General features: G+C 47.3%; 2 protein-coding genes and 1 long non-coding RNA gene across 3 annotated transcripts; 2 read left to right on the forward strand and 1 right to left on the reverse strand.

Annotated features, from left to right (window-relative positions):
- The first annotated feature begins 289 nt into the window (after positions 1–289).
- Positions 290–2,514, forward strand: LOC134935948 (platelet glycoprotein Ib alpha chain-like). Its single transcript, XM_063930809.1, has one exon. It carries the CDS (start codon positions 398–400, stop codon positions 1,676–1,678), a length of 1,281 nt encoding a protein of 426 aa, XP_063786879.1. The 5' UTR covers positions 290–397; the 3' UTR covers positions 1,679–2,514.
- A 14-nt stretch (positions 2,515–2,528) lies between these two features.
- Positions 2,529–26,007, reverse strand: SLC25A11 (solute carrier family 25 member 11). Its single transcript, XM_063930810.1, has 8 exons — positions 25,867–26,007; positions 16,464–16,616; positions 14,702–14,908; positions 14,031–14,121; positions 12,837–12,927; positions 12,218–12,317; positions 4,601–4,652; positions 2,529–3,721 (listed from the first exon to the last, which is right to left on the reverse strand). Exons 1-8 carry the CDS (start codon positions 25,932–25,934, stop codon positions 3,566–3,568), a joined length of 918 nt encoding a protein of 305 aa, XP_063786880.1. The 5' UTR covers positions 25,935–26,007; the 3' UTR covers positions 2,529–3,565.
- On the forward strand, positions 23,706–27,374 carry LOC134935951 (uncharacterized). The gene is made up of 2 exons (XR_010180426.1): positions 23,706–24,030; positions 26,985–27,374. It is a non-coding gene; the product is annotated as an uncharacterized LOC134935951 (long non-coding RNA).
- The last annotated feature ends 43,105 nt before the right edge of the window (positions 27,375–70,479 follow it).

Consider the following 70,479-nt stretch of genomic DNA (forward strand, 5'->3'; position numbering starts at 1 on the left):
TATTTTGATTGAACCATCTGTGCTCAAATTTGGACATCCTTAAAACCTAGACTGTAAGTGTGCCTTGAGTACTGAGGTTAGGAGACACTGCTCTAGAGGTTAGAGTTATTCTGATCATGGTTTATATAAAATAGGGATCGGTGAGAGGTCCTCCATGATAATGTAAAGCAAAGTTGCATTCATTCTTCATATCAAATTACTTTATTTAAACATGAACTTGGTTGACGAAATCATAGATATTTTTTTTTTCTTCTTTAATAATTCTCCTCATTTTCTAATTTCTAAGGTTTTTAAAGACTTGCCATTGTTGGCCCATCTGGACTTGTCATATAATAAGCTGTGGTCCGTCCCCGATCAACTCATTTCCACACTTGGGCAACTAGAAAAATTTTACTTGATGGGAAACAAACTCACGGAAATTCCAGATGGCTTCTTTGATGGCTTAGATAATCTGGCTTATGTGTACCTGGAGAAGAATCCATGGAACTGCAACTGTGCCCTCGAGTACTTCAAGAAATGGATAGAGGAGAACGACTTTTCAGTCTACCAACTCTCTGACGGTCACCCAGTTAATGACGCAGAAAGTGTGATCTGCTTCGATGGGACCCCGCTTTTGCATTACAGCATGGATCAATGCCACTTCAAAGGGAAAGGTGACATGGATTTCAAATTTTTGCCCAAGCCACCAACGAAGGCGTTGCCAACTGTAAAAGCCACAAAAGCTGAGCCAGTGGTCAGAACCTCCACACAACCATGGCCAACAATTTTGATAGCAACCTCCGAAGTTGGGAAGATGGCAGAAACTACAACGGTACTAACCACAAAAGTATGGCAAACATCGACAGATATGAAGTTTGGGGAAATAACTACACCAACCACAAAGCCAGCCACCACAAAGGTGTATGCATCAACATGGACATCGGGGGCTTCAAGAACTAGTGAAAGAACCACAGAAATTCCAAACACGACCACCTATCAAACACTTTTGATGACAACCTCCGACGTTGGGACAACTGGAATAACTACAGAGGTGCCAATTCCAAGTTTGCACTCAACGACGAAGAGAGAACTGAGCACGGTGATGACTACAGCTACCAGCGATGTTCCTACCAGCGTGGCCAGGTCATCAAAGGTGCCAACTCCAACTTTGCACTCCACAACGAAGAGAGAACCGAGCACGGTGATGACTGCAGCTACCAGCGATGCTACTACCAGTGTGGCCAAGACACCTGTTACGATGACCTCAGGAGACCTCAGGGGAACCCAAGAACAACTTCTGTACTCCATGCCCCCTGCAAGAGATTCCAGGGTGGCAGCAACTGGCATGTCTTGGCTGGCGCAAGTTATCCTAGAACACTGCTGCATCCTCCATCTGCTCATCTATGCCTTGTGCCTACTCATTGTCCTGGCGCAAATGGTGACATCGGTGCTGATACTGGTGTGGACATACCATTTTTTCTACTCACATTACAAGGCGCTTACAGAAGACCTGCCCGAGATCCGACTGGTCCGCTACAGCCTGCGAGCACCGGCGGACGAAGGAGAGATATTGCTGATGCACAACGGCACGCTCGAATCTCACTTTAGAGACCAGTCATCCAACGGGGTGACAAGAATGTTAGTGATTGAAGCGGATGCTAGGGCCCATGATATAAGGTGCACGTCCGCCATTCTGTAGTACTACAGGTTTGTGTTATATAGTGATGCCGCTAAGCTAGACAAGTGATGTTCAGCCTCACCATCGGTGGTAATTAATTGCTTGCCAGCCATTGACGATTTTGCAGCAGCTAGTTTGCAATTTCGTAACGTTTTGTGAATAACAAGCAATTAATCTTGTCCACGATGACTAAAACGGAATGAGCCCTTACTATAGGCAATTACAGTGTTTGGGTACAATACGCCACTATTGCATACGTTACAGCGTAGGGGATATTTATATACACAGTAATGCTAATGAAAGTATCACTTTCCTTTATGACTGATCAGCATTGTAATTAAGAACGTGTATGCAATTGACCCGTACTTCCAACTCTATAATCACAGGAGTGGAAGTACAGGTAAGTTGCATACACTTCATTCAGAGGTGTACTCGCTGATATCAGACGCAGTGGATTGATTTTTTGCAACTGCACATGTGTCCAAGTCGCATTGCGCATGGGTCCCCATTGCGTCTGTACGGAGTGTCAGTTGCAATTTTGGGCGCACGCAGGGGGAAGTGTATTGAAAATGTAGAGGGCATTCAAAATCCACTTTTAGCCCCACATCTGTACCATAAGTAAGTGAGATACCGTTTTACTGTAGATGCGGGACAGAGGGGGTGAGGCTGTTAGTCATCACATGGTCAGAAACACCCTCTACTTTGTAATAAAATATAAATATATACACGACTTCATACGTGTTACTTGACACGTGTAATGTAGGTCGCCTGGTAACGAGCTTGCTTAATAGCGTGCACCTGGATAAAAAATGTGATCCATCGATTGAATAAACTCAGACAACTATTATTGATGTTAATTGAGTCGGCGTCACTTGTTTCATAAAGCTCTTTATTAAATTGCACTGGTTACCCTCACACCATGAAAGTGGCCACTGACTGGGTGGGATCCATATGTAAGCTCTCAATCCACTGACGACACGGTTCCTAGGGAACCGGCGGGCTGAGTAATGAGAGTTATTGCTTCGCCCGCACGAACGTCGACTCTTTTCTGTGAGTGACGGCTGCAAGTCCTTGCACACGTGATATAAACAGGTGGGAGAAGTCAGGAATCCGGTGCAAGTGAGATAATACGTCCCGCGTAGGGACACTTAAGACCAGGCTCTTGTTCGTAATGTAAATCAGGTTGTATTCTATCCTCCTCGCCAAAGCTCACCGTAATGCTGCGTAGGGAACGTTTTGCCAGGGCATGTCCGTCGCCGGAGCTGCGGTAGGAGAGGCTATTTCAGCGCCAAAGCCTTATCTCTAAAATGAAGTCTATGTCAGCTGGGATCTGTAGTGTAAAAGCCCTCCCCCCCTGACAAGCCACCAGGAACACCTAGTTATGAGGGTGGGATGTCAGCGGTTATGAACAAAAGCCCTCTCCATATAATGGATCCCGGCTACCGCCACTATTTGTACAAGATCTCCCAGCGCCATCCCGTCTCTCCGTGAATATAATTTATAAACAATAATATAAAGTACTGACTAAAAGATTTAATCCTGGTTGGAAAGATAATAAAGAACATTAACTTTGGCTGGAGAAGTCTTTCCAAAATAACTATTTAAATGTTGCAGCTATTTCCTACAGACCGAAACTCCAGCGAGACTGTGGGGGGAGGGGCAGGCACATATACAAATGCTTTAATGAGACACTTGTATATGTACATGCCCATAGTTAGGACCCCCTCCCCGATATTACACACAATGCAAACCAGAGAAGCCAACACGGTACGGTGAGGTCAGATCCGAGGGTGGGACACAAGCCATCCTAAGCTGGATAATATGGGGAGGGGGTGGCGGGCAGGGGACGGGCAGGGGCTCCAGGGTTTGGGTCTGTAGGACAGATTAATAGATACGGGAACAGTCTCGTCATCCGCTCAGGAAGAACTGCTTGTAGTATTTGTTCATCTGCTCCAGGAAGATGAAGGTCAGAACGGTGTGGGGTCCCAGGCGGGCGTAGTAAGGAGTGAAGCCCTTCCAGAGGCTGAAGAATCCTTCGTATCGCACGACCTTCGCCAGGACGTCCTGCGCAGAGGGCGGGAAATGAGACGGAGTTAGAGGGCTAGTCACGAAACACACACAAGAAACAGCTACTGAATACACACGCCACATGAGTGCGTCTCTACTGGCAGATATAATTTCTGCTGCCTGATTGCAGTGCCATTATAGGTCCTTCCTGGAGCTGGCCACACACCCCAGTGATATCATACCCCACCACTAATGACATCATACACACATCCCCGGTAAGCAGTCAACACCCCACAAGCTACTGTGTGATAAAACCATCATCCAACTTCAGTAAGACTGACAGGAGGGTTCTGACTGGAGAAAAACGAATAAAGGGGAAGATAAGTAAAAAAAATGGCAACTGCACAAAATGGGGGAACACATCCAAAACGGTCACAGAGACTAGATAATGCCGTATAATAGGAATAATGGTAAACATTCACGCTCTGATATTTGCAAAATACAAAGACATATTCAAAGGGGAAATTAAACTATATAGTATATAAACTATATAGTTCCTTTTTATAGAATTAGGGTTGAAGATTTTGTAAATCTGATATAATGGTTTCGTTATATGGACATTATATATTATTGTAGATGACATTAATATGAAGGCGTCTTCACGCTGTCATGTTCTCTCTATACCTGGTGGTGGCGCTGTTGTGCCGAGCTTGTTTAAAGCAAAGAATATGGCTGCTTTCAGTACATTGCACAGCCTGTATGTGGACTGGAAAAGTTCTACAGGGCCTGCATATGAACCGCACTAAGTAACGGCTCCGCGCTGTACTATTATAAGTACTAACTATCCTACACATTGAGAGTTGCAGACGCTGTAAAGGCTGACATAAGCTACGCGTTTCACCGAGACAGAGGTAGACGTATAAACCCATCACTCACCAGCCCACTCTTATACTCTGGCTTCCCATCAATCATTCGCATGTTCTGTATCCTGCGGAGAGGACGAGAGGTTACTTGTAAGGGGCGTCAGCCGTGTGCACCCCACATGCAATAAACCCTTTCCTGGCCAATAACAAGAAGCTTAAAGGGAGCGTAAAAACAAATGAAAAACTTTTTAAAATGACAGATTAAAAGGTAATAAAAACCATTAAAGTACTAAATATAATATATATATATATATATATATATATATATATATATATATATATACATATATATACATATACACACACACACACATATACATACATACAATTGAAAGAAAAAATAAGATTTTACTTACCGATAAATCTATTTCTCGTAGTCCGTAGTGGATGCTGGGACTTCCGTAAGGACCATGGGGGGATAGCGGCACCGCAGGAGACTGGGCACAAAAAGTAAAAGCTTTAGACTAGCTGGTGTGCACTGGCTCCTCCCCCTATGACCCTCCTCCAAGCCTCAGTTAGGATACTGTGCCCGGACGAGCGTACACAATAAGGAAGGATTTTGAATCCCGGGTAAGACTCATACCAGTCACACCAATCACACTGTACAACCTGTGATCTGAACCCAGTTAACAGCATGATAAACGTAGGAGCCTCTGAAAGGATGGCTCACAACAATAAACAACCCGATTTTTTGTAACAATAACTATATACAAGTATTGCAGACAATCCGCACTTGGGATGGGCGCCCAGCATCCACTACGGACTACGAGAAATAGAATTATCGGTAAGTAAATTCTTATTTTCTCTGACGTCCTAGTGGATGCTGGGACTTCCGTAAGGACCATGGGGATTATACCAAAGCTCCCAAACGGGCGGGAGAGTGCGGATGACTCTGCAGCACCGAATGAGAGAACTCCAGGTCCTCCTCAGCCAGGGTATCGAATTTGTAAAATTTTGCAAACGTGTTTGCCCCTGACCAAGTAGCTGCTCGGCAAAGTTGTAAAGCCGAGACCCCTCGGGCAGCCGCCCAAGATGAGCCCACTTTTCTTGTGGAATGGGCTTTAACAGATTTTGGCTGTGGCAGTCCTGCCACAGAATGTGCAAGCTGAATTGTACTACAAATCCAACGAGCAATCGTCTGCTTAGAAGCAGGAGCACCCAGCTTGTTGGGTGCATACAGGATAAACAGCGAGTCAGATTTTCTGACTCCAGCCGTCCTGGAAACATATATTTTCAGGGCCCTGACTACGTCCAACAACTTGGAGTCCTCCAAGTCCCTAGTAGCCGCAGGCACCACAATAGGTTGGTTCATGTGAAACGCTGAAACCACCTTAGGGAGAAATTGAGGACGAGTCCTCAATTCTGCCCTGTCTGAATGAAAAATTAGGTAAGGGCTTTTATATGACAAAGCCGCCATTTCTGAGACACGCCTGGCTGACGCCAGAGCTAACAGCATGACCACCTTCCATGTGAGATATTTTAATTCCACAGTGGTGAGTGGTTCAAACCAATGTGATTTTAGGAACCCTAAAACTACATTGAGATCCCAAGGTGCCACTGGTGGCACAAAAGGAGGTTGTATATGCAGTACCCCCTTGACAAACGTCTGAACTTCAGGCAATGAAGCCAGTTCTTTCTGGAAGAAGATCGACAGGGCCGAAATTTGAACCTTAATGGATCCTAATTTTAGGCCCATAGACAGTCCTGCTTGCAGGAAATGCAGGAAACGACCCAGTTGAAATTCCTCTGTGGGGGCCTTCTTAGCCTCACACCAGGAAACATATTTTCGCCAAATGCGGTGATAATGTTTCGCAGTTACATCCTTCCTGGCTTTGATCAGGGTAGGGATGACTTCATCTGGAATGCCTTTTTCCATCAGGATCAGGCGTTCAACCGCCATGCCGTCAAACGCAGCCGCGGTAAGTCTTGGAACAGACAAGGTCCCTGCTGGAGCAGGTCCTTTCTTAGAGGTAGAGGCCACGGGTCCTCCGTGAGCATCTCTTGCAGTTCCGGGTACCAAGTTCTTCTTGGCCAATCCGGAGCCACGAGTATAGTCTTCACTCCTCTCCTTCTTATGATTCTCAGTACTTTTGGAATGAGAGGCAGAGGAGGGAACACATACACCGACTGGTACACCCACGGTGTTACCAGAGCGGTCTGCTGAGGAAGTCTGCTTCCCAGTTGTCCACTCCCGGAATGAACACTGCTGACAGTGCCACCACATGATTTTCCGCCCAGCGAAGAATCCTTGCAGCTTCTGCCATTGCCCTCCTGCTTCTTGTGCCGCCCTGTCTGTTGACGTGGGCGACTGCCGTGATGTTGTCCGATTGGATCAATACCGACTGACCCTGAAGCAGAGGCCTTGCTTGACTTAGGGCATTGTAAATGGCCCTTAGTTCCAGGATATTTATGTGAAGAGACGTTTCCATGCTTGACCACAAGCCCTGGAAATTTCTTCCCTGTGTGACTGCTCCCCAGCCTCTCAGGCTGGCATCGGTGGTCACCAGCATCCAATCCTGAATGCCGAATCTGCGGCCCTCTAGAAGATGAGCACTCTGTAACCACCACAGGAGAGACACCCTTGTCCTTGGAGATAGGGCTATCCGCTGATGCATCTGAAGATGCGATCCGGACCATTTGTCCAGCAGATCCCACTGAAAAGTTCTTGCATGGAATCTTCCGAATGGAATCGCTTCGTAAGAAGCCACCATTTTTCCCAGTACTCTCGTGCATTGATGCACTGACACTTGGCCTGGTTTTAGGAGTTTCCTGACTAGCTCGGATAACTCCCTGGCCTTCTCCTCCGGGAGAAAAACCTTTTTCTGGACTGTGTCCAGAATCATCCCCAGGAACAGTAGACGTGTTGTTGGAATCAGCTGTGATTTTGGGATATTTAGGATCCACCCGTGCTGACGTAGCACTACCTGAGATAGTGCTACTCCGACCTCTAACTGTTCCCTGGACCTTGCCCTTATCAGGAGATCGTCCAAGTAAGGGATAATTAAGACGCCTTTTCTTCGAAGAAGAATCATCATTTCGGCCATTACCTTGGTAAAGACCCGTGGTACCGTGGACAATCCAAACGGCAGCGTCTGAAACTGATAATGACAGTTTTGTACCACAAACCTGAGGTACCCTTGGTGAGAAGGGTAGATTGGGACATGGAGATAAGCATCTTTGATGTCCAGAGACACCATATAGTCCCCTTCTTCCAGGTTCGCTATCACTGCTCTGAGTGACTCCATCTTGAATTTGAACCTTTTTATGTAAGTGTTCAAGGATTTTAGATTTAAAATTGGTCTCACCGAGCCGTCCGGCTTCGGTACCACAAACAGCGTGGAATAATACCCCTTTCCCTGTTGTAGGAGGGGTACCTTGATTATCACCTGCTGGGAATACAGCTTGTGAATAGCTTCCACTACCGCCTCCCTGTCGGAGGGAGACGTTGGTAGAGCAGACTTCAGGAACCGGCGAGGGGGAGACGTCTCGAATTCCAATTTGTACCCCTGTGATACTACCTGCAGGATCCAGGGGTCCACTTGCGAGTGAGCCCACTGCGCGCTGAAATTCTTGAGACGGCCCCCCATCGTGCCTGAGTCCGCTTGTAAGGCCCCAGCGTCATGCTGAAGTCTTGGCAGAAGCGGGGGAGGGCTTCTGCTCCTGGGAAGAGGCTGCCTGGTGCAGTCTTTTTCCCCTTCCACTGCCCCGGGGCAGAAATGAGTGGCCTTTTGCCCGCTTGCCCTTATGGGAACGAAAGGACTGAGTTTGAAAAGACGGTGTCTTTTTCTGCTGAGAGGTGACCTGGGGTAAAAAGGTGGATTTTCCAGCCGTTGCTGTGGCCACCAGGTCCGATAGACCGACCCCAAATAACTCCTCCCCTTTATACGGCAATACTTCCATATGTCGTTTGGAATCCGCATCACCTGACCACTGTCGCGTCCATAACGCTCTTCTGGCAGAAATGGACATCGCACTCACCCTAGATGCCAGGGTGCAAATATCCCTCTGTGCATCTCGCATATATAGTAATGCATCCTTTAAATGCTCTATAGTAATAATATACTGTCCCTATCCAGGGTATCAATATTTTCAGTCAGGGAATCCGACCAAGCCACTCCAGCGCTGCACATCCAGGCTGAGGCGATTGCTGGTCGCAGTATAACACCAGTATGTGTGTATATACCTTTTAGGATATTTTCCAGCCTTCTATCAGCTGGTTCCTTAAGGGCGGCCGTATCGGGAGACGGTAACGCCACTTGTTTTGATAAGCGTGTGAGCGTCTTATCTACCCTAGGGGGTGTTTCCCAACGCGCCCTAACCTCTGGCGGGAAAGGGTATAGTGCCAATAATTTATTAGAAATCAGCAGTTTTTTATCGGGGGAAAACCACGCTTTATCACACACCTCATTTAATTTATCTGATTCAGGAAAAACTACTGGTAGTTTTTTCACACCCCACATAATACCCTTTTTTGTGGTACTTGTAGTGTCAGAAATATTCAATGCCTCCTTCATTGCCGTGATCATGTAACGTGTGGCCCTACTGGACATTACGTTTGTCTCCTCACCGTCGACACTGGATTCAGTATCCGTGTCTGGGTCTGTGTCGACCATCTGAGGTAACGGGCGTTTTAGCGCCCCCGACGGTGTCTGAGACGCCTGAACAGGCACTAATTGATTTGCCGGCTGTCTCATGTCGTCAACAGTTTTTTGCAAAGTGCTGACACTGTCACGTAATTCTTTAAATACGACCATCCAGTCAGGTGTCGACTCCCTAGGGGGTGACATCACTAACACAGGCAATTGCTCTGCTTCCACATCATTTTCCTCCTCATACATGTCGACACAATCGTACCGACACCCAGCACACACACAGGGAATGCTCTGAAAGAGGACAGGACCCCACGAGCCCTTTGGGGAGACAGAGGGAGAGTTTGCCAGCACACACCAGAGCGCTATATATATACAGGGATAACCTTTTGTAAGTGTTACTCCCTTTATAGCTGCTGTTTTATATTAGCTGCCAATAGTGCCCCCCCCTCTCTTGTTTTACCCTGATTCTGTAGCAGGACTGCAGGGGAGAGTCTGGGAGCCTTCCTTCCAGCGGAACTGTGAGGGAAAATGGCGCTTGTGTGCTGAGGAGATAGGCTCCGCCCCCTTCACGGCGGCCTTTTCTCCCGCTTTTTTTAGGAAAACTGGCAGGGGTGAAATGCATCCATATAGCCCAGGAGCTATATGTGATGTATTTCTTTAGCCATATAAGGTTTAAACATGTTTTATTGCGTCTCAGGGCGCTCCCCCCCAGCGCCCTGCACCCTCAGTGACCGGAGTGTGAAGTGTGCTGAGAGCAATGGCGCACAGCTGCAGTGCTGTGCGCTACCTTATCTGAAGACAGGACCGTCTTCTGCCGCCGATTTCTCCGGACCTCTTCGCTCTTCTGGCTCTGTAAGGGGGCCGGCGGCGCGGCTCCGGGACCCATCCAGGCTGAACCTGTGATCGTCCCTCTGGAGCTAATGTCCAGTAGCCAAGAAGCCCAATCCACTCTGCACGCAGGTGAGTTCGCTTCTTCTCCCCTTAGTCCCACGATGCAGTGAGCCTGTTGCCAGCAGGACTCACTGAAAATAAAAAACCTATTTAAACTTTTACTTCTAAGCAGCTCAGGAGAGCCACCTAGCATGCACCCTTCTCGTTCGGGCACAAAAATCTAACTGAGGCTTGTAGGAGGGTCATAGGGGGAGGAGCCAGTGCACACCAGCTAGTCTAAAGCTTTTACTTTTTGTGCCCAGTCTCCTGCGGAGCCGCTATCCCCCATGGTCCTTACGGAAGTCCCAGCATCCACTAGGACGTCAGAGAAATATATATATATAGTGCAGTGTGACCCGGCACTCCTTGCGCTCCCCAGCGTTGAAGAAATCTTGCCCCCGTGCCTTCACCTCCTGGAAAGTTCCCTTCTATATCAATAGCAATGAGAGCGGCACTGGGAGTCGTGATGAACAAAGTGAAAAATAAAGTGCTTTTATTGGATCTACGTTTCGGGGACGCAGCCCCTTCGTCAGGATATATTGTATAGCAATGTACAGTGTTTAAATACCTGTGCAAATAGAGGTTACTCACCGCCTCCAGCCGTCACGCCGCCCAGGTCCCGGAACTGACGTCACTCCCCTCTCAGGAAGTGACGCGTCACCGGTCCGTCTAGCCGGCGTTCTCGGGCTATAGGAAACAGGTAACCATGACAACGTAAACAAAAATCGTGGTAACTCAGTAAAATTCAAACATAAAGTGCAGTGCAAATTACTCAAACCGCGTTGTCATTGTTACATATATGTGCAATCGATTTAAGCCAAACACTAATTATGGTGCTCACTGATTATAAAGCCCCTTGCAGTATTTAGAAAACAATAAACTACTGAATTCATTTATATAATAATCTTCATATAAGTAAAACAAAATATAAGTGACATCTAAAAAAACATACAAAGGCTGGAGGACATCGACTAACTTCCATATGCCTAACTTATATATCTCTCAGGTAGCTACTACATGTATCTATGCATACAAATATAAGGTAAAACCGATTGTGCATTCAAAACAAGAATGGCGCAACATCGGTATGCCATACGGGAGGCTTACCAGGCGGGTACTAGCGACCAACCTGTGGCTCGCCACTTTGTGACAGCTAAACATGGTATGGCCACCCTGCATTATAAGATCATTGACCAGGTTCCACCATCGATCTAAGAAATTGCTACAGATCGAGGCAAAGTGGATTTCCACTCTTAATACAGTACATCCCAAGGGATTAAATGAGATACTTAGCTTGAAATGTTTTTTGTAAGCAGTTCCAGGGTTATACTTATATTTGTATGCATAGATACATGTAGTAGCTACCTGAGAGATATATAATTTAGGCATATGGAAGTTAGTCGATGTCCTCCAGCCTTTGTATGTTTTTTTAGATGTCACTTATATTTTGTTTTACTTATATGAAGATTATTATATAAATGAATTCAGTAGTTTATTGTTTTCTAAATACTGCAAGGGGCTTTATAATCAGTGAGCACCATAATTAGTGTTTGGCTTAAATCGATTGCACATATATGTAACAATGACAACGCGGTTTGAGTAATTTGCACTGCACTTTATGTTTGAATTTTACTGAGTTACCACGATTTTTGTTTACGTTGTCATGGTTACCTGTTTCCTAAAGCCCGAGAACGCCAGCTAGACGGACCGGTGACGCGTCACTTCCTGAGAGGGGAGTGACGTCAGTTCCGGGACCTGGGCGGCGTGACGGCTGGAGGCGGTGAGTAACCTCTATTTGCACAGGTATTTAAACACTGTACATTGCTATACAATATATCCTGACGAAGGGGCTGCGTCCCCGAAACGTAGATCCAATAAAAGCACTTTATTTTTCCCTTTGTTCATCACGACTCCCAGTGCCGCTCTCATTGCTATTGATATATATATATATATATATATATATATGTACAATTTAAAGAAAAATAGGGAATGCCGATTGTCTGGAAGCGGCCAATGGGAGCATTGGAAGAGGTCTAGACAACGTATGGCAGGACTGGACGTCACCTTGTGTCCGGGTCACTGAGGGCAGCCAGCCAATGAGAGCTTACCTGGTCTTTGCTATATCCACAGGCATTGAGGCGGCGGTGGTGACCAGACCACTGATCATACTGGCGCAGAAGTGACAGAAGATATTATCCCGGAAGTAACCTAAAGGCAACGAGCAATGGTTATTGTAAGACATCTATGGGGGGGACACTGCCTCTGCTGTCTGCCTGATTACCCAGCATGCATTCTGCTAATGCCGTAGGTGTAATGAGAGGGGTCGGGGATTACAGATCCGCACATCAGGGGCGCGGCTACTTCCCGAAACAAGAGGAGGCGATGATGTCACACAAGGGTCACCAATTCTGTATCATGGGGATGACCTCTGATAATGTACAAATAGTGTACCCTCTCCATCTGGAAGTTATAACTTAAGTATTAGTTTATAAATATGACACGAGCGATGATGTCACAACTGTTTTATAATGATATACACTTTAATATACCTATCCCTGCCGGTCACTAAACTAGCCTTATAGCATTATAGTGAACAATAGGTTATTTGTATACACACACATGGCTATAGTAATGATACACACTCAGTAACTGACAGCAGAGGCGACAGACTACAACATTATAACATACAGAAGATTATCACTATGTTACAGAGTTATTACATCTCACCGGAATCCAAAAGAAACTGCTTGGACTGAGAATAAGACGCCAGCTGGGCAGCGTTCACAACGACGGCCCGAGCCATGGTGGGTATACAGCCCTGAGGGAGAGAGACAGTCACATGTCACATAGTGCCCCCTCGCCACACGTACACACAGCACGGGCCATGGTGGGTATACAGCCCTGAGGGAGAGAGACAGTCACATGTCACATAGTGCCCCCTCGCCACACGTACACACAGCACGGGCCATGGTGGGTATACAGCCCTGAGGGAGAGAGACAGTCACATGTCACATACCGCCCCCTCACCACACGTACAAACAGCACGGGCCATGGTGGGTATACAGCCCTGAGGGAGAGAGACAGTCACATGTCACATACTGCCCCCTCACCACACGTACACACAGCACGGGCCATGGTGGGTATACAGCCCTGAGGGAGAGAGACAGTCACATGTCAGATACTGCCCCTCACCACACGTACACACAGCACGGGCCATGGTGGGTATACAGCCCTGAGGGAGAGAGACAGTCACATGTCACATACCGCCCCCTCACCACACGTACACACAGCACGGGCCATGGTAGGTATACAGCCCTGTGGGACAGTCACGTCACATACCGCCCCCTCCCTACACGTACACACAGCACGGGCCATGGTGGGTATACAGCCCTGAGGGACAGTCACGTCACATACCGCTCCCTCACCACACGTACACACAGCACGGGCCATGGTGGGTATACAGCCCTGAGGGAGAGACAGTCACGTCACATACCGCCCCCCTCACCACACGTACACACAGCACGGGCCATGGTGGGTATACAGCCCTGTGGGACAGTCACATACCGCCCCCCTCACCACACGTACACACAGCACGGGCCATGGTGGGTATACAGCCCTGAGGGACAGTCACGTCACATACCGCCCCCTCACCACACGTACACACAGCACGGGCCATGGTGGGTATACAACCCTGAGGGAGAGACAGTCACGTCACATACCGCCCCCTCACCACACGTACACACAGCACGGGCCATGGTGGGTATACAGCCCTGAGGGACAGTCACGTCACATACCGCCCCCCTCACCACACGTACACACAGCACGGGCCATGGTGGGTATACAGCCATGAGGGACAGTCACATGTCACATACTGCCCCCTCACCACACGTTGCATTGCGCTGCCACCTATTATGGACTCACCCGCCACAACGTGGTGATTCCTTCTTCTCTAGACATTCTCACTAGTGCATTGAAGACGTTGCTGTATCCCCTCCTCTGGTCGGCAGGTAACCTGCAGGAGGGAAGAGTTCGGGTGACGTTACCCAGTGTGGTAATGAAGGATGACTGGCCAGCAAGCTGCTTGTACGTCTAGCCATTGCTTGTTGCCATCACTGAAGCACAATGGGGCAGGAGGGAAGCTCACAGCACGGGGAGAGAAGTGGAATACAGACGAGGGCTGAGCTTATGGGGCAAGCCATGGGCCTAGGGTGGCCGGGGCGAGCAGGACACTTGCTGGACAAGACTGCGGTCAGTGGTTAGAATTGCTGTGCTAAGTGTCCAGCATGAAGTAACAATGCTGTGATGTGGATCTAGTGGGCTGACCTGGATGTGACAATATCACACCCCCGAATTCTCCCACTGGGATTTCCCTGCAGAGAATACAGTGTACAGTCCTGGATGATACATAGAGCATACTCAGGTGGCCAGATCAATATGTATAATTAATGCCTCATGTCGTTATCTTTACTGATCAATTATCTGGGATGTTCGTTTGTGCAGAGATCAGAGGCTAGGGAGCAGGATACAATAGGGATGTTTTATCTATGCTGAAATGCCAGGTCTGACCACTAGGGGGAGCAATCACACCTTACCTTCCGTCTGCTGTCATTCTGATGAGGGCGACCTCAGCCGGAGTCCCCACAAAGGCTCCGGTGGCCCCAGCCGTCATCCCTATAGCTGCTTTCATTAAGAAGTTGGGGGGGGTCCCATCCGCCTTGGTCAGCTTCTCAAACAGTATGGTGTAAATACCAAGACGCGTAGTCGTGTAGGTCGCTTGGCGCAGAAGACCGGCAGATAACCTGTGTGACATATAATATAATAATATACTGTGCGATACAGAAATATTTTCACCCTTTCAGAGTGACACAGACAGAAGGGAGCTATGAGCCTGCTCCTCCCCCTTCAGGGTGACACAGACAGAAGGGAGCTATGAGCCTGCTCCTCCCCCTGCAGGGTGACACAGACAGAAGGGAGCTATGAGCCTGTCCCTCCCCCTGCAGGGTGACACAGTGACACAGACAGAAGGGAGCTATGAGCCTGTCCCTCCCCCTGCAGGGTGACACAGACGGAAGGGAGCTATGAGTCTGTCCCACCCCCTGCAGGGTGACACAGATAGAAGGGAGCTACGAGCCTGTCCCTCCCCCTACAGGGTGACACAGTCAGAAGGGAGCTATGAGCCTGTCCCTCCCCCTGCAGGGTGACACAGACAGGAGGGAGCTATGAGCCTGCTCCTCCCCCTGCAGGGTGACACAGACAGAAGGGAGCTATGAGCCTGTCCCTCCCCCTGCAGGGTGACACAGTGACACAGACAGAAGGGAGCTATGAGCCTGTCCCTCCCCCTGCAGGGTGACACAGACAGAAGGGAGCTATGAGCCTGTCCCACCCCCTGCAGGGTGACACAGATAGAAGGGAGCTACGAGCCTGTCCCTCCCCCTACAGGGTGACACAGTCAGAAGGGAGCTATGAGCCGGTCCCTCCCCCTGCAGGGTGACACAGTGACACAGACAGAGGGAAGCTGTGAGCCTGTCCTCCCCCTGCAGGGTGACACGGACAGAAGGGAGCTATGAGCCTGTCCCTCCCCCTGCAGGGTGACACAGTGACACAGACAGAAGGGAGCTACGAGCCTGTCCCTCCCCCTACAGAGTGACACAGTCAGAAGGGAGCTATGAGCCTGTCCCTCCCCCTGCAGGGTGACACAGTGACACAGACAGAAGGGAGCTATGAGCCTGTCCCTCCCCCTGTAGGGTGACACAGACAGAAGGGAGCTATGAGCCTGTCCCTCCCCCTGCAGGGTGACAGGGTGACACAGACAGAAGGGAGCTATGAGTCTGCCCCTCCCCCTGCAGGGTGACACAGGCAGAAGGGAGCTATGAGCCTGCTTCTCCCCCTGCAGGGTGACACAGTGACACAGACAGAAGGGAGCTATGAGCCTGTCCCTCCCCCTGTAGGGTGACACAGTCAGAAGGGAGCTATGAGCTTGTCCCTCCCCCTGCAGGGTGACACAGACAGAAGGGAGCTATGAGCCTGCCCCTCCCCCTGCAGGGTGACACAGACAGAAGGGAGCTATGAGCCCGCCCCTCCCCCTGCAGGGTGACACAGACAGAATGGAGCTATGAGCCCGCCCGTCCCCCTGCAGTGTGACACAGACAGAAGGGAGCTATGAGCCTGTCCCTCCCCCTGCAGGGTGACACAGACAGAAGGGAGTTATGAGCCCGCCCCTCCCCCTGCAGGGTGACACAGACAGAAGGGAGCTATGAGTCGGCCCCTCCCCCTGCAGGGTGACACAGACAGAAGGGAGCTGTAAGTCAGCAGAGTGACATATAGAGACGAGGGTTATGGGGGTTGCCCTCTCACCCTGTATAGATTCCTCGGAGACCCTCGTTCCTCAGGATACTGCCCACCGCATGGAAGCTGGTTTTATACTCCTTGGTCTTAGCCCCCTCCCCGCTCAGCTGCATACGATTCTTCACCAGATCCAGCGGCTGGACAAAAACCGTGGCTCCCATCCTAGAGGAGGGACAACAATAAGTCAATGTTATATACACACACACAGAGATACATATTTATCTACAATTACTTTATATCGCACACGTTCCGCGGCGCAGTACAGAAGTCATCCACATTAGGGAAGATTACAATTTATATTCCATACCACTTTTTGGGGAATTGGAGCACCCGGAGGAAACCCATCCAAACATGGGAGAACATACAAACTCTGCACAGACCCGACCTTGTTGTGAATTAAACCCAAGACCTCAGTGCTGTGAGGCATTAGTGCTAACCATTACACCAGCCGCAGTGCCCAAACTCTTACACATACATACACAACAGCATATCAAACAAAAAGATGACACAAACTACAAGTGGCCCGGGTGCCCACCAAAACGTAATATATACAGCAAGGATGGCACTCGTGGGACATTGAGGTAAGTGCACACTCTATAAGACCTGCTGCTGCTGAGATCAGATTCACAGCACCCAATATACAGACTGGTGGCAGGGGAGCTGGTATCAGTACCTACGCAATCCTTTATTACTTTTCTCTATCGTCCTAAGTGGATGCTGGGGTTCCTGAAAGGACCATGGGGAATAGCGGCTCCGCAGGAGACAGGGCACAAAAAAGTAAAGCTTTACTAGGTCAGGTGGTGTGCACTGGCTCCTCCCCCTATGACCCTCCTCCAGACTCCAGTTAGATTTTGTGCCCGAACGAGAAGGGTGCAATCTAGGTGGCTCTCCTAAAGAGCTGCTTAGAGAAAGTTTAGTTTAGGTTTTTTTCTTTACAGTGAGTCCTGCTGGCAACAGGATCACTGCAACGTGGGACTTAGGGGGAAAGTAGTAAACTCACCTGCATGCAGAGTGGATTTGCTGCTTGGCTACTGGACACCATTAGCTCCAGAGGGATCGAACACAGGCCCAGCCGTGGAGTCCGGTCCCGGAGCCGCGCCGCCGACCCCCTTGCAGATGCTGAAGCGTGAAGAGGTCCGGAAACCGGCGGCTGAAGACTCCTCAGTCTTCATAAGGTAGCGCACAGCACTGCAGCTGTGCGCCATTTTCCTCTCAGCACACTTCACTGGGCAGTCACTGAGGGTGCAGAGCGCTGGGGGGGGGCGCTCTGAGAGGCAAATATAAACCTTATACAAGGCTAAAAATACCTCACATATAGCCCATAGGGGCTATATGGAGATATTTAACCCCTGCCTGACTGGAAAAATAGCGGGAGAAGAACCCGCCGAAAAAGGGGCGGGGCCTATCTCCTCAGCACACGGCGCCATTTTCTGTCACAGCTCCGCTGGTCAGAACGGCTCCCAGGTCTCTCCCCTGCACTGCACTACAGAAACAGGGTAAAACAGAGAGGGGGGGCACATTAATGGCTATATATATATATATATATATTAAAGCAGCTATAAGGGAGCACTTAATATAAGGATATCCCTTGTATATATGGCGCTTTGTGGTGTGTGCTGGCAGACTCTCCCTCTGTCTCCCCAAAAGGGCTAGTGGGTCCTGTCTTCATTAGAGCATTCCCTGTGAGTTTGCGGTGTGTGTCGGTACGTGGTGTCGACATGTATGAGGACGATATTGGTGTGGAGGCGGAGCAATTGCCAAATATGCAGATGTCACCCCCCAGGGGGTCGACACCAGAATGGATGCCTTTATTTGTGGAATTACGTGATGGTTTATCTTCCCTTAAACAGTCAGTTGAGGACATGAGGCGGCCGGACAATCAATTAATGCCTGTCCAGGCGCCTCAAACACCGTCAGGGGCTGTAAAACGCCCTTTGCCTCAGTCGGTCGACACAGACCCAGACACGGGCACTGATTCCAGTGACGACGGTAGAAATTCAAACGTATTTTCCAGTAGGGCCACACGTTATATGATTTTGGCAATGAAGGAGACGTTACATTTAGCTGATACTACAGATACCGTAAAACAGGGTATTATGTATGGTGTGAAAAAACTACAAACAGTTTTTCCTGAATCAGAAGAATTAAATGACGTGTGTGATGAAGCGTGGGTTGCTCCTGATAAAAAGTTGATAATTTCAAAAAAGTTATTGGCATTATACCCTTTCCCGCCAGAGGTTAGGGCGCGCTGGGAAACACCCCCTAAGGTGGACAAGGCGCTCACACGCTTATCCAAACAAGTGGCGTTACCCTCTCCTGAGACGGCCGCACTTAAGGATCCATCAGATAGAAAGATGGAAGTTATTCAAAAGAATATATACACACATGCAGGTGTTATACTACGACCAGCTATAGCAACTGCCTGGATGTGCAGTGCTGGAGTAGTTTGGTCAGAATCCCTGATTGAAAATATTGATACCCTAGATAGGGACAATGTTTTACTGTCGTTAGAACAAATAAAGGATGCATTTATCTATATGCGTGATGCACAGAGGGATATTTGCACACTGGCATCTCGGGTGAGTGCTATGTCCATTTCAGCCAGAAGAGCCTTATGGACACGACAGTGGACAGGCGATGCGGATTCAAAACGTCACATGGAGGTTTTGCCGTATAAAGGGGAGGAGTTATTTGGAGTTGGTCTATCAGACTTGGTGGCCACGGCTACTGCCGGGAAATCCACTTTTTTACCTCAAGTCACTCCCCAACAGAGAAAGGCACCGACCTTTCAACCGCAGCCTTTTCGCTCCTACAAAAATAAGAGAGCAAAGGGCTTGTCGTACCTGCCACGAGGCAGAGGAAGAGGGAAGAGACACCAACAGGCAGCTCCTTCCCAGGAACAGAAGCCCTCCCCGGCTCCTGCAAAAACCTCAGCATGACGCTGGGGCCTCTCAAGCGGACTCGGGGACAGTGGGGGGCCGTCTCAAAAATTACAGCGCGCAGTGGGCTCACTCGCAGGTAGACCCCTGGATCCTGCAGATAATATCTCAGGGGTACAGGTTGGAATTAGAGACGGATCCTCCTCATCGTTTCCTGAAGTCTGCCTTACCAACCGTCTCTTCCGAAAGGGAGAGGGTGTTGGAAGCCATTCACAAGCTGTACGCTCAGCAGGTGATAGTCAAAGTACCCCTATTACAACAAGGAAAGGGGTATTATTCCACTCTATTTGTGGTACCGAAGCCGGATGGCTCGGTAAGGCCTATTCTAAATCTGAAGTCCTTGAACCTCTACATAAAAAAGTTCAAGTTCAAGATGGAGTCACTCAGAGCAGTGATAGCGAACCTGGAAGAAGGGGACTTTATGGTATCCTTGGACATCAAGGATGCGTATCTACACGTTCCGATTTACCCCGCACACCAGGGGTACCTCAGGTTCATTGTTCAAAACTGTCACTATCAGTTTCAGACGCTGCCGTTCGGATTGTCCACGGCGCCTCGGGTCTTTACCAAGGTAATGGCCGAGATGATGATTCTTCTTCGAAGAAAAGGCGTATTAGTTATCCCATACTTGGACGATCTCCTAATAAGGGCAAGGTCCAGAGAACAGCTGGAGACAGCTTTAGCACTATCTCAAGAGGTGCTAAGACAACACGGGTGGATTCTGAATATTCCAAAATCCCATTTAATCCCGACAACTCGTCTGCTGTTCCTAGGAATGATTCTGGACACGGTTCAGAAAAAGGTTTTCCTTCCAGAGGAAAAAGCCAAGGAGTTATCCGATCTGGTCAGGAACCTCCTAAAACCAGGAAAAGTGTCAGTACATCAATGCACAAGAGTCCTGGGAAAAATGGTGGCTTCTTACGAAGCAATTCCATTCGGCAGATTCCATGCAAGAATATTCCAAAGGGATCTGTTGGACAAATGGTCAGGGTCGCATCTGCAGATGCACCTGCGAATAACCCTGTCACCAAAGACAAGGGTGTCACTTCTGTGGTGGTTGCAGAAGGCTCACCTATTAGAAGGCCGCAGATTCGGCATTCAGGATTGGATCCTGGTGACCACGGACGCCAGCCTGAGAGGCTGGGGAGCAGTCACACAAGGAAGAAACTTCCAGGGAGTATGGACGAGTCTGGAAAAGTCTCTTCACATAAACATTCTGGAACTAAGAGCAATCTACAATGCTCTAAGCCAGGCGGAACTTCTCCTGCAAGGAAAGCCGGTGTTGATTCAGTCGGACAACATCACGGCGGTCGCCCATGTAAACAGGCAGGGCGGCACAAGAAGCAGGAGTGCAATGGCAGAAGCTGCCAAGATTCTTCGCTGGGCGGAGAATCACGTGATAGCACTGTCAGCAGTGTTCATCCCGGGCGTGGACAACTGGGAAGCAGACTTCCTCAGCAGACACGATCTTCATCCGGGAGAGTGGGGTCTACATCCAGAAGTCTTCAACATGTTAATAGACCGTTGGGAAAGACCAATTGTAGACATGATGGCGTCTCGCCTCAACAAGAAACTGGACAAATATTGCGCCAGGTCAAGAGATCCACAGGCAATAGCTGTGGACGCACTGGTAACTCCTTGGGTGTACCAGTCAGTGTATGTGTTTCCTCCTCTGCCGCTCATACCAAAGGTATTGAAGATCATACGGCAAAGAAGAGTAAGAACAATACTAGTGGTTCCGGATTGGCCGAGAAGGACTTGGTATCCGGAACTTCAAGAGATGCTCACGGACGAACCGTGGCCTCTACCTCTGAGAAGGGACCTGCTACAGCAGGGTCCCTGTCTTTTTCAAGACTTACCGCGGCTGCGTTTGACGGCATGGCGGTTGAACGCCAGATCCTAAAAGGGAAAGGCATTCCAGAAGAAGTCATTCCTACCTTGATTAAGGCACGGAAGGAAGTCACCGTGAAACATTATCACCGCATTTGGCGAAAATATGTAGCGTGGTGCGAGGATCGGAGGGTTCCGACGGAGGAATTCCAACTGGGTCGTTTCCTACATTTCCTGCAATCAGGATTATCTATGGGTCTCAAATTGGGATCCATTAAGGTTCAAATTTCGGCCCTGTCAATATTCTTCCAAAAAGAATTGGCCTCTGTCCCTGAGGTCCAGACTTTTGTCAAGGGAGTACTGCATATACAGCCTCCTGTGGTGCCTCCGGTGGCACCGTGGGATCTAAATGTAGTTTTAGATTTCCTCAAATCCCATTGGTTTGAACCATTGAAAAAGGTGGATTTGAAATATCTCACATTGAAAGTGACTATGTTACTAGCCCTGGCCTCTGCCAGGAGAGTATCTGAATTGGCGGCTTTATCTTATAAAAGTCCTTATCTAATCTTCCATTCGGATAGGGCAGAACTGCGGACTCGTCCGCATTTTCTCCCTAAAGTGGTATCAGCATTTCATCTGAACCAACCTATTGTGGTGCCTGCGGCCACTAGCGACTTGGAGGACTCCAAGTTGTTGGACGTTGTCAGAGCCTTAAAAATATACATTGCAAGGACGGCTGGAGTCAGAAAATCTGACTCGCTGTTTATATTGTATGCACCCAACAAGTTGGGCGCACCTGCTTCTAAGCAGTCGATTGCTCGTTGGATTTGTAACACAATTCAACTTGCACATTCTGTGGCAGGCCTGCCACAGCCTAAAACTGTAAAAGCCCACTCCACAAGGAAGGTGGGCTCATCTTGGGCGGCTGCCCGAGGGGTCTCGGCATTACAACTCTGCCGAGCAGCTACGTGGTCGGGGGAGAACACGTTTGTAAAATTTTACAAATTTGATACCCTGGCAAAGGAGGACCTGGAGTTCTCTCATTCGGTGCTGCAGAGTCATCCGCACTCTCCCGCCCGTTTGGGAGCTTTGGTATAATCCCCATGGTCCTTTCAGGAACCCCAGCATCCACTTAGGACGATAGAGAAAATAAGAATTTACTTACCGATAATTCTATTTCTCGGAGTCCGTAGTGGATGCTGGGCGCCCATCCCAAGTGCGGATTATCTGCAATACTTGTACATAGTTATTGTTAACTAATTCGGGTTATTGTTAAGGAGCCATCTTTAAGAGGCCCTTTCTGTTGTCATACTGTTAACTGGGTTTAGATCACAAGTTGTACGGTGTGATTGGTGTGGCTGGTATGAGTCTTACCCGGGATTCAAAATGCCTCCCTTATTGTGTATGCTCGTCCGGGCACAGTACCTAACTGGAGTCTGGAGGAGGGTCATAGGGGGAGGAGCCAGTGCACACCACCTGACCTAGTAAAGCTTTACTTTTTTGTGCCCTGTCTCCTGCGGAGCCGCTATTCCCCATGGTCCTTTCAGGAACCCCAGCATCCACTACGGACTCCGAGAAATAGAATTATCGGTAAGTAAATTCTTATTATTACCCTCCCAGTTGGCAGTGCCAGCATGCTATTATCAGACAGTATCCCTACCCCGTCCCAGTTGGCAGTGCCAGCATGCTATTATCAGACAGTATCCCTACCCCGTCCCAGTTGTCAGTGCCAGCATGCTATTATCAGACAGTAGCCCCTCCCCCTTCCAGTTGGCAGCGCCAGCATGCCATTATCAGACAGTAGCCCCTCCCCCTTCCAGTTGGCAGTGCCAGCATGCCATTATCAGACAGTAGCCCCTCCCCCTTCCAGTTGGCAGTGCCAGCATGCCATTATCAGACAGTATCCCCTCCCAGTTGGCAGTGCCAGCATGCCATTATCAGACAGTATCCCCTGCCAGTTAGCAGTGCCAGCATACCATTATCAGACAGTAGCCCCTCCCCCTTCCAGTTGGCAGTGCCAGCATGCCATTATCAGACAGTATCCCCTCCCAGTTGGCAGTGCCAGCATGCCATTATCAGACAGTATCCCCTGCCAGTTAGCAGTGCCAGCATACCATTATCAGACAGTAGCCCCTCCACCTTCCAGTTGGTAGTGCCAGCATGCCATTATCAGACAGTATCCCCTCCCAGTTGGCAGTGCCAGCATGCCATTATCAGACAGTATCCCCTGCCAGTTAGCAGTGCCAGCATACCATTATCAGACAGTAGCCCCTCCACCTTCCAGTTGGCAGTGCCAGCATGCCATTATCAGACAGTATCCCCTCCCAGTTGGCAGTGCCAGCATGCCATTATCAGACAGTATCCCCTCCCAGTTGGCAGTGCCAGCATGCCATTATCAGACAGTATCCCCTCCCAGTTAGCAGTGCCAGCATACCATTATCAGACAGTAGCCCCTCCACCTTCCAGTTAGCAGTGCCAGCATGCCATTATCAGACAGTAGCCCCTCCACCTTCCAGTTAGCAGTGCCAGCATGCCATTATCAGACAGTAGCCCCTCCACCTTCCAGTTGGCAGTGTCAGCATGTCATTATCAGACAGTATCCCCTCCCAGTTGGCAGTGCCAGCATGCCATTATCAGACAGTAGCCCCTCCACCTTCCAGTTAGCAGTGCCAGCATACCATTATCAGACAGTAGCCCCTCCCCCTTCCAGTTGGCAGTGCCAGCATGCCATTATCAGACATTGCCCAGGAGGGCTGACGCATCACATCCCTGCTCATTATAAGCTGTTGCACCAGTTCCTGGCACATGTGAGTTATTGCTGTGTGTAGATGTGTGTCAGGATACAATGTGCAGCCGCAGAGATCATGCTCGTGTGACCACATGCTGCTGACAATAAAACCATGATGATAAGTACACAGACGGGTCACCCAGGCGTCAGTGCGTGTGCCGGGAGAGGACATTGTACCATGCACCCAGGGGTAGGAGGCAACTGGTGACACTACAGGGAGGCCTGTGATACATAACGTGTCCTGTATCACATACATGTATTACACACCGTATCCCTATACTGGTCCTGTATCACATACATGTATTACACACCGTATCCTTATACTGGTCCTGTATCACATACATGTATTACACACCGTATCCCTATACTGGTCCTGTATCACATACATGTATTACACACCGTATCCCTATACTGGTCCTGTATCACATACATGTATTACATAACGTGTGCCTCTACTGGTCCTGTAGCACATACATGTATTACACACCGTATACCTATACTGGTCCTGTATCACATACATGTATTACACACCGTATCCCTATACTGGTCCTGTATCACATACATGTATTACACACCGTATCCCTATACTGGTCCTGTATCACATACATGTATTACATAACGTGTGCCTTTACCAGATGCTGTATCATATATGTTTATTACATGTGATACATATCATGTACATCTACTGGTCCTGTATTACATAATGTCTGTTTCTACTAGGTGCTGTAATATACATATGTGTTACTTGTGATACATAACGTGTGCCTCTACTGGTCCTGTATCACATGTGTATAATATTACACGCACGGAGAACAACCGGGGACAGAAACCACACACAGGGAGAACAACCGGGGGCCCACGTCACACACAGGGAGAACAACCGGGGGGAGGATGGCCACGCCACACACAGGGAGAACAACCGGGGGGCCACGCCACACACAGGGAGAACAACCGGGGGGCCACGCCACACACAGGGAGAACAACCGGGGGGCCACGCCACACACAGGGAGAACAACCGGGGGGCCACGCCACACACAGGGAGAACAACCGGGGGGCCACGCCACACACAGGGAGAACAACCGGGGGGGGCCACGCCACACACAGGGAGAACAACCGGGGGGGGCCACGCCACACACAGGGAGAACAACCGGGGGGGGCCACGCCACACACAGGGAGAACAACCGGGGGGGCCACGCCACACACAGGGAGAACAACCGGGGGGGCCACGCCACACACAGGGAGAACAACCGGGGGGGCCACAACCGGGGGGGGCCACGCCACACACAGGGAGAACAACCGGGGGGCCACGCCACACACAGGGAGAACAACCGGGGGGCCACGCCACACACAGGGAGAACAACCGGGGGGGGCCACGCCACACACAGGGAGAACAACCGGGGGGGGGCCACGCCACACACAGGGAGAACAACCGGGGGGGGCCACGCCACACACAGGGAGAACAACCGGGGGGGGGCCACGCCACACACAGGGAGAACAACCGGGGGGCCACGCCACACACAGGGAGAACAACCGGGGGGCCACGCCACACACAGGGAGAACAACCGGGGGGCCACGCCACACACAGGGAGACCAATCAGGGGTCCCGAGAAAGGGAGCACAATGGAGAGGGGCCACATAATATACATTGCAAAGTGCAGGATACGTGTCAGTAAATAAATGAAAGAAAATGGTAATAAATCACCACTGCATAGCACATAGCTCCTCCGACATAACACTGCACAGATATACATACACACACAGTGAACAGAGCACACCGAGTACGGTGTCAGGATGAGCAACACCTCCCCCCCCAGATTGTGGCACTACAACACCCAGCATGGCATTGGGACATTACCCGGCCAGCCCCCCGAAGAGGAACTTGATGGCCTTGGGGGAGGTCCTCTGCTTGCCGCTCTCCGCCATCTTGTTACCGTCTGACAGCAGCCGGGACCCCCAAGGTGACACGGGAGGTGTGCGAGTACCGGGGGGCGGGGCGTGCGGCCGGCGGCGTCATAAGGACGGCGCACGGCGGCCATACTGCAAGAGGGCAACGCCGCGGCCGCCATGCTGGATGAGGGACAGCCGACTACTTCATAACGCAGCTCACGCCTGCAGCTAATGCCCGAGTCCGCGAATGGCGGTAACAGAGAGGGAGGCCTCGGAACCCTGTGGAAAAGTGAACAATACGGGAGTAGAGGCCCGCCATCTTGAGTGTGGGCAAGCCGCCGGCGAAATAGCGTTTTCGCTCTGCGGGCGGCCATGTTGGATTCTGGAAAGAGGTCATAGTGGCAAAGGGTTCTGCAGGTGTATTCCCATGGTAACTGCAAATACATGTGGAGGCATGGCTTCATTGCAGCGCGTCACTCCACTACCTATGACTCATATATTGCAGTTACTTTATAATATTATTATTTTGTTGTTATTATTATTGTTATTAATAATGCATACTCCAGTGTAACCCCGGGTACACATTAGACAATACACTATATCGATTGGACTGCATACCCAATGGGGCGACCCAGGGAACGGCGGCATTGCGCATTATTGTACGTGCAGCCCGATATATCGCTCCACCAGTGGTGCCGTCACCTTGGATACACATCGTTCTGAAGCGTACCTGGCCTTATTCCCACCATTGTCCCACTCGCTCATACAGGGCCCTCATCCTTCCTCACCTACATAATAATAAAATATCATTATATATTATTATTAATATACTTTTGACGCATTCAAAGGGATGCTCTACTTCCCACCTTACCGACTGACAACATCTAGTAGAGCACAGTGGAGAGTATGGGTAAGAGGATGCTATACGCTAGATTGCCGCCTATAGAAAATAATAGCGTAAAAGAAGTTTGAGGCACGAGGTGAATTGCTTTTGATGGTGTGGGAGCTTCCTTTTTAATGGCAAATATATATTGATTCAAGCTTTTTCACATTAACTAAGATATTTACTGCTCCTCACTTCTTTAGGTTCGTGTTTCCTTAGAAGCTTCACAGATATGTTATAAGCAACATTGTATTTCAAAGCATGAATTACTCATTGTTATAACGCCAGATGTGTACCAAGGCCAGTCAAGCATATCGCCAAAAGTTCGGAACATTGGGGAGGATTTTGACCTGTCCTGACCTCCAGAAAGGATGTTCCGGGAAAGCTGATAATCGCAAAGCAACAAATATATTTTAATTGCAATTTATAATATATTTTGACAAATGACGTGTTTCAATTTTCAAGACATGCATGGTGTATTTTGATTGGCTAAATGTATTGGCACACATGAATCCTTTGTTCTTTTGCTATAAAATAAACCTTATATGGCCCCTAAGACAGATCAACTATGAACTGCTTAGGTTACACAATGATCCTGTGTCATCTATTCATTCACTGATCTCCAACCGGTTGCTAAGGGAAACAACATTCTGACTGATGACTGAAGAGAGTTCATAATCAGACCTGAATAGGTTAACATACCCTATCACCCTGAGCCACTCATCTCCTCCCGACATCCCCAGCCTCGCTCCCTGGCAATGGCGGCCTCCTCCAATCCTCCTGGAATGCCCTCCCATCCCCGCAACAGTCAGCAGTGACGGGCATTTATGTGCAGCTAGTTTTAGAATGTAAGCTCTCACGAGCAGGGTCCTCTTCCCTCATGTGCTTATCCTTTGTCTTACTTTAATAATCTTCAACTGCACCACATCCAGCAGTCTTCTGCCACCTGATAGTTATTCCAGTGTCATCACGAGGCTGAAGTTAGCTTCTTATTCGGCCAGCTTCTTATTCACTTCTTATTCAAGCTCTAGCTTCTTATTCACTTCTTATTCGAACTCCAGCTTCTTATTCAGTTCATTCAGTTTTGCAAGGGTTAATGAGTCTTGGGTCACAAATTTGACACCTGAAATCAACAGAGTAGGTTCACTTACATATGACCCACTTGTATTTTGCCTGGCCCAACACTGTTTTGGGCATGAAATACACTGGCAAAGTGGGCACACACACCATATTTTACCATTTTGAATAAGTAGCTGTAGTTTTGCAAGGGTTAACTAGTCTTGGGCCACAAATTTGACCCCCAAAAACAATAGAGGGTGGTCAGTTGCATGTGACCCACTTGTATTTTGCCTGGCCCAACGCTGTTTTGGGCATGAAATACACTGGCAAAGCGGGCACACACACCATATTTTGCCATTTTGAATAAGTAGCTGTAGTTTTGCAAGGGTTAACCAGTCTTGGGCCACAAATTTGACACCTGAAATCAACAGAGGGTGGTCAGTTACATATCACCCACTTGTATTTTGTTTGGCCTAACGCTGTTTTGGGCATGAAACACAATGGCAAAGTGGGCACACACACCATATTTTGCCATTTTGAATAAGTAGCTGTAGTTTTGCAAGTGTTAACTAGTCTTGGGCCACAAATTTGACACCTGAAATCAACAGAGGGTGGTCACTTACATATCACCCACTTGTATTCTGCCTGGCCAAACATTGATTTGTGAATGAAATACGCTGGGAAAGTGGGCACAACCACCATATTATAATTTACCATTTGAATATGTAGCTGTAGTTTTGCAAGGGTTAACTAGTCCTGGGCGACATATTTGATACCAGAAATCCAGGGACGTGCAGTCAGGGGAGGCAGGGGAGGCAGTGCCTCCCCTGTCATTAATGATTAAGATAATACAAAGAAGATGCATATGACACATATTCTGTGTCATATGTATCTTCTTAATATTATTCTTTGCATTGCTCCCCTCTGTATGTGTTTGGGAGGCACCGATCGTGGTGCCTCCCGTTGTCACTGAGGAAAGTATGGGGAGCGGGGGGCGGGCACGGACGGGGACTAGCCATGGGCTGTAAAAGCCCATTGAAAATATATGGGAAAGCGGCACCATTAGTGGTGCCGCTTTCCTACAGGGACGTGCTTTCAACCTATGAAAGCACGTTCCTGTCAGTGAGGCCACAGTGATTGGCCAGCGGATCCGTCACTGGATCCGCTGTCAATCACTGTGTCGGCGCCGCTGGCGGAGGAGGTGCGGGCGGCTGGATGCGGCGATGGTGCGGGTGGCGGGATGCGGCGGTGGTGCGGGCGGCGGTGCAGGTGGCGGGTTGCGACGGCGGCGGAAATTTACCTTTATCCTGCAGAGTTTGGCAGCGGAGCGGTTCCAGTTTCAAAAATGGCGCCTCAGCGTCATTTTTGAAATTCAAGATGGCTGCCGCGAGCCAATCACGGCTCGCCGCGTCATCGCTCTGCCCCCTCCGGCTGACTTATATAAGTCAGCGCGAGGCGGAGGAGAGTCAGTCCGACGGCGGAGGAGGAGCAGTGAAGAGCTCCGGAAGAAAGAAGACGCCGGAAGTCCTGGCTGGGCGGCGGCTATGCAAAAGAGCTTAACAGCCGCCGCCCACCAGGTGAAGACGCTGGAAGCCCTGGGGGGGTGGCGCCCCCCAGGTGAAGACGCCGGAAGCCCTGGGAAGGCTGCGGCCACGCAAAAGAGCTTAAAGGCCGCCGCCCCCAGGTGAAGACCCAGTTTAATAAAGCTTATTTTTAAGACGTGTGGTGTTTTATTTTAATATTTTCTTTACAGGTGGACTACAGGTGCCAGCGGGCCCTTTATGTCCGGGCATGCTGGCACTTGTGGTTCTCCAAGTGCCAGCATGCTGGGGCAGGCTTGCTGGGACCTGTAGGCCACCTGTAAAGAACAATATTAACACACAATGAACCCCGCACCCACCGCCACCAGGGGTGCGGGGCATAGCACTGGGCTATCAGCCCAGTGCTGGTTATTGCTCTGGAGGGGGGACCCCATTTTTATTTTTTGGGGTTCCCACTTTCTGAGGAATTCCAACCCTGGGCTGACTGGCTGGGGGGTCAGATTAATGTTATGGCAGGGGGACACCACACTGAGTGTCTCCCCTGCTATGGCATTACTCCCCCTGGCTGGTTCTGCCTAGTGCTGGTTTTACTGATGTGTTGGGGGACCACACTTTTTTTTTTTTTTCGGGGGGGGGGGGCTTGTTAGCTGCCAGTGCCTCCCCAACCAGTGACCTCACCGCACGTCACTGAAGAAATCAAGGGTTAGATTAGCTCCTTATTGCACAGGGGAGTCATAGAGAGCCTATGTTGAGTTAAAGTTGTCTGAAGTCAGCTCCTATCCTTGCTTGAAGGAAGCTATACTCAGCAGGATTGGGGTGACGGGTCCCAGCAAAGCCCAAGAATATTATGAGTTGCAGCTGAACCCATCTGATCCTCCAGTGGTCAAACTGGCATAATTGGCCAAACTGAGTAAAGCCTGGTTACAGACAGATAAAAACTCTTCTCAGTGGGTAGTGGAAGTGATGGCTCTAGACGGGTCTGGGACTCTAGGTCGACCAGAAAAAGGTCGACACACCTTAGGTCGACGCCAATTGGTCAACACACCTTAGGTCGACATGGACAAAAGGTCGACACGGACAAGGTCGACATGGAAAAATGTCGACATGAGTTTTTTATGTTTTTTGGTGTCGTTTTCTTCGTAGAGTGACCAGGAACCCCAACTAGTGCACCGCATCACCTCGCATGGCTCGCTTCGCTCGCCATGCTTCGGTCATGGTGCCTTCACTCTGCTCCGCTTGGCACAGATTACCGTTCCAATCGTAGTCCACGTGGATGAAAAGGTTCCAAAAAAGAAAAAAATTGTGAAAAATGCATGTCGACCTTTTTCCATGTCGACCTTTTTCCATGTCGACCTAAGGTGTGTCGACCAATTGGCAGCGACCTAAGGTGTGTCGACCTTTTAGTTGTCGACTTGGAGTCCAGATACCCTCTAGACCAGGCTATACGGGTATTAGACTGTGGTGTAAAACACTGGGCCTTTGCAGGCTGACCCCCAGACAATTGAGGAGCTAGCAGTGGTCATTGAGAGGTACCTGACCCTGGGAAATTTTAATAAAGCCAAGCAAGGGTTACAGCCAGTACCTAAGCCCAATACCCAGATCCCCATTGTTAAACCAAACAGCCCGTCTCCAGTCATATGTTTTGAGTGCAGAGAGCCCAGTCATGCACAGCGGTACTTCTTAAAGCAGGATGAGCTAGTGGATTGCAGCTCAGGGAAAACAGCACAACCTGTATTCAGTATGGCGCCTGGAATTATTTCCCCAGCTGAAACTACTGTTTCATCTGATGGTACAGATTAAAGGCTGGGATATCTGGGCCTTGGTTGATACTGGCAATGAATTGTCTATCATCTCTGCTAACCTGGTTCTTCCCGGGTCTGGCCAGGTTGTGCTTCTGGTAAAGATGCTATGTATACTTGGTGACATAGAAGAATGCCCATGAGTGCACCTGCCGGTGGTGATTAAAGTAAGAGCAGTAAAAATGGTAGTCACAGTAACTTCCAAACCTCCTTATCCACTAATCCTGGGCCAGGACTTCCCACTGTTGCAGGAGTTTGTTACCTGGCATGACATTGGCAGACAGACAAAGGTTAAGCTGTCGCAGGGGCCAAGATCTACTGGAAGCCAAGGTTGTATGACTGTAAAGCCCTCTCTTGCCAGTGAGATTGAGACACATTAGTCCCCCATTTGCGAAAGAGTGTCTTTGCAGGACTTTAGGCGAGATCAACATATCGATGGCAACTTGTCCAATACTTTTTAAAATGTGGTAGTGGTAAATGGTAAGGTAAACTCTGCTTTACCACCTGAAGGTGTACCTTACTTTATGTGAAAAAAAAATTGTTTTACCTTGTAACTTATTTGCAAGGTATAAGGGTAGACCAGTTGCTGATTCCCCGAAAACATGAGCAGCTGGTATTGAGGGCGGCTCACATGCATTTATGGGGTGGCCATTTAGGGGAGAGGAAAACTCTCCAGCGTATCCAGCTATGGTTCTCCTGGCCAGGCATTCATGCTGCAGTAAAAAAAATATTGTCAGGGATGCCCAGTGTACCAAAAGAATGCACCCCAGACAGAATTTAGGGCGACCTTGGTTTTCCTGACTATAATTTCCATGCCTATTGAGCCAATTTTTATAGATCTGATAGGGCCAGTAGAAAAATCGGATCATGGGCATCAGTATATATTGGTGACGGTGGACTACTCCGGGTACCCGGAGGCCATACCACTATGTAACATGAAATCTAGCACTATTGTCTGGGAGTTCTTGATGCTGTATACCCGTCTAGGAATACCAATAGAGGTCCTGACCGTCTAAGGTACCCCTTTTGTGTCTAAATTAATGAAATACCTGTGTCGCCTGTTAAAGGTGGATAGAATTACCATTTCGGTTTACCACCCACAGACAGACGGCTTGGTTGAATGCTTTAACAGAACCCTTATGCAGATGATGAAAAGGGCAGTGTCACAGGAGAAGCGAGATTAGGACCTACTCTTACCTTAGCTATTGTTGGCAGTTTGAGAGGTACCCCAAACCTCTTTTATTATTATTATTATTATTATTATCCTTTATTTATACAGAGACTTTATATATAGACTGTATGGGGTTTAGACCCTTCAAACTCCTCTATGGTAGACAACGCAGAGGGATACTAGATCTATTAAAAGATGGGTGGGAGCAGCAATTGTCCCAAGGGGTTGTGGTCAAGATCCCGCCGGACAGAATCCCGGCGGTCGAAATACCGACGCCGGAACCCCGACCGGCACAATCCCGACATATTCTGCCTCCGTGGGTGTCCACGACACCCATAGAGGGAGAATATAACAGTGTGCCGAGCATAGCAAGGCACCGTGCCTGCAGCGTGGCGAGCAAAGCGAGCTCGCAAGGCGCTGCGTTCTGCTCGCCACCCCTGTCGGGATTGTGCGGTCGAAATTCCGGCGTCGGTATTTCGACCGCCGGGATCCCGTCCAGCGGGATTTAGTACTGATCCCGTCCCAAGAGCCTAACATCATTCAGTTTGTGTCCCAATTGTATGGCTGTCTAAGGCAAATTGCGCCACTTCTGACCAAGCATATGGTAAGAGCTCAACAGGATCAAAAACGCAGTCATGGCGTTACTGCTGTCAACTCTCAATAGGGGCAACAAGGTACTGATACTTGTGTCTAGGTACGGCAGGAAGGTAGAAGGAAACAGGTAAAAGTCTACCATCTGAATTTGTTGAAGCCTTGGAAAGTGCCAGTCATCCCTCTTTAGTGGCCATGAAAACCCCAGAATGTCAGGTGCCTACTGAAGTAACTTTGAGTCCTAGCCAGAAACAAGAAGTGGTAAACTTAATAGCACAGTACCAGGTTGTGTTCTCTGCCCTCCTGGGGAAAACTCAAATCATACAGCATGACAATGTTACTCCACCCGGGGCGGTGATAAAGCAAAGGCCATATTGTATATCTGAGGCCCAACAGGCAGCAGGAAAACGGGAACTGGAAGTGATGCGGCGCTTGGGGGTCATAGAGTAGTCAAACAGTGAATGGAATAATCCCATTTTTTTTAGAGCCCAAGCCTTTTGGAGCTTTGAGATTCTGTAATGACTTCAGAAAGTTAAATAAAGTTCCTCGGTTTGATTCCTATCCTATGCCCTGGGTTGATGAACTGGTAGAAACTTAGCAATAAGCCAGTATCTAACTACGCTAGAGTTACTGAAGGGGTACTGGCAAATTCCTCTGATGGAAGCCGCCAAAGCAACAACAGCCTTCTCTACCACAGTGGGTTTGTTGCAGTCGAACCTTCCAAAGGTGGATGCAGTGTTAGAGTCTCTACAGGCACAAGGGAGGGTTCACAGCTAACCTGGAGAAGTGTGCCATCATAACTGTGGAGGCAAAGTATCTGGGGTATATTGTATGCCAAGGGTAAGTTAAACCTCAACCCAGCAAGGTGGAAGCAATCTTCACATGGCCTAAGCTAAAATGTATGTCGCAACTCAGGATATTCTTTGGACTGGTGGACTATTATCGTAGGTTCAGGGGTGGAACTTGCAGCGGTGCAACCGGTGCAGTGCACCAGGGCCCCTCCACGATGAAGGGGCCCACAGCCGGAGGCACTACAATGAGTCAGACTGACTCATTACATGCCATCTGCCGGCGCGCTGCAAGCCGCCGCTTCCCCTTAACAGAATGAGGCTGAGCTGGTGTGCAGAGCTGCAGTCTGGCCAGAGGGGGAGGAGGATGCAGTGGAGAAGTCTGGAGAAGGGGCCATTTTCCCCTCTCATTCACAGGCAGCCCAGCTGTTTCTTTTTGCTACCGGAGCCGGGGCATCACGTGACCATGCGGCTAAACTGTAGAGTATCTGAGGTAGTGCAGCAGCATTCCTTGTAAGGCGGTCAGGCAGCTGTGTGTTTATTTTTATTTTATTATACATTTTTCTTTTGTACATTTCATCCTGCAAACTCAGAATCGCGGACCTCGAAGAGGCGGAGCCTACATTGAGGGGGCGGAGATTGGGAGGTGGTGGGCGGGGTTGTTACAGTAAGCTGGTCTCTCTGCAAATAGTAATGGTGACTGTGCAGTGACTTATAACATACAGCACAGCATAGTGTGACCCCACTAAGGCAGCCAGACACAGGGTTATGTGTTGTCACCCAGGGTGCATGTGCTGCTGCTGGCTGCATGATGCATAGTGTGGACATCTGTCTCCATGGGCCTTGTGTATCCTTGTACAAAGGAATTGTCCCATCTTTATACAGTGAGAAGTCTCCTGAGTTTTTGTGGGAGTTGGATACAATTGGCCAACAGTTATCATATTGATATTCATTATGTCGACATGAAGAACTGTCAACAAACAGTCCCTTGTGATCTAGCAGTTTCGTACTTTATACCGGTGACAGCAGTGCCTTTTTTTGGATCACATTGCATTGGCGATGTATCAGCAGTGTTCTGGTGAGTATTTTCCCCATTATCCCTAATCCAGTGGTTTCCAAACTTTTTTGAGTCACGGCTCCCTAGAATATCAGAATTCTTTTCACGGCACCCCTAGGCCAAAAATTTCTTATTGAGAAATTTAGAAAGAAATATTACATTAAGTAGATCGCGTTTATAGGTCATCCTTAGGGTCAGTTGTGTGGTGAGGGACAAGATTTGCTTCTGTTTGGCCACATATTTTATCACTGGTATTTCCTATTATATTGGCCATGAATAATTTGAATTGGTCCTGGACCACCAACCTAGGGCACCCCTGCAAGTGTCCCGAGGCACCCCAGGGAGCCACGGCACACAGTTTGGGAACCTCTGCCCTAATCCCTAAACCTTCTCTAGTAGCTAATCTTAACCTTTTCCCCTCCCCACAGCCTAACCCTAGCCACCACCCCAGTGCCTCACCCCACCCCCAGCAGCCTAACCCTAAAACTTTACCGTAGTGCCTACTATATTGGCGTTACGTGTAAAAATAGGAATTTACTTACCGATAATTCTATTTCTCGTAGTCCGTAGTGGATGCTGGGGACTCCGTCAGGACCATGGGGATTAGCGGCTCCGCAGGAGACAGGGCACAAAAGTAAAAGCTTTTAGGATCAGGTGGTGTGCACTGGCTCCTCCCCCTATGACCCTCCTCCAAGCCTCAGTTAGGATACTGTGCCCGGACGAGCGTACACAATAAGGAAGGATTTTGAATCCCGGGTAAGACTCATACCAGCCACACCAATCACACTGTACAACCTGTGATCTGAACCCAGTTAACAGCATGATAACAGCGGAGCCTCTGAAAAGATGGCTCACAACAATAATAACCCAATTTTTGTAACAATAACTATGTACAAGTATTGCAGACAATCCGCACTTGGGATGGGCGCCCAGCATCCACTACGGACTACGAGAAATAGAATTATCGGTAAGTAAATCCTTATTTTCTCTGACGTCCTAAGTGGATGCTGGGGACTCCGTCAGGACCATGGGGATTATACCAAAGCTCCCAAACGGGCGGGAGAGTGCGGATGACTCTGCAGCACCGAACGAGAGAACTCCAGGTCCTCCTCAGCCAGGGTATCAAATTTGTAGAATTTTGCAAACGTGTTTGCCCCTGACCAAGTAGCAGCTCGGCAAAGTTGTAAAGCCGAGACCCCTCGGGCAGCCGCCCAAGATGAGCCCCCTTCCTTGTGGATTGGGCATTTACAGATTTTGGCTGTGGCAGGTCTGCCACAGAATGTGCGAGCTGAATTGTACTACAAATTCAACGAGCAATCGTCTGCTTAGAAGCAGGAGCACCCAGCTTGTTGGGTGCATAAAGTATAAACAGCGAGTCAGACTTTCTGACTCCAGCCGTCCTGGAACATATATTTTCAGGGCCCTGACAACGTCTAGCAACTTGGAGTCCTCCAAGTCCCTAGTATCCGCAGGTACCACAATAGGTTGGTTCAGGTGAAACGCTGACACCACCTTAGGAAGAAACTGGGGACGAGTCCGCAGTTCTGCCCTGTCCGAATGGAAAATCAGATATGGGCTTTTGTAAGACAAAGCCACCAATTCTGACACTCGCCTGGCCGAGGCCAGGGCCAACCGCATGGTCACTTTCCATGTGAGATATTTAAAATCCACAGATTTGAGCGGTTCAAACCAATGTGATTTGAGGAATCCCAACACTACGTTGAGATCCCACGGTGCCACTGGAGGCACAAAAGGGGCTGTATATGCAATACTCCCTTAACAAACGTCTGGACTTCAGGAACTGAAGCCAATTCTTTCTGGAAGAAAATCGACAGGGCCGAAATCTGAACCTTAATGGACCCCAATTTGAGGCCCATAGACACTCCTGTCTTCAGGAAATGCAGGAATCGACCGAGTTAAAATTCCTCCGTGGGGGCCCTCCTGGCCTCACACCACGCAACAATTTTTCGCCAAATACGGTGATAATGTTGTGCGGTCCCCTCCTTCCTGGCTTTGATCAGGATAGGAATGACTTCCTCCGGAATGCCTTTTTCCTTCAGGATCCGGCGTTCAACCGCCATGCCGTCAAACGCAGCCGCGGTAAGTCTTGGAACAGACAGGGTCCCTGCTGAAGCAGGTCCCTTCTTAGCGGCAGAGGCCATGAGTCCTCTGTGAGCATCTCTTGAAGTTCCGGGTACCAAGTCCTTCTTGGCCAATCCAGAGCCACGAGTATAGTTCTTACTCCTCTCCGTCTTATAATTCTCAGTACCTTGTGTATGAGAGGCAGAGGAGGGAACACATACACTGACTGGTACACCCACGGTGTTACCAGAGCGTCCACAGCTATTGCCTGAGGGTCTCTTGACCTGGCGCAATACCTGTCCAGTTTTTTGTTCAGGCGGGACGCCATCATGTCCACCTTTGGTCTTTCCCAATGGTTCACAATCATGTGGAAGACTTCCCGATGAAGTCCCCACTCTCCCGGGCGTCGGAATGAACACTGCTGACAGTGCTATCACCTGATTTTCCGCCCAGCGAAGAATCCTTGCAGTTTCTGCTATTGCCCTTCTGCTTCTTGTGCCGCCCTGTCTGTTTACGTGGGCGACTGCCGTGATGTTGTCCCACTGGATCAATACCGGCTGACCTTGAAGCAGAGGTCTTGCTAAGCTTAGAGCATTGTAACTTGCCCTTAGCTCCAGTATATTTATGTGGAGATAATTCTCCAGACTTGATCACACTCCCTGGAAATTTTTTCCCTGTGTGACTGCTCCCCAGCCTCTCAGGCTGGCATCCCTGGTCACCAGGACCCTTCCTGAATGCCGAATCTGCGGCCCATTAGTAGATGAGTACTTTGCAGCCACCGCAGAAGAAACACCCTTGTCCTTGGAGACAGGGTTATCCGCTGATGCATCTGAAGATGCGATCCGGACCATTTTTCCAGCAGATCCCACTGAAAAGTTCTTGCGTGAAAACTGCCGAATGGAATCGCTTCGTAAGAAGCCACCATTTTTCCCAGGACCCTTGTGCAATGATGCACTGACACTTTTCCTGGTTTTAGGAGGTTCCTGACTAGCTCGGATAACTCCCTGGCTTTCTTCTCCGGGAGAAACACTCTTTTCTGGACTGTGTCCAGAATCATCCCTAGGAACAGCCGATGTGTCGTCAGAAACAACTGCGGTTTTGGAATATTTAGAATCCACCCGTGCTGTCGTAGAACTACTTGAGATAGTGCTACTCCGACCTCCAACTGTTCTCTGGACCTTGCTCTTATCAGGAGGTCGTCCATTTTCTTTGAAGAAGAATCATCATTTCGGCCATTACCTTGGTAAAGACCCGGGGTGCCGTGGACAATCCAAACGGCAGCGTCTGAAACTGATAGTGACAGTTCTGTACCACGAACCTGAGGTACCCTTGGTGAGAAGGGCAAATTGGGACATGGAGGTAAGTATCCCTGATGTCCCGGGACACCCTATAGTCCCCTTCTTCCTGGTTCGCTATCACTGCTCTGAGTGACTCCATCTTGATTTGAACCTTTGTAAGTGTTCAAATATTTCAGATTTAGAATAGGTCTCACCGAGCCTTCTGGCTTCAGTACCACAACATAGTGTGGAATAATACCCCTTTCCTTGTTGTAGGAGGGGTACTTTGATTATCACCTGCTGGGAATACAGCTTGTGAATTGTTTCCAATACTGCCTCCCTGTCGGAGGGAGACGTTGGTAAAGCAGACTTCAGGAACCTGCGAGGGGGAAACGTCTCGACTTTCCAATCTGTACCCCTGGGATACTACTTGTAGGATCCAGGGGTCCTGTACGGCCCCAGCGTCATGCTGAGAAACTTGGCAGAAGCGGTGGAGGGCTTCTGTTCCTGGGAATGGGCTGCCTGCTGCAGTCTTCTTCCCTTTCCTCTATCCCTGGGCAGATATGACTCTTATGGGGACGAAAGGACTGAGGCTGAAAAGACGGTGTCTTTTTCTGCAGAGATGTGACTTAGGGTAAAAACGGTGGATTTTCCAGCAGTTGCCGTGGCCACCAGGTCCGATGGACCGACCCCAAATAACTCCTCCCCTTTATACGGCAATACTTCTTTGTGCCGTTTGGAATCTGCATCACCTGACCACTGTCGTGTCCATAAACATCTTCTGGCAGATATGGACATCGCACTTACTCTTGATGCCAGAGTGCAAATATCCCTCTGTGCATCTCGCATATATAGAAATGCATCCTTTAAATGCTCTTATAGTCAATAAAATACTGTCCCTGTCAAGGGTATCAATATTTTTAGTCAGGGAATCCGACCAAGCCACCCCAGCTCTGCACATCCAGGCTGAGGCGATCGCTGGTCGCAGTATAACACCAGTATGTGTGTATATACTTCTTAGGATATTTTCCTTGAGGACGGCCCTATCTGGAGACGGTACCGCCACTTGTTTTGATAAGCGTGTGAGCGCCTTATCCACCCTAAGGGGTGTTTCCCAACGCGCCCTAACTTCTGGCGGGAAAGGGTATACCGCCAATAATTTTCTATCGGGGGAAACCCACGCATCATCACACACTTCATTTAATTTATCTGATTCAGGAAAAACTACAGGTAGTTTTTTCACACCCCACATAATACCCTTTTTTGTGGTACTTGTAGTATCAGAAATATGTAACACCTCCTTCATTGCCCTTAACAAGTAACGTGTGGCCCTAAAGGAAAATACGTTTGTTTCTTCACCGTCGACACTGAAATCAGTGTCCGTGTCTGTGTCTGTGTCGACCGACTGAGGTAAATGGGCGTTTTAAAGCCCCTGACGGTGTTTGAGACGCCTGGACAGGTACTATTTTGTTTGCCGGCCGTCTCTGTTGACATTATCACGTAATTCCTTGAATAAGCCATCCATTCCGGTGTCGACTCCCTAGAGAGTGACATCACCATTACAGGCAATTGCTCCGCCTCCTCACCAACATCGTCCTCATACATGTCGACACACACGTACCGACACACAGCACACACACAGGGAATGCTCTGATAGAGGACAGGACCCCACTAGCCCTTTGGGGAGACAGAGGGAGAGTTTGCCAGCACACACCAAAAACGCTATAATTATACAGGGACAACCTTTATATAAGTGTTTTTCCCTTATAGCATTTTAATATATATAGTCATATCGCCAAATAAGTGCCCCCCCTCTCTGTTTTAACCCTGTTTCTGTAGTGCAGTGCAGGGGAGAGCCTGGGAGCCTTCCCACCAGCATTTCTGTGAGGGAAAATGGCGCTGTGTGCTGAGGAGAATAGGCCCCGCCCCCTTTTCGGCGGGCTTCTTCTCCCGTTTTTCTGAGACCTGGCAGGGGTTAAATACATCCATATAGCCCCCAGGGGCTATATGTGATGTATTTTTAGCCAGAATAAGGTACTATCATTGCTGCCCAGGGCGCCCCCCCCAGCGCCCTGCACCCTCAGTGACCGCTGCTATGAAGTGTGCTGACAACAATGGCGCACAGCTGCAGTGCTGTGCGCTACCTTATGAAGACTGAAAAGTCTTCTGCCGCCGGTTTCTGGACCTCTTCATTTTTCGGCATCTGCAAGGGGGTCGGCGGCGCGGCTCCGGGACGAACCCCAGGGTGAGACCTGTGTTCCGACTCCCTCTGGAGCTAATGGTGTCCAGTAGCCTAAGAAGCCAATCCATCCTGCACGCAGGTGAGTTCACTTCTCTCCCCTAAGTCCCTCGATGCAGTGAGCCTGTTGCCAGCAGGACTCACTGAAAATAAAAAACCTAACAAAACTTTTACTCTAAGCAGCTCTTTAGGAGAGCCACCTAGATTGCACCCTTCTCGGCCGGGCACAAAAATCTAACTGAGGCTTGGAGGAGGGTCATGGGGGGAGGAGCCAGTGCACACCACCTGATCCTAAAGCTTTTACTTTTGTGCCCTGTCTCCTGCGGAGCCGCTAATCCCCATGGTCCTGACGGAGTCCCCAGCATCCACTTAGGACGTCAGAGAAAGGAGCTCTACTGTGTGGCGTAATGTGTATAAGGAGCTCTACTGTGTGGCGTAACCTGTATAAGGGGTATTACTGTGTGTGTGTAACATCTATAAGAAGCACCACTGTGTGGCGTAATGTGTATAAGAAGCACTATTGTGTGGCGTAACGTGTATAAGAAGCACTATTGTGTGGCGTAAAGTGTATAAGGACAATTACTGTGTGTTGTAACGTGTATAAGGAGCTCTACTGTGTTGCGTAACATGTATAAGGAGCAGTACTGGGTGGAGTAACGTGTATCAGGAGCACTACTGTGTGGTATAACGTTTATTAAGAATACTACTGTGTGGCGTGACATGTATAAGAGGCACTACTGTGTGTTGTAATGCGTATAAGAAGCAGTACTGTGTGGTATAACGTTTATTAAGAATACTACTGTGTGGCGTGACATGTATAAGAGGCACTACTGTGTGTTATAATGCGTATAAGAAGCAGTGCTGTGTGGTATAACGTTTATTAAGAATACTATTGTGTGGCGTGACATGTATAAGAGGCACTACTGTGTGTTGTAATGCGTATAAGAAGCAGTACTGTGTGGTATAACGTTTATTAAGAATACTACTGTGTGGCGTAACATGTATAAGAGGCACTACTGTGTGTTGTAATGCGTATAAGAAGCAGTACTGTGTGGCATAACGTGTTTCAGGAGCACTACTGTGTAGCGTAACGTATATATGGAGTACTACTGTTCAGTGTAATGTAATGTAAATCGGTGTAATGTAATGAGGTTGCACTACTGTGTGGCATAATACGAATTGGTTGTACTGTTGTGTGTCCACACCCCTTTTCAATGAGACCATGCCCTATTTTTGACACACATGTTTTGGATCTTGGGGGGGCTGGGGATACGCATTTTGTTGCACCTGGGCCCACCATGGTCTTGTTCCGCCACTGCGTAGGTTCATGCGCGAATTTGCCACAGGGCAGCATCATTCACTGAATGTCTGAGGAAACAGTCCCCAGACAAGATCTGATCATAGATGTGCTAAATGTAGCACATCTACGATCACTTACTCTGACATGCGGGTGGATGCCCAGCACAGGGCTAGTTCGCCCCGCATGACTGACCCTAGCCCCCCCCCCCCCCCCCCTCGCACAGGTACAAAACCATTGCACGGTGGCGATGATTTTGTACCTGATGAGTAGCTCCCTGCAAACGAAGCTCCTGCACGCTGGCAGTCCGCTACTCGCCACATCCCGGGTCGCAGAGGCTGTGTGTAACACCACGCCTGGTGTGTGTGCCCACTGTGCCAGTGTATTTCATGCCCAAAACAGCGTTGGGCCAAACAAAATACAAGTGGGTGATATGTAAGTGACCACCCTCTGTTGATTTCAGGTGTCAAATTTGTGGCCCAAGACTAGTTAACTAGTTAACCCTTGCAAAACTACATGAATACATCTGCACGAGGTGTGTGCGAACGGTTGCCCTGGAAGCCCAGGTAACTGATCTAGAGCAAACCGTTACGCGACTGAGGGAGATTCACAATCTCGAGCGTAGTTTAGACAGAACGGTGGAGGAGTTGCGGGAGGGGTCACTGGTAGAAGAGGATGATGATCAGGTAGCCAGTTGGGTCACAGTTAGAAGGAAGAAAAAGAGGGGGAGGCACGACATCTCCGAACTATCAAACCCGAACAAATTTGCCCGATTGGACGAGGAATCGGAGGATGATAGTGAAGAAATGACGGTGCCGGAGGAGACTGCTCCCTCTAGCATCCAGAGGTGCGGTCCCTCTGGCGCGGTTGGGATAAAAGATAGAGAGGTACCTAGTCAGATGGTGGTGGTAGGGGATTCTATCATCAGGAAGGCAGATAGGGCAATCTGCTACCGGGACCGTGATCGCCGTACAGTCTGTTGTCTCCCGGGTGCTCGGGTACGGCACATCGCGGACCGGGTAGATAGATTGTTGGGAGGGGCTGGCAAAGACCCGGCGGTCTTGGTGCACGTTGGCACCAATGACAAAGTTAGCAGAAGGTGGGATGTCCTTAAGAAAGACTATAGGGACTTAGGAAAGAAACTGAAGGCAAGGACATCTAAGGTAATATTCTCGGAATTATTACCCGTGCCACGCGCTAGTCCAGGGAGGCAGAGGGAGATTAGGGAGGTAAATGTGTGGCTTAGGGATTGGTGCAGGAAAGAGGGGTTTGTGTTCCTGGAACACTGGGCGGACTTCTCAGTCAGGCGCCATCTCTTTTGTCGTGACGGATTGCACCTGACTGAGGAGGGGGCAGCGGTGCTGGGGGGAAGGATGGTTAGAAGGTTGGAGGAGATTTTAAACTAGGAGCCTGGGGGGAGGGTTTAGCTAGAAACTACGGGTCATGCAGTGAGAATAGTGGGGATGGCGGTAGTAAACGAAATGGGGGAGAAGTTGGGGGGAGGGTAAGAGCAGGCAGTAAGGTTACTAACATGGGTACTAAAAGGGATTTTACCAAAGCACTAACCAATGACGATTACAGGTCATCCTTGCCACATAAGGTGAAAGATGTCCCTAACGCAAGGGAAAATACTTATCTTAGTTGTATGTATGTAAACGCCAGAAGCATTACTGGTAAAAAGGGTGAACTAGAAATGCTTGCAGCAAGCAAACAGTATGATATTATAGGCATTACTGAAACTTGGTGGGGTGAATCTCATGATTGGACAGTCAATCTAGAGGGCTATAAACTGTTTAGGAGAGACAGACTAAATAAAAAGGGTGGAGGGGTGTGTCTGTACGTAAAGCCGTTTTTAAAACCTAATATATGGGAAGATATTCAGGAGGGGACTGTAGACACTGTTGAGACATTATGGGTAGAAATTGCATGCGGGGAAAAAGGAACAAAAAAGTTAGTATTGGGTGTATGCTATAGGCCGCCTGGTATCAACGCATCTGATGATGAATTGTTACTAAAGCAAATTGAAAAAGCAGCAGGAGTAGGAGACATAGTAGTGATGGGAGATTTTAACTATCCAGAGATAAACTGGAAAAACGATTCATGTGATACTGCTAGGGGCAGTATGTTTTTAAACACACTAAATGATAACTACCTAGTCCAGCTAATTGAGGAACCAACTAGGTACAATGCAATCTTAGTAAAAATGAATTACAGCGCTAATACAACTGATGCTACTGATATATGAATTTATTCATTAAAACAGACTGATAATCTAATATATATAAAATTTTGTAAAAATTGCTCATGGACCAATTTATGGACATAGAATAGACTCCTCAGCAATGACCTTATCTAGGCAAAAGTCCATATGATGATATTTGGACAACAGGTCTAATTTCTCACAAGGACCAATTTGATTAGTTACCCATCAGGTGTTCCAATGCATGGATCCTGATCAAGGTCTTTATCTGTAAAGTGGATTCTGGTTCACAGTTCGTTTTTAATTGACACTTTAATGTCCAGCACACTGTGTTCCGTTTAAAAGTGAATCCTGGAAAATATTCCTTACTTTGACCATGTTGGATTCGGGATCCTGGTTCACAAATAGCATGAAGATGGGTGGTCCTGGGTGAAGAGCCTGATGGAGCTGTCTTGAGTCACGTCCAATGGTCAGGAGCAGGGTTCCCTGCTCCTGACCATTGGACGTGACTCAAGACCTGATGGGTAACTAATCAAATTGGTCCTTGTGAGAAATTAGACCTGTTGTCCAAATATCATCATATGGACTTTTGCCTAGATAAGGTCATTGCTGAGGAGTCTATTCTATGTCCATAAATTGGTCCATGAGCAATTTTTACAAAATTTTATATATATTAGATTATCAGTCTGTTTTAATGAATAAATTCATATATCAGTAGCATCAGTTGTATTAGCGCTGTAATTCATTTTTATTTGTTTCTTATGTTCTGGAGATTGACTTTCTCCATTTATAGCGGCTAGGGAAAACCACTCATTTTGGCGCCTCACATTATATACTTGATATATAATCTCTTGCATTTACACAATGCAATCTTAGACCTGGTATTAACAAACAATCAGGATTTGGTATCGGGTATTATAGTAGGGGAACCCATAGGAAACAGCGACCACAATATGGTCACATTCAATATCAGTTTCTACAAACAGCCCTATACTGGCTCAACTAGGACTTTAAACTTTAGCAAAGCAAATTTTGAAAAGATGAGGGTATTTTTCAGGGATATTGAATGGGAAGGTTTGTTTTTAGGAAAAAATACTACGGAGAAATGGGAGGTACTAAAATTCCTGCTAGCTAAAAATACACTCAAATATATTCCTATGAGTAGCAAAAAAGGGAATAAAAATCATAAACCGATGTGGCTTAACAAAAAGATTAAGGAACTTATGGGCAAGAAAAGGCGAGCATTTAAAAAATACAAATCTGACGGGGAAGCAGAGTCATTTCAGCACTATAAGGAATGTAACAAAAATTGCAAAAAGGAAATAAGAGCGGCTAAAGTAGAAACTGAAAAACTAGTAGCAAAGGAAAGCAAAGCGAATACCAAAAAATTCTTTAAATACATTAATAGCAAAAGATTAAAAAAGGAGAGTATAGGCCCTTTGAAAGACAAGTTGGGAGTCTTAAGCAAAAATGATAATGACATAGCGGACACACTAAATGAGTTTTTTTCAACAGTATTCACTAGAGAGGACCCAATTCAGGGACTGACACACAATCTCAATAATGACAATATCACACTGATAGGTACTTATTTAAGCGAGGAAGTAGTCTGTGACCGATTAAAACATTTAAAGATTAATAAATCACCAGGGCCCGATGGTATTCATCCAAGGGTTCTAATGGAGCTTCACTCTGAACTGGCAAAACCGCTATCTTTGATCTTTGAGGATTCAGTTATATCAGGTATGGTTCCCAAAGACTGGCGTATAGCGGAAGTAGTGCCTATATTCAAAAAGGGAAGTAAAGCTGAACCAGGTAATTATAGACCAGTTAGTCTTACATCTATAGTGGGGAAAGTATTGGAAGGTATTCTAAGAGATAGTATTCAGAAGTTCCTTGAAACCAATAAGGTCATTAAAAGGAATCAACATGGGTTTATGAAGGACAGATCCTGTCAAACCAACTTACTTGGCTTTTATGAAACAGTAAGCGCAAACCTAGATCAGGGTAAAGACGTGGATGTAATCTTTTTAGACTTTGCCAAAGCGTTCGATACTGTACCACACATGAGACTTATATACAAGCTACAAGAATCAGGGCTAGGAAGCACATATGCACTTGGGTCAAAAACTGGTTAGATAATAGGAAGCAGCGCGTTGTAGTTAATGGATCTTTTTCAACTTGGACTGAAGTGCTAAGTAGTGTGCCGCAAGGCTCAGTATTAGGACCGCTATTGTTCAATATTTTCATTAACGACCTAACAGAAGGTCTAGAGAGCATGGTGTCAATTTTTGCAGATGATACCAAATTGTGTAAGGCTATAAATACAGAGGAGGATGCCGAGTCTCTTCAGAACGACTTAGTTAAATTAGAAGCATGGGCAGCCAAATGGAGAATGCGCTTCAACACAGACAAGTGTAAGGTAATGCACTGTGGTAACAAGAACAAAAATTACACCTACCTACTAAATGGGGTAAAATTAGGGGATTCTGTACTGGAAAAGGACTTAGGTGTCCTCATAGATAGCAAGCTAAGCAGTAGTACCCAAAGTAGGACTGCAGCAAAGAAGGCTAATAAGATATTAGCATGCATAAAACGGGGTATTGATGCTAGGGACGAGAGTATTATACTCCCGTTATATAAATCACTAGTAAGGCCACACCTTGAATACTGTGTACAGTTCTGGGCACCGTACTACAAAAAGGATATCCTGGAGCTTGAAAAGGTACAGAGGAGGGCGACCAAACTAATTAAGGGCATGGAGACGATGGAATACAAGGAAAGGCTTGAAAGACTAGGCATGTTTACATTGGAAAAGCGGAGACTAAGAGGGGATATGATCAACATCTACAAATATATAAGGGGACAATACACAGAGCTTGCGCGGGACCTGTTTTTGGTTAGATCAACACAGAGGACTCGTGGACACTCGCTCAGGTTAGAGGAAAGGAGATTCCGCACAATACGGCGTAAAGGCTTTTTCACGGTAAGGACAATACGTGTTTGGAATTCCCTGCCCGAGGGAGTTGTAATGGCGGAATCTGTCAACACCTTTAAGAATGGGTTAGATAAATTCCTATTGGATAAGGATATCCAGGGGTATGGTGCATAGTCATGCATTATAGTTACTATAAATAGGGATAAAATGCAATGGCTGACAGCAGCATCAGTCAGAAATTTTAGTCAAATCATCATGCATGGATGGACAATTGTCTTTTTTCAACCTCAGATACTATGTTACTATGTTACTATGTTACAGCTACTTATTCAAAATGGCAAAATATGGTGTGTGTGCCCACTGTGCCAGTGTATTTCATGCCCAAAACAGCGTTGGGCCAAACAAAATACAAGTGGGTGATATGTAAGTGACCACCCTCTGTTGATTTCAGGTGTCAAATTTGTGGCCCAAGACTAGTTAACCCTTGCAAAACTACAGCTACTTATTCAAAATGGCAAAATATGGTGTGTGTGCCCACTTTGCCATTGTATTTCATGCCCAAAACAGCGTTGGGCCAAACAAAATACAAGTGGGTGATATGTAAGTGACCACCCTCTGTTGATTTCAGGTGTCAAATTTGTGGCCCAAAACTAGTTAACCCTTGCAAAACTACAGCTACTTATTCAAAATGGCAATTTATAAAATGGTGTGTGTGCCCACTTTGCCAGTGTATTTCATGCCCAAAACAGCGTTGGGCCAGGCAAAATACAAGTGGGTCACATGCAACTGACCATCCTCTATTGTTTTTGGGGGTCAAATTTGTGGCCCAAGACTAGTTAACCCTTGCAAAACTACAGCTACTTATTCAAAATGGTAAAATATGGTGTGCGTGTGCCCACTGTGCCAGTGTATTTCATGCCCAAAACAGCATTGGGCCAAACAAAATACAAGTGGGTCACATGCAAGTGACCACTCTCTGTAGATTTCAGGGGTCAATTTTTTGGCCCAAGACTAGTTAACCCTTGCAAAACTGAATGATCTGAATAAGAAGCTGGAGTTTGAATAAGAAGTGAAAAAGAAGCTGGCCGAATAAGAAGCTAACTTCAGCCTCGTAGTGTCATCTGCTGATGTAGCTATGTTTATTTACCCTGTACTTGTCCTATACTGTCATCAACTGTAAGTTGCTGTTTTCCTGTTCGATTATTTATGTACTATGTAATTGGGCGCTGCGGAACCCTTGTGGCGCCATATAAATAAAGGATAATAATAATAGCTACCATTGGTGTCGCACATGGAGTCACAAAACGCTGCAGATGGAGTCACAAAACATGGCATATCTTAAGGCACTAACCAGTTGGCCACCATATGTCTGTCATTATCCTAACCGTACCTCTTTTATTTCTCATGCGTCCTAGAGGATGCTGGGGTCCACTTCAAGACCATGGGGTATAGACTGACAAAGCCTAATACTTATCCTATAATAAACACTATAAAAGGTTAAGAGACACAGTACGCAATTGGCGCACTAAGTACCGCAAGGGTACGCCCTTAGCGTAGCAGACGCTGTGCACAGGGTATGAACACAGGCGTCGCAGACACTTACAGATTTAAACCTTAATAACTATACCTTAAAGAATGTACTTATACTGTAAACCTTTATGCAGTGATAATGTGTAGATGCAACGCTGAATAACCCTGTTAGTATAAAAGCTGTATGAGCGATTGAGACGCTCAGAGAACCCTTAGCAATATAATAAACACACAAATTCCTGTCTAAGGTTCCAACACCTTTAAGGGAGAGAATGAACGTTCAATTGCAAAAGAATACACGATACAATTTATACACTACCATGCTAACATTAATACCTAAACAGAATAACTACACGTAAATATACAATAGTGGCACAACCGTACAAGATAACATATAAGGGGGAGAGAGTGAAATGGCTTACAAAGATGGAGAAACAAAATGGCTGCAGAGAACTTACACACGAGGGGAAACAGTCGCAAGCGCCTTCCTGGATATCCAGCTCCCGATTGTCAGTGATGAGAACCGTTGAGGAAAGTAGAGTGTTGTCTCCCCAAGCCTATTGCAAGTTATATTTATTCACACTAGCTCAAGTCATACTACAATAGATACTGTATGCCCTCTTTCCATTGGTTAGGGGGTGGGACATGTACTGCACCTGGGATCATTGGTTAATTCAAGAAGTTGGGTGATGACTAACACTTGTTATTATTTAAAATTTCTGTCTTGTGGGAAACTATTGTTTGGGGAAAACAAAACAAACCCTGTCTCTGGGTTTTGTTTTGTTTTCTCACTGTCCACTTTCAGTTGAGACAATGACATCTCAGCAATCATTCTTCTGGAGAGAAACCTAGACCCATTCATAAACAAAAGGTGTCAGCCCTCCTCATAGAATCTCGAAGCTTAGTGTAATTAAAGGCTATTGTATTCCGTCTGCGGGAAAGAAACTGACTGGTCTTAGGTGTAATTTATTCGGAATACAATTAATCTTTAATTACTATTTCTGTGCTTAACTATGCATAAGACCATGTGAAGCCCTCCCAACTACCATAAGCCTAACACCTCTACAATACCCCACAGCTGGACACCAAATACTATCCTGAAATCTTTGTCTTAGCTTTCCCAGCATGCAAAGGCCCAAGGTCAAAGAGCCATCTTAGACCCACTGATACCTGCTGAACTCAGGGGAATATTAACTTCTAAAATACATTATTTTGATTAAATATGTAGCGATCGAGTCGCATGCTAGACGCACACAAACGCTACCGTAAATGCACATACCGTGCGCCTGAGCGTGCACGCGACTGCGAATATGCGCACGCACGGGAGGGCTTGTGCATGTGCAGCGAGCACACGCATGGGGATAAAACAAGGCAATGTAGGTTTCTATATTTTTCGACTTTGACAAGACGGTTCCACAGGAGCCATGGGCACTTTAAGACTTTTCAAGGGTGTGAACTGGCCCCTCCCTCTATGCCCCTCCTCCAGACCTCAGTTTTAGAAATGTGCTCAGGCAGACTGGATGCACTCTAGGGGAGCTCTACTGAATTTCTCTGAAAAGACTTTGTTTTTTTATTTTCTAAAACGTCCTTAAGGATGCTGGGACTCCGTAAGGACAATGGGGAATAGACGGGCTCCGCAGGAGATAGGGCACTTTAAGAAAGCTTTGGACTCTGGGTGTGCACTGGCTCCTCCCTCTATGCCCCTCCTCCAGGCCTCAGTTTTACACTGTGCCCAGAGCAGGATGGGTGCACTGCAGAGAGCTCTCCTGAGTTCTCTGCCTAGAAGCATTTTTGTTTGGATTTTTTTCTACTTTTTTACAGGGAGCACTGCTGGCAACAGGTTCCCTGCATCGAGGGACTGAGGAGAGAGGGGCAGACCTTCTTGCCGCGCCGCCGTTCTCCTCACAGAGCCAGAAGAACCGAAGTCAGAAGACGTCAGGCGGCAGAAGCCTTCAGCTTCACTGAGGTAACGCACAGCACCGCAGCTGTGCGTCATTGCTCCCATACACCTCACATACTCCGGTCACTGTAAGGGTGCAGGGCGCAGGGGAAGGGGGCGCCCTGGGCAGCAATATAACACCTCTATTATGGCAAAAGACAATATACATGTACAGGGGGGCACTGTACATGTATATAAAAGAGCCCCCGCCATATTTTAGTAAGTTTGAGCGGGACAGAAGCCCGCCGCCGAGGGGGCGGGGCTTCTCCCTCAGCACTCACCAGCGCCATTTTCTCACCACAGCACCGCTGAGAGGAAGCTCCCCGGACTCTCCCCTGCTTACACACGGTGAAGGGGTGTTTAAAAGAGAGGGGGGGGGCACATAATTGGCGGATAACATATTATACAGCGCGGCTGGGGGAAAAAATGTTGTGTTGGTCTCCAGGGTAATTGCGCTGGGGTGTGTGCTGGCATATTCTCTCTCTGTCTCTCCAAAGGGCCTTGAAGGGGATACTGTCTTCAGAAAAGAGGTTCCCTGTGTGTGTGAAGTGTGTCAGTATGCGTGTGTCAACATGTTTGACGAGGAAGGCTCGCTTAATGTGGAGGGGGAGTGCTTGAATGTCATGTCGCCGTCGGCAACACCAACACCGGAATGGGTGGATATGCTGAATGTCTTGAATGCAAATGTCAATCTATTGCATAAAAGGTTAGACAAGGCTGAAGCTAGGGATCAGTCAGGTAGCCAGTCCATGCCTGTCCCTGTGGCGCCAGGCCCTTCGGGGTCTCAGAAGCGCACCATATCCCAGATCGATGACACAGATACCGACACGGATACTGACTCTAGTGTCGACTATGAAGATGCAAAATTACAGCAAAGGGTGGCAAAAGGTATTTGGTACATGATTATTGCCATTAAAGAGGTTTTGCATATTACTGAGGAACCCCCTGTCCCTGACACGAGGGTACACATGTATAAAGGGAAAAAGCCTGAAGTCACCTTTCCATCCTCATTTGAACTGAGTGAATTGTGCGAAAAGACTTGGGAATCTCCGGATAGGAGCCCACAAGTTCCCAAAAGGATTCTTATGGCGTATCCTTTTCCACAAACGGATAGGATACGATGGGAATCTTCGCCTAAAGTAGACAAGGCGCTGACACGCTTGTCCAAAAAGGTGGCGCTGCCTTCTCAGGATACGGCTTCCCTCAAGGATCCTGCTGATCGCAGGCAGGAAATTACCATGAAGCACATTTACACTCATTCAGGTACTATTGTTAGACCAGCTATGGCGTCGGCCTGGGTTTGTAGTGCGGTTGTGGCATGGGCAAATTCCTTATCTACGGAGATTGACACCTTAGATAGGGATGCCATTCAAATTACCATAGAGCATATCAGAGATGCTGCCTTGTATATGAGAGATGCTCAGAGAGACATTTGTTTATTAAGCTCCAGAATAAATGCTGTCTATTTCTGCTAGGCGGCTCTTGTGGACCCGACGTCGGGAGTGGACGGGAGACGCCGATTCAAAGCGGCATATGGATTCCTTGCCTTACAAAGGGGAGGAGTTGTTTGGAGACGGCCTCCCGGACCTTGTTTCTACTGCTACGGCTGGTAAGTCGAATTTCTTACCTTATGTCCCCCCGCCGCAGCATACAAAAAAGGCACCACATTTTCAAATGCAGTCCTTTCGTTCCAATAAATACAAAAAGGTACGGGGATCGTCCTTTGATGCCAGAGGGAAAGGCAGGGGAAAGAAGCTGCACACAGCTAGTTCACAAGAGCAGAAGTCCTCCCCTGCATCTGCAAAGTCCACTGCATAAACGCTGGGGCTTCCCGGGGGAAGGCAGATCTAGTGGGGGCTCGTCTTCGGTTTTTCAGCCACGTCTGGGTTGACTCGCAGGTGGATCCCTGGACATTAGAGATTGTTTCTCAAGGATACAGGCTGGAATTCGAAGACTTGCCTCCTCGCCGGTTTTTCACGTCGGCTCTCCTGGCTTCCCCGTCAGAGAGGGAGCTAGTGTTGGCAGCAATCCAAAAATTGTATATTCAGCAGGTGATTGTCACAGTTCCTCATCTCCAGCAAGGTGAGGGATATTACTCAACCCTGTTTGTGGTCCCGAAACCTGACGGTTCAGTCAGACCCATTTTAAACCTAAAATCCCTGAACCTGTACTTGAAGAGGTTCAAGTTCAAAATGGAATCACTCAGGGCGGTCATCGCCAGCCTGGAGGGGGGGAAGGGGGGTTGGATGGTGTCCCCGGACATAAAGGATGCTTACCTTCATGTTCCGGTATTCCCCCCTCATCAGGCGTTCCTGAGATTTGCAGTGCAGGACTGTCACTACCAATTTCAGACGTTGCCGTTTGGGCTTTCCACGGCCCCGAGAATTTTCACCAAGGTAATGGCGGAAATGATGGTGCTCCTGCGTAGGCAGGGGGTCACAATTATCCCATACTTGGACGATCTCCTCATAAAGGCGAGATCTCGGGAGAAGTTGCTGGACAGCGTGTCTCTGTCCATTAAGACGTTGCAGTTACACGGCTGGATTCTCAATATACCGAAGTCCCAGCTAGTCCCTACAACGCGTATAACTTTTTTGGGCCTGATTCTAGACACAGACCAGAAAAAGGTTCAGGAGCTCATAGCCCTGGTCCCTGGTCAGGAACCTATTAAAACCAAAACAGGTTTCAGTGCATCATTGCACGCGGGTCCTGGGGAAGATGGTGGCTTCATACGAGGCCATCCCTTTCGGCAGGTTCCATGCAAGGTTTTCAATGGGACCTCTTGGACAAGTGGTCCGGGTCCCATTTACAAATGCATCGAAGGATCACCCTGTCTCCTAGAACCAGGGTATCTCTCCTGTGGTGGCTGCATAGTGCTCACCTACTAGAGGGTCGCAGGTTCGGCATTCAGGACTGGGTCCTGGTGACCACGGACGCAAGCCTCCGAGGCTGGGGAGCAGTCACACTGGGAAGAAATTTCCAACGTCTCTGGTCAAATCTAGAGACTTGTCTCCACATCAACGTCCTGGAGTTGAGGGCCATATACAACGCCCTGCGTCAAGCGGAGGAATTGCTTCGGGAAAAACCGGTTCTGATTCAGTCAGACAATGTCACGGCAGTGGCTCAGATAAACTGCCAAGGCGGAACAAGGAGCAGAGTGGCCATGGCAGAAGCGACCAGGATTCTACGCTGGGTGGAAGGCCATGTAAGCGCGCTATCAGCAGTGTTCATCCCGGGGGTGGACAACTGGGAGGTGGACTTCCTCAGCAGGCACGACCTGCATCCGGGAGAGTGGGGATTTCATCAAGAAGTCTTCGTACAGATCATGGGTCGGTGGGGACTGCCTCCAAATAGACATGATGGCATCCCGTCTCAACAAAAAGCTAAAGCGGTATTGCGCCAGGTCAAGGGACCCTCAGGCGGTAGCAGTAGACGCTCTGGTGACACCCTAAAATTAGGGTCCATAAAGGTCCAAATTTCGGCCTTATCCATTTTCTTTCAAAGAGAATTAGCCTCTCTTCCTGAAGTACAGACTTTTGTGAAGGGTGTGCTGCATATTCAGTCTCCCTTTGTGCCTCCGGTGGCGCCTTGGGATCTTAACGTGGTGTTACGTTTCCTCAAGTCACCTTGGTTTGAACCACTCAAAACTGTGGCGTTGAAATACCTCACGTGGAAAGTGGTCATGTTGTTGGCATTGGGTTCGGCAAGACGTGTTTCAGAATTGGCGGCTTTATCACATAAAAGCCCATACTTGGTTTTTCACGTGGATAGGGCAGAGTTGAGGACTCGTCCTCACGTTCTGCCAAAAGTGGTCTCATCTTTTCATGTGAACCAACCTATTGTCATGCCTGTGGCTACACGGGACTTGGAGGATACCGAGTCCCTGGATGTGGTCAGGGCTTTGAAGATTTATGTGACCAGAACGGCTAGAATCAGGAAGACTGAAGCTCTGTTTGTTCTGCATGCGGCCAACAAGATTGGTGCTCCTGCTTCAAAGCAGACTATTGCTCGCTGGATCTGTAATACGATTCAGCAGGCGCATTCTATGGCAGGTTTGCCATTGCCTAAATCGGTTAAGGCCCATTCCACTAGGAAAGTGGGCTCTTCTTGGACGGCTGCCCGAGGGGTCTCGGCATTACAGTTGTGCCGAGCAGCTACTTGGTTGGGGTCTAACACCTTTGCAAAGTTCTATAAGTTTGATACCCTGGCTGAGGAGGACCTCCTGTTTGCTCAATCGGTGCTGCAGAGTCATCCGTACTCTACCGCCCGTTTGGGAGCTTTGGTATAATCCCCATGGTCCTTACGGAGTCCCAGCATCCTTAGAGAAAAAAAGATTTTACTTACCGGTAAATCTATTTCTCGTAGTCCGTAGAGGATGCTGGGCACCCGTCCCAAGTGCGGACTTCTTCTGCAAGACTTGTATATAGTTATTGCTTAAATAAGGGTTATGTTATAGTTGATCGGTTGAACCGAGGCTATGTTGTTGTTCATACTGTTGACTGGGTAGTGTATCACAAGTTATACGGTGTGATTGGTGTGGCTGGTATGGATCTCTCCCTTAGATTTACAAAAATCCTTCCTCGTACTGTCCATCTCCTCTGGGCACAGTTTCCCTAACTGAGGTCTGGAGGAGGGGCATAGAGGGAGGAGCCAGTGCACACCCAGAGTCCAAAGCTTTCTTAAAGTGCCCTATCTCCTGCGGAGCCCGTCTATTCCCCATGGTCCTTACGGAGTCCCAACATCCTCTACGGACTACGAGAAATAGATTTACCGGTAAGTAAAATCTTATTTTCAGGGAGAACTGCTGGCAACAGTCTCCCTGCTTCGTGGGACTTAGGGGACAGAAGTAGGAACCAACTTCCTGAATAGTTTAATGGCTCTGCTTCTGGTTGACAGGACACCAGAAGCTCCTGAAGGGTACTGAACGCTAGCTGCGGCTATGCGCTCACTCCCACAGCGTGCCGTCACCCCCCTTACAGAGCCAGGAGTCAGAAGACAGGTGAGTGTACAAGAAGAAGGATCTTCATTGTGACGGCTAAAAGGTACCACGCAGCGGGTGGGAACGCTGTGCGCCATACTACCCAGTAACACAGGCACAGCAGGGCGCGGGGGGCGCCCTGGGCAGCATGTAACCTACTCAAAACTGGCAGATAAGGGGACATAAGATACTGAGGCACAGTCCTACCCCCGCCAGTATAAAAATTAGTATTAAAAAATCTGAGCGGAAACGCGCCATTACGGGGGCGGGGCTTCCTCCTCAGGCAGCCAGCACACTGCTCAGCGCCATTTTCTCTCCTAGCAAGCTGCAGAGAAGAACGCTGGTCCTCCTCCACTTCTGAACCAAGTATCAGGGTGCAAAACAGGGGGGGGCACAGTGTAATTTGGTGCTATATTGTGAATTTATCAATTTAAAAGCGCTACAGGTCTGTGGGCATTTTGTGTTTCACAGGATTTTTATAACTGGCGCTGGGTTGTGAACGGGCAAATCCTATCTGTGTCCTTCTGACAGATTTTACTGTGGGTCTGTCCCCTATAAGCCCCGGAGTGTCTGTGATGTGTTTGTGCACGTGTGTGACATGTCTGAGGCAGGGAGTTCTTCCCCTGAGGGAGCCATTTTAGGGACACAGAGTTGTAATGTGGTTGCGCTGCCAGCACACCACGAGCCTGAATGGGTGAAAGAATTACGTGATAGTGTGAATCATATCAGTAAGAGATTGGATAAGTCTGAGTCTCATGCAGAAAACTGGAGAAAATCAGTGGAAGATGTGATTTTTCATAGTCCTGCCTTTTCATCCACAGGAGACAACTCTGGGTCACATAAGAGACCATTTGCACAAATAGTACAAACTGATACCGACACGGATTCTGATTCCTGTGTCGACACTAGTGATTCCAGAGGAATAGATCCTAAATTGGCAAAAAGCATTCAATACATGATTGTTGCTATAAAGGAGATCTTGGAAGTTACGGAGCCACCTCCTTTACCTCAGGAGAAGGCTTATTTTTATAAGGAAAAGAAATTAAATGTAACTTTCCCTCCTCACGAACTAAGGGGGTAATTCCAAGTTGATCGCAGCAGGATATTTTTTAGCAGTTGGGCAAAACCATGTGCACTGCAGGGGGGGCAGATATAACATGTGCAGAGAGAGTTAGATTTGGGTGTGGTGAGTTCAATCTGCAATCTAAATTGCAGTGTAAAAATAAAGCAGCCAGTATTTACCCTGCACAGAAACAAAATAACCCACCCAAATCTAACTCTCTCTGCAAATGTTATATCTGCCCCCCCCCCCCCCTGCAGTGCACATGGTTTTGCCCAACTGCTAAAAAATATCCTGCTACGATCAACTTGGAATTACCCCCTAAATATTCTCTTTGAGGGAGTTTGGGCAAACCCTGAAAAGAAGTTTCAGATTCCCAAAAGAATTCAGGCAGCTTATCCTTTCCCGGCAGAGGACAGGAAAAGATGGGAGTCATCCCCGTTTTAGACAGTGCTCTGTCACGATTAACTAAAAAGGTGATTCTCCCTGCACCTGGGACGGCTTCACTAAAGGAGCTGGCAGACCGCAAGTTAGAGACTACTTTAAAATCTATGTGGCTAATGGTACGCTGCTCAGGCCCACCATTGCTTGTGCGTGGGTGAGTAGTGCTATCGAGAAATGGTCACAATAGATAGAGATGAGATACTTCTAACCTTAGGTCATATCAAAGACGCTGCTGCATACATACTAGAAGAAGCCATGAAAGATATTGGGCTCTTGGGTTCAAAAGCCGCTACCATGGCAGTCTCAGCTCGAAGGGCATTGTGGATTCGCCAATGGAATACTGACGCAGATTCCAAAAGAAATATGGAGGCTCTCCCGTATAAAGGTGGGGCCTTGTTTGGAGATGGGCTGGATGCGTTAGTTTCTGCGGCTACCGCAGGTAAGTCGACATTCTTGCCTTATGCTTCTGCGCTGGCGAAAAAGTCACATCACTCTCAGATGCAGTCCTTTCGGCCCAATAAATACAAAAAGGGTAAAGGTTCCCCTTTCTTTGCAGGTAGAGGGAAGGGAAGAGGAAAGAATTCCGCAGCGTCTCCAGGATCGCAGGAGCAGAAATCAACTTCTGCTTCTGCCAAATCTGCAGCATGACGCTGGGGCTCCCTTCTGAGAGTCCGCTCAGGTGGAAGCACGTCTGAAACTTTTCAGTCAGCTCTGGGTTCAATCGGGCCTTGACCCATGGGTCTTGCAAATAGTGTCCCATGGATACAAACTGGAGTTTCAAGACGTCCCCCCATGCCGATTTTTCAAATCGACCTTGCCAGCTTCTCTTCCGGACAGAGAAGTATTATCAGCTGCAATTCAAAAATTATGTCAGGATCAAGTCATTGTACTGATACCCTTGTCACAACAGGGAGAAGGGTTTTATTCAAGCCTCTTCGTGGTTCCGAAGCCGGACTGCTCGGTCAGACCGATTTTAAACCTGAAATCTCTGAATCTTTACCTAAAAAGGTTCAAGTTCAAGATGGAATCTCTGAGAGCAGTGATTTCCAGTCTGGAGGAAGGGGACTTCATGGTATCAGTAGACATAAAAGAGGCTTACTTACATGTTCCCATTTATCCTCCTCATCAAGCGTATCTGAGATTCGCAGTACAGGATTGCCATTACCAGTTCCAGACGTTGCCGTTCGGGCTCACCACGGCACCGAGGGTATTCACCAAGGTGATGGCAGAGATGATGGTCCTCCTTCGACAACAAGGAGTCAATATAATTCCTTACTGAGACAATCTCCTGATAAAAGCGAGATCCAGGTAACGGTTGGTGCAGAACATTGCACTCTCCCTGTTAGTACTCAAACAACACGGGTGGATCATGAATTATCCAAAGTCACAGTTGGAACCGAGAACAAGATTGTCCTTTCTGGGGATGATACTGGACACGGAAGTACAGAGGATATTTCTTCCAGCTGAAAAGGCTCTGGAAATCCAGAGAATGGTCAAGCAAATTTTGAAACCAACAAGTGTGTCGATCCATCAATGCATTCGGTTGTTGGGAAAGATGGTAGCGGCCTACGAGGCCATACAGTTTGGCCGATTCCATGCCAGAGTATTCCCGTGGGACCTGTTGGACACGTGGTCCGGATCCCACCTACACATGCACCGGAAGATAATCCTGTCCTCCAAAGCCAGGATTTCGCTCCTGTGGTGGCTACACAGTTCTCACCTATTAGAGGGACGCAAGTTCGGGATTCAGGACTGGGTCCTGGTAGCCACAAATGCAAGTCTCCGAGGCTGGGGAGCAGTCACACAGGGGGAAAGCTTCCAAGGAAAATGGTCAAGTCAGGAAACCTGCCTTCACATAAACGTTCTGGAATTGAGAGCCATTTACAACGGCCTTCTACAAGCGGTACATCTTCTTCAAGATCATCATGTCAAAGTCGAAAAATATTGTTATACATATGCCTTGCACTAACCCCATGCACATGCCCGCTGCTCGTGCACTCAGTCCTCCGTGCGTGCACATATACGCAATTTGCGTAGGAGTCGCTCCGGCGACCCTGCATGTGATATGTGTATTTACGGCGGAGTTTGAGAGCGTGTAGCGTGCGACTCGAACATAGCATATTTAACCCAAATAGTGCATTTTGTAGATATTGTTTCCCTAGACCATGACAGCGAGTAATGTTAGTTTAAACAGTGCCTGGACAGAGAGATTCGTTTTTGCATGATAGGAAGGGTCAGATAAAGGTTGGTAGGTGATGTCTAGTATCCAGCTGTAGGGTATTTTAAGGGTAACATTCCGGTGTTAGTTAGGAAAAGATCGCTTGCTCCTGCGTATAGTTATGTACAAAAGTAGAATATGAACATTAACTGTATTTGCTGTAAATTACACATGCGGCGGGAATCCAGAGGATACCACCCACAAGAGCAGTTGGGGAAAGACACAGCCCACCTTTTCAAATCCACCTATGACCTTTACTGTAATGTAGAGACACATCTCTGTGTCCAATTAACAATGAGATTACAGTGACCATTGTATTGTTTTGGATGAAGTGAATAAATAGAGCTTGCAGCAGGCTTGGTCACACAAGACTCTGAACGCTTTCTACCTGGTAGCGGAGGACTGGATCTAGGTTGCGCTTGCGAAACATTCTCACGTATGTACATTCACTGTAGCCATTATTCTCACTTATTCTGTTTAGATTTCCTTGTTAGTCTGTAGTGTATAAATTGTACTTGTTTACCTTTTTCTCTGAATAATCCACTGCGGTGTTAGAGCCCAGTGGTTTACCACAATCAGTGTTGTGTTTTCACTTTCCTGCCTGGGGCTTTTAAAGTGATTTAACCTGTTTAAGGTGTATAAGCATTGTTAAGGTGTATGCACTGCGGATACTTTGTATCACCAGCGCTACTTAAGGTTTAAAGTATAAGCATATCCTTACATTGTTTCATTAATAAGGTTTACAATATTTCACTCTGTGTGCGTCCGCGCCGCGTGTACGTTGTACCCACGGCACGGCGTCTGATACGCTAAGAGCGTATCAATATGGTACTCAGTACGTCAATAGCGTACTTAGTACGTAGTGTGTGTAATTAGTCTAGCGGCCATAGCGGCTCCGCGGTAATAGAGGTTCTAGTGGTATAGCTTTGTGTTTTAAGACAATAATTGACATTATCAATTGGCGGCTCTCACAGGATATCATGTTCTTAATGATGCACTGTACATTACAAACGCGGCTGTAATTGACCGGCTAATGATGGACGCATCGCAAAATGCTGACGAAAAAAACATCCACGTTAATGTATTGTTGTGGTATCAGTAAGACGCTGATAGGAAATTTTAATGGACAAGGCGTTTCTCATAATATTTAAGATGCTAAAATGTATTTTTATTGTTACAAAACAAGATTCAAAGGTCATATTGTGTTTGATTCAGATTGGATTGTTTATCTGTTTAAGTAGGTTTAAAAGTATATTTAAAAGTTTGCATAGCTATGATATAGTTTTATTTTTAACTCAGGCCTAAAATAACTTCAGGGGCTTGCATGGTGTGTGATTTCGTTGTGACAAAGGAAGCCGCATGGTTTGTCCTCCATTTTGGACTAACCACATGGCCTGTCCACCATTTTGTGTAACCCTCATGGATGTGGAAGGGGGAGGAGCAGCGGCCATTTTGGGAAGGTAATTTTTTCTAAATGGCTGATTTTCACTGCCCGGAATAATCAGCCATCCTTGGTCAAAAAGAAATCACCATTTATGAGTTACCAATGCATTTATTCAACCCATGCCATAGTCAATTACAAATAGATTCAGATGGGGCTTAATAAAAGTTAATAGTAAGATGAATACGTGATGTAAGAACCACATACAGATATAAACAAAGTTGTTGTTTTTTTCTTTACCTCTAGGATTCAGTTTAAGTCTGCTTGTTGTAAGATAGCCATTGAAATGCAAATTAACCTGTGTAACTGCTTTTTCCTAGCAGTGAAAAACCACCTTCACAGACAGTCAAAAGCACACAGCATTCATATGCAAATTAGAAGCACTTAATGGGTAAATGGGTCTCAGGAGACCAGTGAATGGTACATAGATATAATATTATAATTATGTGTGTGTGTTTATATCAATGTATGTTCTGCAAGATAGCTATCCAATATGAATCATACCATTGGAATTATTGATTACTAGATTCATTTAGACCTGTATTTTGTACTCTGCATATCTACTCGCTTGTTGCCATTAGCATTGATTATTAGATACATTTTGACCCGTGCTGAGAAATTTGTTGCTATTTAGTTAAAAATATAGAGTAATATTTAAGGGAGTAAGTGTAAGACGCACACACAGCCTGGCCCAGTTATAAAGGTTTATACAGAAGAAACTGTGTGGTGTTAAGTGAGCGATTATAGGTAATATCGCTTACATTTATAGAAGTGTGGGATTTGTAGTACTGCGGACGTACGGCCTTTGTACACGTGTCTCGGACAAAACACGGGACTGCGTACGCTACGTAAAGCCATACGCACGTGGCGTGTTTACGCAACGTGCGTACAAAGTATGACCGCTAAGTACAAATTACACAATAGCATTGTTTAGTTTAGGCGCGAATCGGTAGCCACGCGATAATAGCACAAATCAGTCAGTTTCCAATATTTAGTTTAAAAACCTTTTTTACTGTAGTACCTCTGGGGAAAGCTATCAGTTAACAGGAAAATATATTTTTCTGATCAGAAAACTATAGAATGATAGTGTGGGCTGAAAAAGGTATGAGTGTATTGAACCCCTCTTGGTGATCTTAGTGAAACTTGGTGAAGCACGGTCTAGGTGAATACGTGGTGAGCACGGTCTAGGTGAATACGTGCAACGGAGTGTGATAAAGTTTTCGTGGTATTACGCTCCGGCTGTTTTGGAGCACAGTGGGGAGACTCCAGTGATCCTACCACTTATAGATAGCAAGTGTCTATAAGCGGTACGATTGGACCACACGGTTGTATGGGCAACACGTGATGCAACGTGATACAAGGTTTCGCATATTTGTGCATAAATCTCGTCATCATACGCGTTATGGGAAGCACATGCAAGCGTGATTTGTGTAAAGTAAAGGTTTATGGAGTTTTCGCTGATCTCTCAGGAAAAATCTCCAGGGGCAGATATACACTGGGTACCAAAAGGCCCAGGGTATATAGGCCAAAGTAGGGCCTGCAACGGCTACACGTGTCTGCTAAAAAGGGCGGATCCGTGATACTCAGAGCAGAAGAAGTTTAGTGGAAGAACTTTAAGGATTTCCACCGTAGACTACTGTGTTTGGAGCATTTTAGGCAGTTTTCTCGTGTTAAAAAGGTCCACAAATGGGAGCCAAGTGCACAACACAGGGACGTTTCTCAGCCAGGGTTCAGGCAGAGATGAGACCCAGGGGGTCTGCTCGGTTAGTAATGTGGGGGAAGTATGGTCCCCACACTGAGACCTTTTGTGATGAATGGACACGAATGACTGTGGGGGATAAAGCACCTTTTCCTGGGATAGGTAGTTTTGACTCAGAGGTATTGCATAATCTAAGGCTTAGGATCTGTCTGATAAAGTCCCAGAAACAAAGGATCAGACACACAAACTGTTTACATTTATGGCAACGAGACAGTGATATGCAGAGGGAACTAGCTTACACAGCTGGTTCTAACCCTAGCAGTAAACTGATAGCAACTGCACAACCACCGTACATTACAGGAGAGATAATGGCTACAGAGAATGGCATACTGATATATGATAAGAGTAAAGTTGATAAATGTATTAATGATGATAAGGGTAAAACTGATAAATGTATTAATTCTAACCCGTGCAAGTTGCACCCCATTTTAAACTTCCCTCAGGATTACAAGCAAGAAAGTGAGCCCAGCACGATGTCGGCACTTTCTCTAGCAGCCATCATACAGGACACCCAGGTGGGCACGGCCCAATCGGTAAGAGCAGTAGTAAAGCCCCCTAGCGGAGGGTCAGGTGAGGTCGTGTCCACAGGTAAGTACGGTATTGTACATTATGCACCGACAATTGCACCTCACATTGTAGAGTCAACTAAAATGTACATCATAGGGAGGTAGCTGTGTCCGTATTAATGGACGGTTTAAAAGAAATGTTGAGAACCAGGGTACAAACCACTCAACCTAACTGGAGAGGTATCTCGGTGGCTGCCTTAAGAGAGTCCGCTATTGAGCACGATCGGAACATCATTAGGCACAGGGAGTCACAGGGGGATAAGCTGATGACAGTAAGTATAAAAGCCCTGACAACGAAGCCACATCAGCCTAAACCCCAGACCCCTGATGGTAAGTCGTATGTGGTAAAATGTTATAACTACCATAAGGAAGGACATATTGCACGGAATTGCAGATTAAAAAGCACACATAAATTCAGACCCCCTAGACAAGAACACGAGCAAAGTTATGGTACACGAAATTGGGATCAGGGATCATATAGGAAAAATTTTGGGCCACACCCGTATTCTGCAACCAGTGAAGTTGATTGTTAGCCTAGATAGTAAACCTGAGGTCACAGTGAATATAGTTGGTAGATCATATCTTGTAGATACAGGGGCGGCCAGGTAAACTCTGTGATTTATCTTTAAATGTTTCCTCTTCATCTCTGACGTTCACCGACAGAACTACAGCTCAAACGTCACATGTCTACTCGGTCTTTTCAGAGGTCTGCCCAACCCCAGTATATCTCACCAGCATCATTGTGCCTGGCCATGCACAGAGGGTGGAGAGTGGAAATACTGGTGGGGGAAGACTGTGCAGAGATACCGATAGACATGTTGGTGTGACAGCTTGATGGTGAACGGAAATTGGACAATTTTTTTCTATTATTCTCTCTCTTTTTGTTTTTTCATGTTCTACGGATGGTATGTCACACAACAGTTAAACAAATGGTAATGCAAGATTTATGCTCCCTACAGAAAAGTCGCTGATTCGGAAAGAATATCGTATCACTGGAGTGTCCGTTTCGGGAAGACTGAGAGGCAGCACTGTTGAGACGGCATCTGAGCAAGAAGAACAACAAGACTAGAGGCGGTTATCGTACCAGTTTTCTTTCCCTTCTATTATTTTCTTTACCTCCCATTACCACTCTTTCTTTCTGCTCCTGCAAGATGGACTTACCCCAAGAGACTGCATTCCGGGTTTTCCTGTTGACCCTGTTGTTGACCAGAGCAGTCTATTTCGGTGAGAGTACCAGAGAGGTCGAGAAAGGATCTGGAATGGGTTCTGATGACAAGGATGGATTAGTAGAATTCCAAGAGCAACACATTCACCGAGCAAAAGCGAGTATCAGAAAACAATCTGGTAGTCATGACACTAGGAGACATTGTGAAGGGTTATTGGCTGAAGAAAATTGTATCTGTAGAAATTGTGAAAACATAGTTGAGGACGGGTGCATCCAGAGATGTCAGTCCAGCCTTAATATCAACATGGACCGTCATCCATTGAGTGACTATCACTCATTAGTGGGTAAGGTTTTAAACCAAACAGAATGCTGGGTGTGCTCACAAGTACCTCAAGGTAAGAGCAAGTCAGGATTAGTACCGTACCCTTTAACACTAGATGAGGTACTTGAATTAAGGGGTGGGAGACCAGTGGACAAGAAATTTAATATTTCTAGGCCACCTAGTTTGAAGCTCCACCAATATCATGTGGATAGGTCCTTAATATGTTTCAACATTTCCAATCCCCGAAATCCGGGAAATTGGGAAGTGACATGGAATAACCAAACCATGGCATTTTCACACAGAGCCGATAGAATGCCCGTAGACCCAGAACTTATACGCCAAATAGCCGACGGTGGGAGGTATTTTCGGTACAGGTACACTCTAGGAAGTAGGACTATGCGGGTTGGAGAAGTATCTCCAGGGTACTGTACGCATAGCATACAGCCTGATACGTGTACTGAACAAATGAGAGAGTTAGGGATAGGAATTTTCACCTGGAAGGTTTGCAATATGGTGATGTCATATTCTGTCCCATATGTTCTCCCCGATGATGCATATTTCATATGTGGGAGGAAGGCGTATAAGTGGCTTGCCCCAAACTCAGAGGGATTGTGTTACATTGGAAGAGTGTTGCCAGAAGTAATGACCATTACCCATAATAAGATGAAAGACGTTCACCGCAATGCTCAAGCTCCTTACACTCACACTCACTACGAACACATCGTTAAGAGACACCTTATAGATAGGACAGAGCACGCAGCCTCTGATTTGATCCACGAATCCACCGGGATTCAATTCCTACTCGCGTTAGATATCACCCATACCGCCAGAGGAATTATAAATTTTAGGTATATTCATGCGCTAGCGAACCTGATAGACAATATCACCGAGATGTATGATGACACCTTCAGGTATACTGGGAGGGAATTGCAAGCTTACAAAACGGAACTGATCCAGCACAGGATGGTTCTCAATTACATCACAGCGGTGACAGGCGGGTATTGTGTCACCCTAGCAACTCAGTATGGTGTGAAGTGTTGTACATATATCACAAACAGCACTGATGACCCAACCGAGGTCATAGATCAAAAGATGAACGATATCTTGCAATTGAAGTGGGAGTTCCGAAGGAGACACAACCTTACCCTTACTGCTGTGAGTAATGAACTGACCGGCTGGGTTTCATGGTTGAACCCACGCAATTGGTTCTCAGGTTTAGGAGAATGGGCTAAAAATTTTATCGTGAATGTAGGAAAGTTTCTCTTTTGTATCCTGGGAGTTGTCATAATGATTGGTTTGATATTTAGATGTGTTCGGATTTTAATGCAGCGCAAGCGCAGTACCAAAGTGATGAGTTTGAGGAGCGAGGGCATTGTTACACAAACTGGTTTAATTTACGACCCATCAATTGAGACAATGTTGTGATAAAATGTGATTTCACGGTCCGTTTCTTTCACCCGTTTCTCCTTTGTTTGTCTCCCAAGCAAAAACACATCCATTCGGAAGTAAACTACAGACACATTTCTACAGACTTTGATGGACATTCTACAGACATTGATGGACATTCTAAAAGACTTTGATAGACACTTTAGAGACTTTAAAGACTTTTTATGGACACTTCAAAGACTTTGATTATCACCCACAGCAAGGATACATCCATCCGGACAAGACTTCAACAGACACCCAAGGACAATTGCACACATTATCATATGAATGTATTTGTGACACATGTTTCTTATCTTCATCTCTACAACCTGCAGGTAGTGACACACATAGTCGACAGGTGATATAGGTACATATATTAGCATTCACATGTTTCTCCCCCTCCATGTATCAGCAACTAATGTGCACCCCATTTGTTGGAACAAGAAGCCGAAAAGAGCTCGATAGTGTTTGTTGGCCCACTTACAGACCCTTAATACGGGATAAGAAAGATTTAATGTATACTTCGCAATACCTCGAAGCTTATCTAGAACATGTACGGCACGATGATACATGCCCCTCAGACGTGAATTTCATACATACATGCTTTTACTATCCCACTAGATCATACATTTCCCGCCTACTCCTTTCCTCCTCCACCCAATCATTTATAGGTATTTCATTGTATTGTATATTTTTCTAATTAATTGTTTAGATTGTGGCAGTTATTGTTGACTGCCAAAGGGTGGACTGTCAAAGTCGAAAAATATTGTTATACATATGCCTTGCACTAACCCCATGCACATGCCCGCTGCTCGTGCACTCAGTCCTCCGTGCGTGCACATATACGCAATTTGCGTAGGAGTCGCTCCAGCGATCCTGTGCGTGATACACAGTTTGCGTAGGAGTGGCTCCGGCGACCCTGCACGTGATATGTGTATTTACGGCGGAGTTTGTGAGCGTGTAGCGTGCGACTCGAACATAGCATATTTAACCCAAATAGTGCATGTCAAAGTCGAAAAATATCATGATTCACAATGCCTTGTACTAACCCCATGCACATGCCCGCTGTGCGTGCGCATATTCGCACTTTGCGTAAAAGAGCTTCTACGGCCGTGCGCTTTGGCGCGTGGTATGCGCATTTACGGTAGGGTTTGTAAGTGTCTAGCGGGCGACTCGATCGCAACATATTTAACCCACATAGTATGTTTTGTAGATAATATTCCCCTTAACAATGTCAGCAAGTATGTTTAGTTTAAACGGTTCGTGGACAGAGGAATTCCTCTATGCATGATAGGAAGGGTCAGATAAAGGTTGAACGTTGGTGTTTAGTATCCAGCTGTAGAGTATTTTAATAGTAAGATTTCAGTGTTGGTTAGGAAGAGATTGCTCGCTCCTGCGTATAGTTATGTATAAAAGTAGATTATAGGCATTTACTGTATTTGCTGTTCATTATCCATGCGGCGGGAATCCTGAGGATACCTCCCACCTAAGCAGTTGGAGAAAGACACAGCCCACCTTTTTAAACCCACCTATGACCTTTTGTTATAATGCAGAGACACATTCCTGTGTCCAATGAACAACGAGAATATAGGGACCATTGTATTGTTACTGTATGCTGTGTATATAAGGACCACCATTTCTGGAGCCACTCACTCACTCTCTCTGCAAGGTTTTCACATTGAAGGCTGAGGGCTGGTTTCCAGGACGCGCTTGCGAATCATTCCCACGTGTGTAAGTTCTCTGTAGCCATTTTGTTATTCTTTGTGTATGCCATTCGTTCTCATTCTGTTTGCTTTGTGTTTGCGATCGCTTCGCTATTGTTTATCTTATTCCTTGTTATTCTGTTTAGATTTTAATGTTAGTTCTGTAGTGTATGAGCTGTAAAAGATTCTTCCACAAGGGTGTTGGAGCCTGAGTGGTCGTTTAAATCCATACCAGGTCTTGTGTGTTTCACCAGTTATTGTAAAGGGTTTCTGAGCGTCTCAATCGCTCAAACAGCTTTCATATTATCAAGGTCAATAAGCGTTACATTGTGGTAGTATTACAGTACTAAGGTTTACAGTATAAGCATACCCTTACAGTGTGTTGTTAATAAGGTTTACTGTGTATCATTTAGTGAGAGTCTGCGCCGCTCGTGTCCAACTCTCGCGGCACAGCGTCCGCTACGCCAATAGCGTAGCATTACGGTACTCGGGCCGCCCATAGCATGGTCGATACTAAGCGTAAGCCCGTGAGCGTACGTGCCGCTCGTGCGTCGCGCCCACGGCCTAGCATCTGCTACGCTAAGTGCGTACCCTTGCGGTACTCCGTGCGCCAATTGCGTACTTAGTCTATAATAAGTATATAGCTTATGTTCACAGGTATTAAATTGACTTTATCAATTGAGGGCTCGTCCGGTCCTCCTCATATCCGCAACCTAGAGGAACCAGGCAGACTTTATCCATCAGCAAAGGGCGGGAAGGTAGTATCTCCTGTAGCCGTGTTTGTGGTTGGGGATACGGTAGTGCTGATCAGATAAGCGTCTGTTTCGCTTGGTTTGTAGGGATGCTGGTGGGATCCGGAACCGAAAGGTAAGAACGATAAGCTATTGTCTTTTAAAACTGTTTTAATTTCTGTTTGGTGCAAATTGCGCACGCAACACACGCACACACCTGCATTTTCATTTGTGTACTTTCACATATCTACCTTTCTGTTTGCCATTAGCATTGATCACGTGCTGAGAAAATTTGCTGCTATTTTAAAAGTAAAGAGTAATACTTAAGGGAGTAATTGTAAAACACGCACGCAGCCTGACCCAGTTATAAAGGTTGTACAGGAGACACTGTGTGGTGTGTGGTAAGCGATTATAGTTAAATATCGTTTGCATTTATAGAAGCGTGTTATTTGTGTTACTGCGGACGTATCCGGCCTGTGTACACGTGTCTCTCACCGAGTGCGAGACAGCGTACGCGACGCAAAGGCCTACACACGTGGAGTATATTACGCAACGTGCGTACAGATACGCCCACTAAATACAAATCACACGATAGCATTGTTTCAGTAAGGCGATACGGAAGCCATGAGATAATAGCACAATTTCTTTCAGTTTCCTAAAATTAGTTTAAAAAAAAAAAGATCCTTCTCTCGTTGCATCTCCTCTGGGATTAGCCTGTGTTACCTGAATGAAAGAAATTTTCTGTACAGAAAAAAATCAAAGTATATATGAAGTGAAAGAGCGTGTGTATGCAAGTAAATTTTTCTTTGGTGTGAACCCCGGAATTCGAGATCTCGTAGGAGGACACCCGTGAAGTGAACACGTGGTGGTGTGGGAGAAGGCCATCTCACGTTAACAGTGAATAAGGTAAAAGGAGCAATTAGTGTTACAGCAGACCAGAAGGTCCGCTAGAAGTCAGAAAGCCGTTAAAAGTACCTATACGAAGTTTCTGAAGACCCTGACTTAAGAAAGGTCAGAGGTAGTGAGCGCAGCCCCGGGGGTTGGCGCAGTACCCATATAGGCCCGTTTTGAGAATACGCTCCGGCTGAAGGTTTCGCAGCCTAAACAACCGATTCCGCTGGTCGTGCGGCGGATAAGTAATAGTTACTTATACGCAGTGCGACTGTACCGCATGTAACTGTGTGCATTAGTTGGTTACCTCGATACCCATTACGCAATTTGCGGACGCTTTGCGGGATCATAAACGCTATTTGTACACTTTAACGTGATTTGTGTAGGTTTTTTTTATTTTAAGGGAGGTTCGCTGATCACTCAGGAATTCTCCAGCAACTGATACTTACTGGGGAGGGTAGCATACTCCCACACGCCCCAGTAAATAGAGGTTCAGGTTGCAGGGGCCCTGGGTTGAGTATGCCAGCGCTGAAGCAGTGTGTGGGCATATTGGTCGACGTGGGCGAGAGTGGGTGAAGGCATTCGTTGGACTTTCACCGTTGCCTTACCTCTGGGAACTTGGTTTTTGTAGGATATTCGCTGAGAAGGCAATACCTACAAAGAATGGGGGCCAGTTGCTCAAGTAAGGGACGATCAACCAAGGTTCAGGTTGATATAATTCCGCGGCCAATAGGGTCGGCGAGGTACGTAATGTGTGAAAAATATGGATCACACGCCGAGGTTTTATGCAATGAGTGGGAACGTATGACTGTGAACGATGGGGAGAAGTTTCCCAGGGTAGGCAGTTTTAATCCTGAGGTTTTGCAAAATTTAAGGAGAAGGATATGTCTAATAAAATCCGGGAAGCAACGAATTAGACATTATGATTATTACAGTTATGGCAACAGTAAGGTGAGATACAACGGGGATTAGCTCAAGCAGCTGGTTCCAATCCTATCAGGAAACTGATAGCTACCGCACCACCACCACCATACATAACAGGAAAGTGGCTACAGAGAATGGCATACTGGTATATGATAAAAATGCACTTAATAAATGTATTAGTGATAAGAGTAAAGTAGATAACTGTATTGATGCTAATGTTAACCCGTGCAAGTTGTACCCTGTTTTAAACTTCCCCCAGGACTGCGACCAGGAAGATGAGCCTACCACAATATCGGCACTCTCTCTAGCAGCCACCATACGAGAGACTACAGTGGGCACGGCCCAACCTGTAAGAGGAGTAGTAAAGGCCCCTAGTGGCCACACACACACCTGCTTACCTGTTACCTACTTGGCTGTTGTATAGCAAACTGAAGACAAATTCCTAGTATACACAAGTATACCTGGCCAATAAAGCTGATTCTGATTCTGATTCTGGAGGGACAGGTGAGGTCGTGTCGGCTGTTAAGTACGGCACTGTACATTACGCAGAAACAATTACACCA

The sequence above is a fragment of the Pseudophryne corroboree genome, chromosome 6, assembly GCF_028390025.1.
Source record: "Pseudophryne corroboree isolate aPseCor3 chromosome 6, aPseCor3.hap2, whole genome shotgun sequence".
Classification (NCBI taxonomy): Eukaryota; Metazoa; Chordata; class Amphibia; order Anura; family Myobatrachidae; genus Pseudophryne; species Pseudophryne corroboree.

Excerpts from the sequence above, each read along its gene's own strand:
- LOC134935948 (XM_063930809.1), top strand. The coding sequence starts at position 398 with ATGGGAAACAAACTCACGGAAATTCCAGATGGCTTCTTTGATGGCTTA.
- SLC25A11 (XM_063930810.1), bottom strand. The coding sequence starts at position 25,934 with ATGGCGGAGAGCGGCAAGCAGAGGACCTCCCCCAAGGCCATCAAGTTC. Across the intron at positions 12,318-12,836 it reads GCAGTTTCTTTTGGATTCCG|GTTACTTCCGGGATAATATC; the intron begins GTGAGATGTAAT and ends CGTTGCCTTTAG. Across the intron at positions 3,722-4,600 it reads CAGAGTATAAGAGTGGGCTG|GACGTCCTGGCGAAGGTCGT; the intron begins GTGAGTGATGGG and ends CCCTCTGCGCAG.